At 35.5% G+C, this 65,310-nt stretch overlaps 1 protein-coding gene across 1 annotated transcript; it reads left to right on the top strand.

The window, feature by feature from the left end:
• The first annotated feature begins 30,666 nt into the window (after positions 1-30,666).
• On the top strand, positions 30,667-47,001 carry LOC131431226 (putative gustatory receptor 28a). The gene is made up of 7 exons (XM_058596818.1): positions 30,667-31,053; positions 31,119-31,363; positions 31,423-31,564; positions 31,627-31,806; positions 31,956-32,024; positions 36,479-36,565; positions 46,942-47,001. The coding sequence occupies exons 1-7, from the start codon at positions 30,667-30,669 to the stop codon at positions 46,999-47,001; spliced, it is 1,170 nt and encodes a 389-aa protein (XP_058452801.1).
• Positions 47,002-65,310: the final 18,309 nt, after the last annotated feature.

Raw genomic sequence — 65,310 nt, forward strand, 5'->3', positions numbered from 1 at the left:
AATCTCGTTGTCCTGGCATAGTTCTACTTATATCATCATCGTTGAAGAACTGCGCAGTACTTTACATTTTATATCGGGATCCAATAGACGGTCACATTTTTTGTTAGGAACTGCCAATACTCCTTGCTCTTTAACCAATTCTTTAACCAGTGCGACCGTGTATTCATTCACATTAAATTCTTCCTTCGTCATTGGAACAGACCACGAGTTGGGTAAAATTGAGGGTATCCGTATTTTATCATCTTTTGAGCAATCTGGTTCGGTAAATTTCGCCTTTAAATTATCAATGATTTTGTCGAATGCTGCAGCCTTAGCTTTCACTGTCTGAGATTCTTCAGATTTATTTTGTGGTGGATGGTCGAGTAGTTATTTCCTGTTGCCCTCAACGATTTTGGAATACTTTTCTTGGCGATAGTTGGCAGATCTGAGGTTTTGAACTGCTATAGAAGATACATTAAGTTCAGAAATACCTTTATCTTAACCTCAACATTTTGATTTCTCAAACCATCCGCTAGATCATTGTGTTGAGAGGTTGCTGGGACGAGTGAAACTGCTGATGGTATTTCTTCTAAATCATATCTTGATGTAGCAAGCGGTATTTCTTCAAAATTATTTCTCGACGCTGCTGGCGAAGCTGTCGTATAATATGGCATTTCATTGTCGCTGGAAGCTAGTTGCTATGCACTTTTAACAGACACAGGTCGATATGAATATAATCGACATGAGTCGCAAATATGCACTGTAGCATTCACAGTAATTGCGCACTGCTTGAAAGCAAAGTGTTCAATCATACTATCTGTTACTTTACAATGCCTAAACGAACAAGTTTTTCCTCTATCACAAAAATAGTCTAAAACAGTTAGATTTTCCCATAATTTTTTTTTTTACTCAATAAAATAACATATTTTTAGGCACATTGCTTAAGCTCTAAGATGTCAAGGCAAGGGTATTTTCTAATCTTAATTAACAATCAACTTAAAACTAGAATAGTATCATTAGATTATGTCGTCTCGGATTTTGGAGAATCCAGCTTTCAGCTGGCGAACGGCAGTGATCGGTGAACTGCATATTGCATGAGTCTTCCAGATGGCGTTGTTAAATATCTATGGCCGCTTCCTTCGGTTCGTGTGGGTCCGCGGGAGTTTGAATCACACTCACTGAATACTATGATGCTAGTTTTTGTACTATCGCTTTGTATTTCAAAAATGTGCCTTTTTAGTTGGGTGTAGGTAATCTTTCATATCATAGGTAAACTTTTAAGCCTAAAAGTGGGTATTTATTCATTATGGCCCTTGTTGAACTCGTGATTTTTATAAACCATCGATTTGTCTTCGATTTTGTTTTCAAAATATCTCGAAAACAGCTGCTCGTATCGTCTTGATGTCGAAGAAAAATTCATTCAAAATTTCATGAGAATGAAAAAAAAAGATTTGGCGATGAAGAACCTACACTAATTTGAGAAAAAAGGGCTTATTCACATGAAATATACATTTTCTCGATTTAGTTCCTCGTATATCTCGAAAATGACTGCATTAAGGAAGAAGCTTCTATAAAGTTGTTCATTGAACGTAGCTTGGAAAACAATATTTTATTACTCAGATACATTTATTCCTATAAAAACATCGTTTTTCGAAAATTGTTCAAAAGTTTTTCCTCGGGTAACTTTTTCTTATTAATCATTTTTTCAACTTTCTAAAACATTCATTAGTTTTCTTGTAACTTGACGTTTTGCGTACAAAATTTGAAAAATCTTACTGTAAAACAACTGAGAATTTTGAAAAATAAATTTTATTTTCGATTTCATGCAAAAACATTTTTTTTTTCAGTGTATTGTTTTTAGAAAGTTCAACTGATTACCTACATCTTCTACTTAGACATATTTTTTGTAGAAGCCATAGATTTCTAGTTATAATTGTTTGAAAATATTTTTTACTAAAAACACATACGCCCTTTTCATAAATTAGTCTTGAGTGAAAAACATCTCTAGACCAGTGAAAAATACTTCATTTGATATAACGAACACACATGCAAAAGTTTCATGCAAATCGAAGGGAATCGTGCCAACAGTCAGCCGATTCCGCATGGAATTGCTGTTTAGCAAAAAAAAGCTTTGGTAACTGAAAGTAAATTTTATGTTTCGTCTTCGACTCGTCAGTACATAACAGTTTTTGTTGAACTGTTATGCTGTTGCACATAAACCGCTACGCAATCGTATGTCGTTTTTCATTGAAAACACTCGTGAAGTGTTTTGTTCGATTCGTGCACTTCTCGTGCGGTAGGGCAATCAAAACAGGTGCACTGTGTTTCATTGATTTGCACCGCACGAAAAAAATGCACTTTCGGGGAAATTCGCGGGCAACTATTTTGCACCCGTCTTCTTTTCCGAGCAGCATGCGTGCAAACCAAACTTTACAAAACCGTTTCATTGATCGGCTGTCAGGGCAAAACACTGGCACCGAGCGAGTGAAATCAATGAAAAACGACAATAAAGTTTCTATGTAGGCATGAAAATGATAATAGTTTGTGACAGTAGAATGTAGAAATTCTACGGGCTATGCAGCGATATCGCAAAAAAACTGCATTATAGTTTTTCGAATAAATATTACAATTGCCTAAACAATCACCATAGCGTTATACTACACAGATAAAAATACGGGTGGGTAATGTCAGAGACATAACTGGATGTCGTGAATACGAATAAAACTGACACGCTTCCGAATATCAGTTAGTTGATCGATTGTGTGAATTGTACAAGCAATCCTCTTCGTCACTACTAGAATTTGAAACGATTCACCTACACTAAAGTATGGATGAGTTACATCAAACATTCTGCCACACAATTAAATATTATGAAGTATTTTAATAGTTCTTTATAATTAAATAATGGTGGTTCCGAAAAGAACCTTTCATGAAGACGTTCGCGTTGGGGAGTGACAAGTTGAATTCGAACTTCGATGGATGCCGCTGACTGATCGTCATCTATTTCCAACCTGACCTGTTGTCTGTAGGCGTAGGTATAGCGTTTACAATCAATTATTATCTTCCAATGAAGAAAACATTAATTCGCTGGGTTGATCAATGATACAATAGGCCTATGATATGAAAAGTATGAAATCTATCTACGACTTTATACATTGATATTTTTAGCAAATACGAGATTAATACATGTGCCTCTAAGTCTAGGGTCTACAGAGTTTTTTACGGAGAAAATTTTTCGAAATTCCCTTCCGATTTGCATATTTAACAGATAAGTAATTCTGATAGCTCTTTAGAAAACATTCGGAGCCATTAGAAGGGCTGATTTTGCTAATGTTTCCCAAGGTTGTTCACTTTTCGTTGTATTTTGCTCCAGTGCAAACGACCAGCAGCTCTTGTTTGAAGTGTTTGAAGTGAAACTGGCTTTGTGAACGAACCGTGACACATCCGCTCGCAGTTCCGAATGATGTTAAACTTAATCAATTATGCTTTAAAAATATCTTTTTACGTGATTTCGTTTGTAGCTTTTTCACAAATGGGCGATTCCAACGGCTACACAAATAGTCACTTATAGAATTTTGATGCCGATTGTTTCATTTCGGATTTTCATATTTAATTGAAAGAAACTATCAGGATGTTGTACGGGATTTATGACTTTGCCGCCCCACCCCCAAAACTGTTGCGTCCGGGGAGAATGCCCCACTCGCCCCACTGATAGTATTATATTTCTTTCAGTGTAAAGAAAAATTAAACCAAAAAAATCGTCCTATGATAAATAGAATTCTATAACATGCAGAGTAACCACAGCTGGCAACTTGACAGTTCATAATTTTTCTATTGTAAATTGATACTCCTAATATCGACCTAGCTCACTGTACTGAAGTTCACTTCTTGCGAAACTACAATCATTAGTTGTAGTGTGCACAACCGGTACTCGCTCGATCGGCTTTATAATTTGTAAAATGGTTCGTCAGCTACCAGGGACAACATACATGCTAATCAGGGCGTAGGAAGCGAAAAACCGGGCATTAAATGATTTACGGTTGCCATGTGGATGATCTGGTTCCTGGCGAGTTTATCGTTATGTCGTCAGTCAGTTGGTTTGATTCAATTAAAACAGGTCCGGTCGGATCCGACACGAATTGCGACGGTTTCCCAAATGCAATAGCCGTCGAAATGTCAGTCAATCTGAAATTGGTCCAACTACGTTTCGATTGATTCGATTTTTGGCTCTGGTCGCGATAACGAACGACGGTCACCTTTTGTGAGGGGAGTTGTCATATTATTTTGATACACGAAACTCGATCTGGCAGTTGCTGGTAGTGGATTCGGAACTCCTACTTTAAATCGATCAGAAAAAAAACTTTCCGTAGCACTCCAATTGGTAATTAATACTCTCATACAAAGCTCCCGTCCGCATTCCAGGCATAAGCCACCAGAACAGCGAGGATTAAAACTCAATCTGCTGAGACGAGAATCCAGCCGTTACGCCCACCAATAAATAGCCAAAAACCCAGAAACTTAATCAATCTTAATCGCACACTGCAAGTAAACTTTGAACTTAGAAGCCCAGTGGTGGGTTGCGGAATACTTTTCACTCCGGTTCGGCTACAATCCATTAGAGTTTTCCCAGGAACTCGACGTCCCAGCATCGAATATTCAGCACCGTTCCATCGACCTGTCTACACTCATTTTCTCCGGCTAGAACCGGGCAGGTGCCTGTTCCCGAAAAACTTTTAATATACATTTACCAGCTAGTTTAATCTTTCCCATTTTTGCTTGCTTTGCTCTTGTTGAACCAAAGCCAAGTTTAAGTTTGAACAGAGATCCGCAGCTGCACCAACTCGGTGTGTATCTTCCATTTCGCTTCACTGGGTCCATGCTCTGGTTTGGAGCATCGATGAAATTGCCATTAATTGAAAACTTTTGATGTTAGAAATTGAATTAATTTTTGCGTTTCCTGCTCGGCACCCGCACACGAACGCAGCCTAGTCTGGAACCCGAGTAACCGGTGAACCGGATTCAGGTGGCTTCGCACGCGATAAGTGACCTGGAATGGCATAAATTGAGTGGTTGGTGCAATCAAGATGAAAAGTTTTATTTTCAGGGTCAGAGAGACGACGGTTTAATTAAACTACTTGATGAGATAATATTCGTAATGCATATAAATGCTGGTGCCGGCGAGGAGAAATGCTTCTTCGCGTGCGATCCCTTCAAATAAGTTTTTGACAAACACACTCCCAGGCCCGCTCTGTTGAACTTTCCGTTCAGTTGAAATCCGTTGTTTTACTTTCTAGACGACCTGCGTAAAACAGGGTCCACAAACCAAACTATTCCGTAAATTGAATCAGTCTGCAGAAAAGACGTCCTTCCTCGGAATTAATTGAACAAAAAGGTTCTTTGAGATTGTTGACAACCTAACAAAGCAAGTTTAGGTTATAAATCTGGCATTAGATCGAATAATAACGAATAATACCGATGAGTAACACTCAGTTCAACGTTAATCGTAAAATGATTGAATTTTACAAGAATGATTTAAATACGTGTCGGGCATATCCTACCTTCAACCTACAGTGCAATAATTTTATTTTGATTATCAACACAAAATCATGTAAATTTTTGTTACAATTGATGCAATTTATTTAAATGTACATCAAAAAGCATGTTAATATTAATGATTTACGAAAGACGCTAAAATTTACAAGACAATGGATGTAAAATTCCAAATTTTTATTTAAAAGTATACAACATATCGAAAAATATAAATAAATATGATATACTATTTTTGAAATAATTGATTTTGAGCTTCACGTTGGAACACATTAAATTTTTTTTATGTAAACCAGGACCGCTTTTACAGAGGGGCAGGGGTAGGGGGCACGTGTTCCCGGGTACCAAGTTACGTATATCATTGATCAAGACACCAAATCAATAAGACAAATCTTTTGCATGATACTTGTTTTTGAAAATTTCCAAAGAATTTTCGCGTAAGCTCTTTTAAACAGTAAAGCTAGTGTCAAGTAGATTATGATTGTGAAAAAATTATCAAAATTTTCATAAAGTGCATCCATTACTACTACTATTACTACTACTTCTAATTATTTTTCTTCCTACTATTCTTCTTCTAATTATTTTTCTTCTAATTACTTTTCATCTAATAATTTTGTTTCCAGTTGTTCTTCAAATTAATTTTCTTCTCATTATTTTTCTACTATTTATTTTTCTTAAAATTGATTTTCTTCTGATTATTTTGCTTCTAAGTGTTTGTTTTTCTAATTATTTTTCTTCCAATTGTTATTTCGCTAATCATCTTTCTTCCAATTGATTTCCTTCTAATTAATTTTTTCTAATTATTTATTTTCCCAATATTTTTATAATATTTATTGTTCTTCTTAATTTTTTTCTTGTATTCATTCGTCTATTTACTTTCTTTATATTGTTCCTCTTCTTACTTTTCTTATCTATTTTTTCATAATTATATTTCTTCGATTTATTGTTCTTCCAACTATTTTACTTCTGAATATTTTTCTTCTAATTAATTTTCTAATAATGAAGATCCTTCCAATTATTTTTCCTCTATTTATTGCGCTTACTTCTAGTTATCTTTCATATAATAACTTTTTTTCTAATTTTTTTCTGTGAATTATTTTAGTTGTAATTATTTTGCTTCTATTTATTTTTCTTCTATTTATTTTTCTTACGATGATTTTTCTGATAGCTACGTTTCTTTTGATTATTTTGCTGCTGTGTATTTTATTTCCTAATTATTTTTCCTCGAACTATGCTTCATCTATTGATTGTACTTCTAATTATATTTCTTCTCATGGAAACGGGTCTTTTCGCCGAAAGCCATTTCGCCGAAAGTCGTTTCGCTGAATGCCACATAACCGAAGCTAAGACGGCTCGGCGGCACAAATCCGCTGAGGCGACGCCAGCAGAATTGGCCGCCGACCCGCCGTCGGAAGCGGCAACCTCTTACATGCAAACCTGTAGCCGTCTCGTTTGCCCGGTCTACTCGAACCTAGGTTTCTTTACTTCAGTTAGGTCTGAACGAGCGGTAGCGATGTCGGATAGCATACGAACGAGGCTATGTGGCGAAGCCGCACAAGATTTTTTTTTTCATCCGCACTCAGTTTTCAGAAAATACCGCAAACAATTGCCTGATAAGTACATCAATAAAGTCAACAAGTTTTTTTGGGAATTCCGTTATGAGGATCATGAATGAACCTACAAAAAATGATTCAAGTCTCTGGATCATTTCAGAAGTACGATTGTAGGTCAACGAAGCGGGAGTTGAAATAATTGTTTTTTTTATTGCCTTTATTTTATCAATCCATCCATCCAGATATTAACACTATTGAAGAATTCGGCGAAATTACCCTTTCGGCGAAATGACTCTTTTGGCGAAATGATCCAGATCCCTTCTAATTATTTGGTGTTTTCTTCTATTTTTTTCTGGTATGATTATTTTTCTTCCAAATATTTTTCTTCTACTCACTTCTCTTCTATTTATTGTTTTTCCAAATATCATTCTTTTAATTCAACTTTCTTTGCGTTTCGCCTTCGGCTCGTCAGTGCTTAAAGCAGTTCAAGTAGAACTGCCATCTCCGCCTAGCAGTCCAACTTAAACCGCTAAGCAGACGCAAAGCTTACACGAACTTGTGTAACACTTATTGGATATCACACAGGGTGCAATATCCTTTCTGACGTCTCGGGCGTAAACGAATGACGACTGGCTACTGGTCGCCGCAGAGTTTGAACATTTAGGGGTTTTTTGTTTTGTGCAGAAAAGCACATATTTTATTTTCTGCGGCGACCAGTAGCCAGTCGTCATTCGATTACGCCCGAGACGTCAGAAAGGATATTGCACCCTGTGTGATATCCAATAAGTGTTACATAAGTTTGTATAAGCTTTGCGTCTGCTTAGCGGTTTAGGTTGGACTGCTAGGCGGAGATGGCAGTTCTACTTGAACTGCCTTAAGCACTGACGAGCCGAAGGCGAAACGCAAAGAAAGTTGAAACAAAATATGTGCTTTTTTGCAGAAAACAAAAAACCCCTAAATGTTCATTTTTTTAATTATTTTCCTAATAGCTTTTTTTATTCCAATTACTCTCCTTCTATTTATTTTTCCTCTAATTATTTTACTGTTGACTACTTTGGTTCTAAGTTTTCTTCTAATTATGTTTCTTCCAATTATCTTACTTCTAATTACTTTTTCTCTAATTATGTTTCTTATAATAGTTTTTCTTTTAATTTTTATTTTCAAGTCGGTTTTCTTCTAAGTGTTTTTTTTATTAATTTTTTCTTTTTATTTTTCTTCCAATTATTTCTCTTCTAGTAATTTTTTTCTATTTATTCTCTTACTTATTGTTGCTCTAAATATTTTTCTTCTAATTATCTTTCTTCTTATTGCCTTCTATTATTGCCTTTTATTATTTTTTTCCATTTCTTTCAAGTAATTTTCTTTCATTTTGTTTCTGATTATTTATCTTTTATTTTTTGAAGATTATTTATTATCTAATTATTTTTCTACCGATTGTTTTTCTACTACCTATTGTACTTCTAAACATTTTTCATCTAATAATCTACTTTTCTAAATACTGTTTTTCTTATTAAATTTCTTGTAATTATTTTCCTCCAAAAAAATATTTTTCTATTTGTTTTTGTTTTAATCATTTTTCTTCTAATTATGTTTCTTCTGATAATTTCGCTTCTCAGTTTGTTTCTTTTCATTATTTTAATTCTACTTCCAACTATTTCTCTTCTATTTATTGTTCTTCTAAATATTTTTCCTCTAATTATATTTCTTAAAATTATTTTTCTACTAATAATTTTTCGTTCAATTATTTTTCTTCTAATCATGCTTTATCTAAATATTTTTCATTTAATTATTTTTCTTCTGTTTATTGATTTTCCTGATGTTTTTCTTTTAATTGATTTTCTTCTTAATTATTTTTCTTGAAATATTTAGCTGCTATTTAATTTTCTTTTTATTATTTTATTTCTAAATATTTTTCTTATATATATTTTTATTCTTATTATTTGTCTTCTGGTTATTATTATATTTTCTTATTATATTTCCATGAATTGTTTTTGTTCTATCTATTGCTCTTTAATTTATTTGTGTTCTAAATATTTTTCTTTTAATAATTTTTCATCAAACAATTATTCTTCTATCAAAATTTCTTTTGATTATTTCACTTATTTTCCTTTTATTTATTAATCTTCTGGTTGTCTTTCTTTTAATGATTTTCCTTGTAAATATCTTGCTCTAACTTTTGTTCTTCTAATTAGTTTTCTACCATTTATTGTTCTTCTAAATATTTTCCAACGGATTATCTTTCTGCTAATTACTTTTTTTCTCATTCTTTATGTTCATATTATTTTTCCTTCAATTATTTTTCTTCAGATTATTTAACTTTTAAATTTTTTGTTCAATTATTTTCCATATACTTATTTTTTACTATTTATTTTGCTTCCTTTTTTTCTTCTGATTATTTCCTTCTTATAGAATTTAATTTCATTTGGATCCGACTTCCGGTTCCGGAGCTACAGGGTGATATGTACAAAAATTGTGAAAAAAATGTCACTTACTTTTCTCCGAGATGGCTGAACCGATTTTCACAAATTTAGATACAAATGAAAAGTCTCATGGTCCTATAGAAAGTTCCTGATTTTCATTATCATCCGACTTCCGGTTCCAGAATTACAGGGTGATATGCACCAAAAAGGGGGAAATAATGCATTAAAAATGTGAAAGAAAATATCACTCACTTTTCTCGGAGATGGCAGAACCGATTTTCACAAACTTAGATTCAAATGAAAGGCCCTACGGTCCCATACAAAGTTCCAGAACTCTATTTGGATCCGACTTCCGGTTCCGGAATTACAGGGTGATATGCATAAAAAATGTGAAAAAATGCAATAAAAATCACTTTTCTCGTAGATGACTAAACCGATTTTCTCAAACTTAGACATTAATAAAAGGATTCATGGTCACGGTTCCATACAAAGTTCCTGAATTCATTTGGATCCGACTTCAGGTAACGGAATTACTGGGTGATATGCACCAAAAATGTGAAAATAATGTCACTCACTTTTCTCAGAGATTACTAAGCCGATTTTCACAATCTTAGATTTCAATGACAGATCTCAGGAATTGCAGGGTGATATGCACCAAAAATGGGAAAATAACGTCACTCACTTTTCTCGGAGATGGCTGAACCGATTTTCACGAACTTAGATTCAAATGAAAGGTCTTGTGGTCCCATACAAAATTCCAGAATATTATTTGGATCCGACTTCCGGTTCCAGAATTATGGGGTAAAATGTGCAAAAAATTGTGAAAATAAGTGTACTAACTTTTCTCAGAGATGGCTAAACCGATTTTCACAAACTTAGATTCAAATGAAAGGTCTTGTAGTCCCATACGAAATTCCAGAATATTATTTGAATCCGACTTCCGGTTTGGGAGTTATGCGGTAAAATGTGCAAAAAAAAGAAAATATGTGTTCTAACTTTTCTCATAGATGGCGCCACCGATTTTCACAAACTTAGGTTCAAATGAAAGGTCCTGTGGTCCCATACGTAATTCCTGAATTTCATGCGAAACCTACTTCCGGATCCGGAAATATAGGGTTAAAAATTGTATACCATCACTGAAAATGGGGGAAAATCTTAAAAAAATGTCTAAATCGACCTCAAATCTTTTCCAATTGATAGTTTTTATCAGTAGACGGTCAAACAAACCGATGTCGGTTATTCTTTTAAGAATCGAAGAAAATTATGTTGAAGAATATCACAGTGGCATCATTACACCACTAGGTGGATTAAAACAGGTTTTTATTATTATTTTCTTCTTCGAATTATTTTTCATCTGATTATTTGTTTATAATTATTGTTCTTTTAAGTATTTCTTTTTTAATTATTTTTCTTCTGATTTTATATTTCTTATTATTTTTTTCCTAATGATTTTCGTCCAATTATTTTCATTTTAGTACATTTTTTCTTTTTCTTTCCTTGATAACCTTTTCACTTTATTCTGTTCCTAATTTTGTCGGTTCTTTTTCCATCTGGAATTCGATGGGATGACTATGAACGCTACTCTACAGATTTTTTCATAAACAATTTTGAGATAGTTTCAATAAGATCAGTATCTAGTGGGGAAAACAGATTGAAAAATCGACATACGGGCACAACGATGTAATGAAAACCGCGAAAATGTTACCGCAGATACGGGACTCGAACCAGTAGCTAACCCCTAACCGGGGAAATTGTTTTACCAAATAAACCATCCTGCATATTAGAATAAAACATAAAGAGAAAATCCAATTGACTAGACGAAGGTAATACCGTTTTCGTTTATTGATCAGAGCAACCCGAGAGCTGACCCAGAGCAGCCAAAACAACTCTTGATGAGTTTGTTTTAGCAACCTGGGGTCGCTCTAGATCGGACTACAATCGCGTAGTTTCTCTCTGAAAATTTTTCAGGTCGCAACACGTATCCATGCGAGTTTGTTTATTTTTTCCTTTTTATATGAGTTGTTGTTTAGGGCGCGTACCACGTGTTCGTTTTACTCTTAGGGTGAAGCCAGAGAGAAAGCGACAAGCGATGCGATGCGATCATTAAAGTTCTGTATTTCATTCATTTGTTTACAGCAAAAAATTAACATGTATTTCAGAGTAAACACGAGGCGTTGCGTAGTGACAAGCGATTTTCGGTGCGACAAACAACGAAGCAGTACGTGGAGAGTTTTTCATGCGATTAACGAGCGACCAAAGGTTTCCTAAATTATTTTTCGTAATGGCGGAAGAAGATAATTTTATTGATATCAAAGCACTAATCGGAGGAGTTTTAACGGAATGTGCAAGTGTTGGAGATTTGAAAACATTAGAAATTACTTGCATGTACAGTCAATGAAAGTGCATTAAATGAGTTTTGATAATATTTCGTGTTATGTCGATGGAAAAAGTTAATACATTTTCCATAAATTTTTAATTGAAAATGTTAAGAAGTTGGCTTCCAATCGGCACTACTTTTGGAAACAGAACTTCGAAAGATGAAACTACTGCAGAAAAACACATTGTCGCGTGAGAAAGATTTGCATTCTGCAAAAAAGCTACAACTTCGGATAGAACCGCAGGCTATTAACACTACAACATGTAGATGGCTTAAATAAGAGTGGATTCAGTCAAGATGATTTCGATTCATTTTGATCAGAATTTTCTTTTCATTAAATAGGAATATAATTAAATTATATTGTTTTGTTACTACTATCACTTTGACACTCGCTATCATTGGAAAATTTTCGCGTTACGCATCGCGTCGCGTGTCGCGCCCACTCTGGCTTCACCCTTAGTCAGAGTCGCCCGCGTGTAGGTTCTAAAACGAAAACGGTATAAGCATGCTTCGCCGTACCCGTTAGATACTGATCATATTGACACTAGCTCAAGACGGCTCTACAAAAACAAAAAACAAATCGTTGAATCTTAAGATTCTCTTTGTACAATTATAATGTATCGTCTTGTTTATTATGCTCAAAAAGAATCAAACACATTTATATTTAGTTTAAATTGCTAGCTGCACTGCATTGTGATATCATCATGTTTTATACATTTTTTATACGATATTATTTTGAAAGAAGAAGGTCGAGAGGACATGCCAAACAATAGTTTTTATTTTATACAATGCATTTTTATCAATGGCATTGTTAGGTTGTTGTTTAATATCAATTATCAACTTTTATCATTCAATACATCTAACAAATATATGTTCATAATAATAATGAAACGATATTCCGCACAACTTCAAAAACCTCTCTTCAGTATTCTAGGAAAAATATTATGCCAAAGAGTAGTTTACTCTATAATATAAACGAAAAGAATCAACATCGAAAACTATCCCTTGCCACTTTAACTGTCCTGCTTGCTGGACTTCAAAACAAATTCTATCAGACCGAAAGCACTCGGCCATGAACTATCCTAATATTTTAGGGAAATTATTACCCACATACCCGTTTCGTTGCTTTCGGTACGAATCGTTTGACCAGCAAAATTATGAAATCTATGTTCAATATTGATTCTAGGATCGTAGCCAAATAAGCTATCCAACAACTGAACCCGACCGGGGTTATGATGCCGATAAGAAAAGTCTAGGCCAAAGGGCTACGAAACTCAGCAAAAATCTTTTCTCGGAGTGGAAAAAACCCTACGCAAACTTTGCCACAGTTGGCGCTTGTAAAATTCGATACAGCTGGTCGATTTTCTAACCTCCATATGGGCTCCATCCGGTCAGAAGAACCGAAGGACGGTTGCTCATCGATAGAAGGTGACGTGGTTTCCTCTCGAAGGGAGGTTGGAGATGAGGAAAATATCCACCCGATCCCAGGGACAACCAGGCTCAGTATTCTGCCAAGCTTGACGGTAATGTCTTCAGTGGTGTATGAAATTACTTTTGTTTTCACAGAAGACATGCTTTTGGCTTTGCTACACCCAATCTTGTTGACTTTCGCTGAGCTTTCAGTTTCGATATGCACGACTCGTTTGTTTGTAGTTAGGTTTTGCTACTTTCAAGTTTTCCGGAGACATTAATTACAGCTGCCGGTCTAAGTTCTAAAGTGCTTGTGTGGTTGACTTCTGATTTATGTAGAATGGCACTTCTCGAACCGGGTTTCTTGTAACACATACAAAAATGCTGCCCTGAAATTCACAAAGCTCCATAAACATTATTCTCGTACGAACAATGGAAGCGAAATGTTAACACTGGAAGCATCTGAGGCACTAACTCGAATCACTTTAATCCCTTTGTTCACATTAGAACATCAGAATTATGTACGGACTTGATCTTGATTTTCCAGAAGACTGTGTCTGATCCAATCACTCTCGCCGGATTCTAATTATAATCCTAATGAACCGATAATTGAATTAGATACTTAATTCAAAAGTCAAAGCTCCCGGCTAATGTAAGCCTCGGCTCCGCCAAAGATACATAATTCCATTAACATGTTGCTTGTCGGTTCTTCGCCGTCGTCCTCGGCGTCGATGCCATCGCCGTCGCAGTCGGTCGTTTTCGCATCAGTGGTCACCGCGAGGAGCAAACGAACAAAGACTACCGAGGCTACCGAGGCTGCCTGCCGAAGAAAGTATTCGCGCCCACCAGGGATCTGCAGGGATAAAGACGTACACAATCGCGCGCACCGAATCAGTTTAATTAACTGATGTAGTCCGTCGCGCCCGTTCCCGTCTTTTCCGACAAGCTGGAAATTGGAAAAGGATCGAACGGGGCTGGCGTGTCGTTCCTTTTTTTTGCAATGCATTTTTTCCGCCTCGTTGCTAATTAAATGGAACAGGGACAAGGAAAGTTTGTGTTCATTGCTGTGTAAATTGATTAACGAGGATCAGTGCTCTTGGTAATCAAAGGAAAAGGATCCAATAGTAATGTGTATTTTTCGGTTATTTTCAGATGTGGCATAATAAAAACAAAATATGTTTGTACTGCTTGTTCATATTTCAACTGCGCACTAGGGTTCGTTCAAGGACAAAGGGAACATCACATACGAATGGGCATTTCAACTGAGTTTGCTTAAACTACTTTCGAAGTAATGTTGAAACATTTTATCAGTATCGTAAGTGATTGAATAAATTGTAATCGTGTCTGGTTTCATACACGGTATTTCGTTAATCTAGCCTTTAAACGAATTTTTTGTGAATAACAGTGACCTAAACATAGTTTGACCACTCGAAAGTGAAGTATGTCTTGTTTAGTGTTTGGAAGAATCATGTTAAATTCACGAAACCTCCTGTTTTATATCTTTTCAGGTATATTAGGCGATGAGTATTCTACGGTTTCAACTCGTACGGCTCCCGATTTCCAACCTTCCGAATAATTGAAAAAAATGTGCGACATAATGCAACATAGTAACTGGTTCAAATTCTCATGTAGTAATCCAACAAAAGCAGCTCTTCCCGTAAATGACGCAAGTTTGACTTCAAACTTAGCTTTATTTCGCTCGAAATAATAGGCAAAGATTGTACTAATACTACAAGATATAACAATTAAACGTTGATGACAGATCAGCTTAAACATTCTTGTATCGTTATTGTAAAACACTAACAATTTTTTTTGTCGTGAATACGACTTACTTTACTTTGGGGCACCTTTTCAAAATGTACCCGCTGAAAGAGTGATAAGTTTTTGATCGTGAATTTCTCTTATTGTATCTAACGAATCAACATAATTTTTTCTACATGCTATCGGAAATATGATCACAATTTTATGATAACATTTTCAGTTGTGTGACATAATTTCAAATATTTTAAAATTAAACTTTTCTGAAATGTTTGGTATAAACGAGTATCAAAGAGAATAATTCATGAGGCGCGTTTGCCTTTCTCGTATTTTTAAAGCTCATAGCTCAGTGATCTGTGAAAGGATTGATATAATCTAGCTACCAATAGAATCGAAATTTTTCAACTTAAACGTGTATAGCAACAGCATTGAAGTATTTCAATAGTACACTATTGAAAAACCTGTCTTATTTGACCCATGTCAACACCAGCCAATCAGAACGCGTTCTGAGGAAGAGAACAAAATATCTGCTGTTGTACAACAAATCGATCGAGAAAAATGTTCCGAACAGTGCTTCATATCGTAGTGAGTTCCACAATTTGGTCCTTCTGAAAGGCAGGAATGAATCCCGTACAGCATCCTGATAGTTTCTTTCAGTGAAATGCAAATCCGAAATGAAATAATCGACATTAAAATTTTGTATGTAGTGAAAAAGTTTCAAAAGAAATCACGTAAAAAGAAACCTCTTAACAAAAATTGGATATTGTGTGTCGTTGGCAAAGCAAGTTTCGCTTCCGACAAGAGCGATTACGTCACGATAGTCGTTTGCATTGGTGAGAAAAAAGAAAAGAGCACAACGTTGGGGAGCATCACACAAAATCAGCCGTTCTAATTTCTCTAAAACTTTTTCTAAAGAACTATTAGGATTTCTTCTTCGCAAATCGAAGATAAACATTTTCAGTTTAGTGCGAATCTAAAACAGTTTGATTAGATTTGTGCACTTTTCGCTGTGTGAAATTCACAGTAATCGAGATCAAGTGAAGCCTTCTTTGTTGTGAAAAAAGGGGAATGCTTGCATAATTCATACAATTGATCAACTAATTGATATTCGGAAGTGTTAAGGAATTCGAAACTGTTCTTAAACATTATGGCACACGCGTACAACTGATCATGGCTTTTTCTTCATGTGTTTCCCATATGCAGGGTAGTTTTATTGGCTAAACGATTTCCCCGGATAAAAGAAAATTATGGGCTCGAATCCCGTCTCTGCGGAAACTTATTCGCAGTTTTTTTCATTTCATATTCGATAGTATTTTCTCCATCTGTTTTGCCATTCTCTTAAAGATATTCTTAGTGTCAGAATTATCGTAGTACTAGCCATGCAAAAATTCTTGTACGTTTTGTATCGGCTTCTATTAAGCTATCATTGTAAAAACTTGGAGTAGGTAATGTCAGAGATATAACCGCGAGATTGACGTAGGACTGCATTCGAGATGTATAGAAATATTAACTGATTTGATTCCGTTTGACCGTTTAAGATATTGTAGCCCTGAAAAGGACCATTTAATCAAATTATTCTAGATTTGCACTAAACTAAGCATTTAAAGCTATTAGAATGCTGACGACCTGCAGCAGGATGACGCAATCGCTCGAACTGCTCAAAGTGCCGATTGATTCCAAACTGAATGGAATTTTGTTAAGAGCTTTCTTTTTACGTAATTTCGTTTAAGGGGGAGGGGGGGCAGGTTCAAAACGATGAAATCATCATGTTTGCGGTTTTTTTCCAGAATTTTCGTTCAACAAAATGAATTCAAATTTTTTGCACGATAAAAAGCATCATTCGAACAACATTTTTTAATTTTTTCGTAAAAAAATAAATATTGAGAAATAAGTCGGTGAAGAGGTATTTTTGAAGACGCTTCTTAAAAATCAGGACACCGCACCACTGTATCTCAGCGCAAATTAATCAGAAGTGAACAAATGAACGCAGCATAGTTAGAGTAAAAGTTTTTCTAGACCCCAACGTTTCTGTTTTTTTTTTGTGGTTGTTCAAACTACGATTTTTCACTCAAAAATCCGCCATTTTGTAGCTATAAAACCTCCCCAAAGTAACAAACAACGAAAAGGAAACGTTGGGGTCTGGTTTTTTGTATGTAGAAAGTGTGTGCATAATTTGAAAAAAAAAATGGTGCAGTAGTTTTTGAATGACGATGGACACGGACTTCCAAAACCTGCTTTCGAGAAAAACGTACTTGAAATTTGTTGGCTATAAAATCAATGGAAACAATTTATTACCCCAGGGAGATCGCAAGACCTAACATTTTCAAAAAATCATATTCTTAAATTCAAAAATAGCTTTTTCAAAAGTGTTAAACCCTACCCGCCCCTTAAGGGCTTTTCACAAACTACCACCCATTTGTAAAAAAGCAAAAAGAAGAATTTTTTACGTCGATGATGATTTTTACTTTCAATTTGTAAAGAAGAAATCCTTATAGTTCTTTAAATAACATTTAGAGCCCTGAGAATAACTGACTTTGTATAATGTTCCCCATCGTTGTCCACTTTTCGTTTCCTTTTTCTTCAATGCAAACAACCAGTAGCTGAATGACGCAATTGCTTTTGTTTGTACCGAAACTCATACTGCAAACCTCCAACAGCAGAACTAGTTGCTTTTCTGCGTTTAGGCTTGAGGAACGGAACCTGGACTGAAGCTCCAGTTGAATATTGCCGGGTGTAGCTCCGTTATCTTTACGTAGCTGGAGGCCTGCGCACTCGATGTGTCTCCGTTCATGGATTATCATAGACTGAGGCTAGTAAACGTGTATCAGGATCTATTTATAGAATCGGTTGACTTTGATTAAGTGTTTGGACCTATTTTTCACAATTTAAACAATGTTTTCGTACTAATAGTACTGTTGTTGTACCGTTGAATTCCACTATGTTATATCACATCATTACACTCTCACAAAGTCACTATTTTCAGAGTCACTATTTTTCCGAAAGTGTATCAAACGTTATAATACAGATACGTATTTCGGAATGCTATTTGCATCCTTCTTCAGTGTATCGGTTTTATAAGTTTATTGAAAGAATGCTGCAGTGAAGTTCCTTTTATACAAACGTAAGTAGGTAGAAACGTAAGTAGGTAAACCACAAAAGGAACAAAAAAAAATGAAAGGTAAAAACAGGTAACAGAAAACTGGAAGAGGTAAGTGTTTTCTATGTTTGTTTTTATCTTGGATATGGGTAGTAACTGGAAAAGCCAAGAAGATCTATTCCCTTGGTCTCGGTTTAATAAAGAGATGGAGTTGTTTTTGAATATTTTTAAACTTTCTGCTGAATCTAATTTCCATGGATTGGAAATTTGTCTTAAGATTTTTATGTCATTAGTAGTGAGTTCATGATCTTCAAAAAAGGCATGTTCTGCTACTTTTGACTTGAAGTGATGTGGTAGTCCCTTTTCCAATTCTTTGGATGCTTTCGCTATTTCTGAGATATGTTCCTTGAAACGAATGTCCAGTGTTCTCTTTGTTTGTCCGATGTATATTTTATCGCAATGAGGACACGAGATTTTGTATACCCCAGACTTTTTCAAATTCTCTGTAGGATCTTTTGTAGAACCTAGCAGAGTTTTCAATTGGTAGTTCATACTGCTGAACACTAAATCTAAACCAAATTTTCTTAGTTTTGATTTTAGTGGGTGTGAAATGTTTTGATTGAAGTCCACTGATATTCTTTTAAAATTTTCAGAAGGGGGGGGTCAAAGTTGTAAGTGATTGTTTTTTCAACAGTCTTAATTTTTTATCGAAGATGGTTTGGATTGTATGCTCTGGATATCCATTGAACTTTCCAATTTCGAAAATAAAGTTTTTCTCTTTTATCGCAGCATCTTTTCTAAGGGGCAAGGATAGCATTCTGTGAATCATATGGTGGAATGCTGCCATTTTGTGTTGATGGGAATGATTAGAAGTATTTGGTATGACACGGTCCGTATTGGTTGGCTTCCTATATATTTCGAAAGTTAAGGATTTTGCCTCCCGGACAATAAGAATGTCCAAGAAAGGTAAACTGTTGTCTTTCTCTTCCTCATAGGTGAATTTAATATTTTTATGTAAATTATTAATTATTTCTAAGAAGTTCGATAAATCGTTGCGTTTGATGATGCAAAATATATCATCTACGTATCTCCACCAGCGATTAGGTAATAATCCCTGCTTATTTAAAAGTTCTTCAAGGTTTGCCATGAATAATTCACATAAAAACGGGGAGAGTGGATTGCCCATTGGTGCCCCTTGTAATTGTTTATAAAATTCCCCTCTGAATTTGAAATAATTTACATCCATGCAAAGCCGGGTTAGAGTAAGATAAGACCGTACTTTGCATTTCCATAAACTACTACTATTTTGTTGAAGTAACCAATCTTCCAACAGATTGATTGAGTCCTTCACTGGGACACTTGGGAATAAGGCGGTTACATCGAAAGATACCATCATTTCGTCATCTTCGATTTCGCCTGAATTCTGAAGTTGAGTAACGAATGCCTGTGTGTTAGGAACTGATTTACTGAAGAATTTTTTTGGCATAGATTGGAATTCTTTTACTAGCCATTTGGATATTTTTTGAGTTGGGGCCCCTACTGAAGAAATGATTTCCCTTATTTCGTTACCAGGTTTATGAACCTTTGGTAGTCCTTTTATTTTGGATAAAGAGGGGTTAGAAACTTTGAGACTACTGAGATTGATATCGCAGTTTGGGTTGCATTCATGAAGAGTTTTATCTACTTTTTTAATAATATCTGGAAGGGGGTCGGCTCTTTGTTTCCTATAAGGGCCGTCATGTTTTCGTAATAAATATGGTAATAACAATAATATTATACCTTCTTCCATTCGTTTCGTAGAAGAATTAGAGAAAATACCCAAACAGGGAAAAAGCTATTGAAAACTAAATCTGGAATTTCATTTAACGCACCTCCTCTTTTTTTGCATCAACAGATTATAATCATCCAAATGATACATTTTACTTGAATATAGTATTTCTAGAATAACTAAAACTAATACTCATACTAATTAGATAGTAACTCTAGAGACAATTTCCTGACAACATTTCGTGATAGATTAAAGTCGAATGATTTAGAACAGTAGTTGAATATGAGGTTCATGCTACAAAAGGCTCGTAGTACCCATAATTAGTTCTAGCATAGGGAATCCAAAAGAAATAATAGTTTCTAAGAAAACGGCGATGGATTGTAAAAGTAATTTGCAAAAGCTGTAAGGCCTGTCTATTCTCGATTGGAGCAGATCTGCCACAAAAGTAGCCTTGCTAACATCGCAACGAACAAATAGCAAATCGCAATCAAGTAGTTTGCATCTGTCATTGTAACTTGGAAGGTTTCAAGGGTATCTCCAAGAAAGTCGACGAAGAAAATTCGAGAGGCTCTGATACGATGGGATTTGTGAGTAGAAACCTGCACATAGTCAATGCAGGAAACCGTCCAACTTTTGCAAGATCTGAAAGAGAGGAGGTTTTGGACGTAACTCTCTGCTCTGATAGAATTGCGCATGAGTTGGTAAATTGGCTCGTCCTCGATGAGCTTGAACCTTCATAAGAACATCCTTTTTGATCATTTTAACGTTAAATTTGATATTGTCACATATCGTAACCCCAAACTAGGATCTCTATGAAGAGGACTTGATGACTAGATTTTACGGGTATCAACCAACAATTGAAACCGCAATTGATTTAGAAAATGTTGTCGACGAGACAAACTCACTCATAATTGCAGCATATGAAGAGGCTTGTCCACTTCGGATTATGCACGCTGCTAGGAGAACTCCTTGGCGGATTGCTGTCAGTTCGAAGGGCTTACAAATATGCTTTTCGATCGTCTAAGCGATTCTATCAGAAGCAACATGCAAAAGACGGAAAAAGTTTGAAGACGCCGAATTGCAAGTAATATTGGATGAAGATAATACTCCTAGTCAGAAGCAAATGGCAGCAATGTTAAATGTTGCACAACAAACAATTTCTGTCCGTTCGAACGCTACGGAAAAAGTCCAAAAGTGTGGGAATTGGGTGCCTCAAGAATTGAATGAACGACAGATGGTAAACCGAAAAAAGCACTGATGACATTTTGTATCAAAGGCCCGAAAGAAAATTAATTTTGCATCGAATTGTTACTGGCGATAAAAAATGGATTTATATTAAGAATCCTACACGGAAAAAATCATGGGTTAATCCGGGTCAACCATCAACATCGATGAACGATTCGTTGTAGTCTTGTTAAGACGTAGAGCCGTCTTGAGCTAGTTTTAAATTTGATTAGTATCTAACGCGGAAAAGAGATTTGAAAATGACACGTGAATGCAACTTGTTTCTGTGGAATGTGTTTCCATAGATATAGAACTATAATTGAATGCTGTGATGGCCAATTAAAGCGAAGCATGCTTGGTTCTTCTAGTGAATTGGGCTTTCTCTCCATGTGTTTTCATATTAAGGGTAGTTTAATTGGTAAAACAATTTCCCCGGTAAGGAGCTAGCTACGGGTTTGAGTCACGTCTATGCGGTAACATTTTCGCGGTTTTCATTAAATAGTTGCATTCGCCTGTCATGTTCAACTCAATCTAGATTTCCGTTAGGTATTGGTCAGACCGATTCGGCAAAAAGAAAATGCTCTGTGTTTGGTACGGTCACAAAAATCTGGTGTATTTGTTTATAACGATATAATTCCTACTACCTACTACTACTGAACGGATTGCCACCAAACTTGGCACAGATACTTCTGGCTGGACATTTCAGGGGGGAAAGTGTGTAGCAAGTGTCCTTAACATGGGGGAGGTAATGAAGAAATTTATCTAATTTGAATAGAATCGATTCTTTTTTTAAGAACATACATACTTTTTGAAAAAACTGAAATTTGATGTTATAGGTATTTGGGGGGGGGGGGGGGGGAGGGGTTTTGGATGTAGCAAGTGCCTCTAAAAAAGGTTGGGTTATGTTTATAACTGCATAACTTTGGAAATACTAAACGGATTGCTATCAAACTTGACACTAATACGCTCAGAGATGATCATAGGGACATTTTCAGGGATGAGACTGTGTAGTAAATGTCTTTAACATGGGCAATGAATTTTTGGTGACCATCCATACTTTTTGAAAAGCTTAAATGTAGTCTTAAGGGTATTTGAGGGGGGTTGATATAATAAGTGTCTCTAAAAAAGAAGGTTTAATGTGAAGTCGATAGAATTTTTTCAAAAACGATACTAAGTACAGATATTATTTGCACTGCAGATGATCCAGAGCATTTTTAAGGACGGAGAGTGGTTGTTTTTATGATCGACCATAACTCCGAGAAAAGTCAATAGATTAGGACACCTCACATTTAACTTGGCTCAAGCTATTATTACTGGCTGCTGATATGCTGCTATAAGGATATTTGAGGGGGAGGTGTAGTAAGCGTTTGCTAACATTTTGAGCCAAAATGTTTCGAATTTTGCAAAAATAGACAGTTTTCGACAGGCACAGATATTTATAACAACTTAAAGATGATCGATATAACAACTCAGTAAATTATTCTTAAACTTGGCACAGGTACTTTTGCAATTCAGAGATTATAAGGGTATATTTTTATTTTTCTCGACGAAATATTCGTTGTAAAGGTGATCAAAAGGATGGAGTTTGTAGAAAGTACCTCTAAAATAGTACAGGTGTGTAATGTCAGAGACATAACTGGATGTCGTGAATACGAATAAACCTGACCCTTTTACTTTATACTTCCGAATATAAATTAGTTCATCGGTAGGCTACAGTACAGTTTAGTTACATTAAACATTCTGACACACAAATATTACGAAACAACCAGTATAGTTCCTTATGATAAAATAATGGTGGTTCTGAAAGGAACCTTTTATGAAGGCGTTCGTGATGGAGAGTGACGAGTTTAGTTCAAATTCCGACTTCCAATGGATACCACTGACTTCCGTCTTCTATTTCCAGGATGACCTGTTGTCCGTGAATGCGAAACTGATATGTGTTCTGTTGGAGTCTCCTGCTTCTTTCGCTTGCGGTAACAAGCTTTGTATTTCGCTTGGAGATTCCTCGATCGCAACATAATGAACACGCTGACAACGACTGCTAAATTCGAAATGAATGGCTTCTGAGCCGGTGCTATGCAATTTATATGGCAAATCTGCAGAAAGTTTACTACTAACTACAACTGGTTGAAAAATGGGCCGTATACAATATAGTGAAGTATAATTTCGCATAATTGTTTGGGTATAAAATTATGGTTCTAAATGGCACCTTAGAGAATTTTTATGTCGATTATTTCATTTCGGATTTCAATATTTTAGTAAAAGATACTATCAAAATGGTGTACGGGATTAATTTCTAGCATCCCAGAAGAGTAATTTTCTAAGATATAAAAAACTGATCAAATTATCTTAGAATTGCACTAGACTGATAGATTTATTTTCGATTTACAAAGAAGCAATCTTTATAGTTGTGTAGGTAACATTTAGAGCCATCAGAATGGCTGTTGTTGCATAATGTTCCACATTGTTGTCCATTTTCTGTTTTATTTTGCTAAAATGCAAACGATCACCAACAGGATGATGTAATCGATCTTCTTCAAGGGAAACTGGCTCTGCGACCTGAGAGTTTGAGGCTTTATACCACGCAAAAGGTCTGCTCTTATTCTTGACGACTGCTCCACCTGACGACCGAGGTCCAAATGAAAGCATTGACGACTGCTCCACCTGACGATTGAAGTTCGAATGAGAGTTGCGAACTGAGCGTTTGAGGTTTATAACCACGCAGAAGGAGCACTCTCCGAAGCCGCTGGTTGATTAAATCATTCCCACGACGTCCGCTTCCATCCAACGCACAAGAAGAAATTATCGATTTTCGACAACGTTTCCCCTTTTATACGCAGTCAGTTGATTATATGTGGCTGACTACCTTAAAATCGTCGTCCTTGCGTGAAAGACCCAAGCGAAAGTAAAGAGTTTTCCGCTTTGTTTCCCAATTTTAAGAAAACTTAATTTTTGAGTTGTTTGTGGTTATCTCACACTGTTCAAAATTTTATACTAAATTCCTGATCATATTTTTGATGAAATAGTGAAAGAATTATATTGCTGCCATTAATACAAGAGATATTTACTATTAAGTTCTGCCCATTCTTCCATATGGCTAATTTTGAAAAGGCGCCCCACAGTAAAGTAAGTCGTATTCACGCCAAAAGAGGTGTTTATTGTAATTTTTTTTTGTCGACAAATAAGGAGTAGAGAGCAGATCTAGACGGCAAGGATGGAGTTTCGAAAACCAATTTACATCTGCCATTTTTTATAAAGCAAGAGAGGGACAAGAATTTTATGATCGTGCTAGATAGTATTGCTATTGTTAATTTTGATGCAACGCAAAATATTGACACTTGAATGAAAGGTGGGAATCGATACTTTATGACGAGCTCAGATACTTTTTACACTACTCAGAGGTCGTTATAAGAATAATCATGGAGAAGAGCTGTGGTTAGCTCACTAAAAAAAGGGAGTTCAGCATAAAATTTATTATACGAGAAACGATGCTTATTGAGAAACATAGATACAATTTTATATGAAAGGAGATTATTACATTATTACAAGAGAGAAGGAGTGTAGCAAGTGCCCCAAACATGGGAAAAGTAAAGTAAAATTGATCGGATTTTACGAAAAATACAAAACTGACCCGATTTGAAGAGAATGCCGTGAAAATTGCCATGAATTGGACACTGCCCGTGCGCAATCTGAACATATACGGAGTATTGTTCAATGTGATTGCCATGTTTCACTACATTCGGAGTACTTCGATAGGCAGGATAATTTTTAGAATCTTTTTGCTGCCTTGCCTTCACGAAACATTTCCGAACAACGCCAGGTAATATTTTTTTTTGCTTTTTTACTTAGGTTTCGATAATTCACGTCGCACAGACACCTAACTACTAATTCTTAATATAAACATATTTTGGGTTACATTAATTCAAATTAGACGTAAACTTCGTTAAAAAGTCGGCAACATATATTAACACTCCAAATACCAAGCCTCAAAAAAAGTTGGAACGGCAACTTTGAGCTGTCATAGCTCAGCTGTTTTTCAACGAATCTCAATAAATTTTATACCCTCGAATTTAGTGAAGTTCGTAGATTGTTTCCAAAACTTTGTAGCAGACGATTGGTAAAGGAAAACCAATGAAAATTTGATTTTTCCCGTTCCAAGTTTTTTTCACGCGCCCAAAATGCCCTATCTGCTTTCCAATTTTCTTTCCTTTGGCATAAACGTCGCATAGAAAATATTGAATACTTCAACTTTACCGAGTCATAACTTTGTTGTTAGTCAACCGATCTTCAAAATTTGTTCACCATTGGAAAGGTACTACTTCCACAAATAAAATGCACTGAGAAAAACTAAAAATAAGGTTGTCTACCCAAAGTTATAATGAAAACTGTAGATAGATGACCTAAGAAAAAAGGAGACTTTTTACAATGATCGTAAATATCTCGAAATTCAAAGCGATGACCTATATATTTTTACACATCATTCGATTGCTAGTGATACCAGCTACAATTTTCGCTCAACTACCATTCCTGCACAATCAAAAGAAAACATTGAGAAATCGATGAATTTATAAATATATATGAATTTTTCGTTTTTTCTCACATGTTTGTATATAACTCAAAAATTTAAGCGATGACATGTACATTTATTTGATTCAAAATATTGGAATCATCACCAGAAACAATGTATTGATGACCAAAATTTTATATCCGTTCAAAGAAGCTCAAGAAATTTGGTACAAATACAGAGAATTTCTATCATTGGGAAAATTTTTCTAAACAAAATCGAATCAATACTTTTAAATATTATGACATATATTTTTGTATTATTTTAGTTGGAAATTTATTATAAACAAAATTTACAAAAAAACTGAAACTTGGATTTCACCGAAAATTATAAAAAATTTAGTAAATAACCTAAAACTCTAATAATAGTTATATTTTTGTATTGGACAAACGATCTAAACAATTTTTATGCACAACCCAAACGCAATTGATAACTACTAAAATTCGGATTTTGTTGTAGGTTTGCCGTAGAATCTCAACAAATAGGTAAAAGATCGGAAATTTTAAAATTTCCGAGTTAAATTGCATTGCACTGTTTCAAAGAGACGTAGAATTTGTTTCTATTAATAAAATAAATTTTGTGACAACACGAAAATTTTAAATTATTTCAATGGCTTTGTACAATAAGAAATAGAACGTAAAATTATATGAATTTCATATACTAACCCATGCCAAAAGAAACCAACTACAATTAAAAAAAAAATATTGCTTAATTTTTGTTTTACAAGCAATTAAGAACAAAAACATATATCTTAAATTTTCCGCTATCCTAAACGACATCAATTATAATCGATAGAATATTAAAATTCAAATATCACAAACTTAGAATTATTTCGGAATGAATAGAATTCGAAAATTATTTGAATTTTCTATTAGTAAACAATTCAGAAAAAGTAGAATTCTGAATTTAGCACAAATGTATTTATCCACCTAGATGTGTAATGATGCCTTTCTGATATCTCTCTTATTCTAAAATAAAAAAAATGTATTCTTCAAACAGTTTTGTTTGATTTTTGAAAAACATGAAAGCTAGTGCATGAACTAGTGTAACCTACAAAATGAAACAGTTCTCAAGTAGGTTAGGCCATCTTTCTCAGTGAAGTGAGTTCCACTATTTCAGGTACTTATGAAACTGGAATCGCCTCGAATATTGGTTTTGCAGCAGCCTTTGCGATTAGCACCAACCAACCAATTTATTTGCAGCTTACAGTTTTTTTCGTCTCGAAAAACAACCTCTTCGTTTGAATGCTTTTTATTGGATGAAACCCTGCACCTATGTTATCAGAACTAATTGGCTCAAGTGGCATGTTCCCCTAGTCATTTGGAGATTCGTGCCTTGCGTAGCTTCTCATCAACTTCCTGATGGGAAGGGAAGGATAAAAGGAACATGGAAGGGAATTGAGAATTGGGTGAGGTGGGAAAACAGCACAAAACATAAAGAAATAAGTCGTCCTGCATCCCCGAAAGGATGCTGAACGATCTGCAGGTGCCAAAATGCACGGTTGATAAAACCTCCAACCACCCTCTCGGCCTTAGAGATTTTACAGAAGCGAAACCATTCTGGATTCCCAGAAGAATGCAGAACGATTTCTTCCCGAATATGCACTTGAATTAATTAAACACTTTAGAAGACAAAAATACCTTATTTTTATATATAGCTGATAAATGACTTACATGATATGAATATTTTTCAATGAAAAAACCAAATGTTTGAACATAATTTAAAAAAATATCTCCTCCGCCTTTTTTATAAGCATGCTCGAAAATATGATCTGTCAACTACAAGAAACGCCAGTCATTAAAAAATTGGTTTTAACAAACTCTAAAAGATGTTCAAAAATACCTATACGAAAAGAGAATAATACAAATGCTAGAACAAAAAATCTAATTTTGCCGAAGAATGCAGTCCTCTATCTCAATACATCCGGAAAATAAGTTTTGGATCGCCTTAATAATAAGAGCCACCCTAATACCATGTACATCGACATATGGCTTATCTTCATTGTTCATTTGTTTTGAATACATCATAGTTCTAAAGTATGAGGTTAAGCCACAAAGTATTTGGTCCCCCTAAATTGTGGATCCGGACCACTGTGCAATGCAATTTAACTCGAAAATTTTAAAATTTCTGATCTTTTACCTATTTTTTGAGATTGTACGGCAAACCTACAACAAAATCAGAATTTTAGTAGTTATCAATTGCGTTTGGGTTGTGCATAAAAATTGTTTAGATCGTTTGTCCAATACAAAAATATAACTATTATTAGAGTTTTAGGTTATTTACTAAAATTTTTATAATTTTCGGTGAAATCCAAGTTTCAGTTTTTTTGTAAATTTTGTTTATAATAAATTTCCAACTAAAATAATACAAAAATATATGTCATAATATTTAAAAGTATTGATTCGATTTTGTTTAGAAAAATTTTCCCAATGATAGAAATTCTCTGTATTTGTACCAAATTTCTTGAGCTTCTTTGAACGGATATAAAATTTTGGTCATCAATACATTGTTTCTGGTGATGATTCCAATATTTTGAATCAAATAAATGTACATGTCATCGCTTAAATTTTTGAGTTATATACAAACATGTGAAAAAAAACGAAAAATTCATATATATTTATAAATTCATCGATTTCTCAATGTTTTCTTTTGATTGTGCAGGAATGGTAGTTGAGCGAAAATTGTAGCTGGTATCACTAGCAATCGAATGATATGTAAAAATATATAGGTCATCGCTTTGAATTTCGAGATATTTACGATCATTGGGAAAAGTCTCATCTTTTCTTAGGTCATCTATCTACAGTTTTCATTATAACTTTGGGTAGACAACCCTATTTTTAGTTTTTCTCAGTGCATTTTATTTGTGGAAGTAGTACCTTTCCAATGGTGAACGAATTTTGAAGATCGGTTTGATAGCTCAAAGTTGTCGTTCCAACTTTTTTTGAGGCTTGGTGCTCCGCGTAATTTTTTTAGGCTTGGTATTAGGAGTGTTGAAAGGGTTGTTTTGTCCATATTGAGTGCGATGGTTTGGCAACCGTAGAAATTGCACACGTCGAGTTCGTCTTAATGGAGCAAAAAAGGCAATTTTCCTAACAGCTCCGCGCAGTCAATGTTGTTAACTATTTTGGAAATTTTATCACTTTTCAGAGATCGTTGATAAATAGAACGAATATTAGCGGACCAAGATGGCTTCCTTGTGGTACACCCGAAGATATATCAAACGATGACGATGTTATGTTTCCTATACGTACGAAAGTGCTGCGTCCGGTCAAGTATGTCCAAATCCACTGAGTAAGTCAATCTGGAAATCCGAGGTTTTTTTTTAATTTCTAAACACCAAGACGGTGAGGGACTTTGTCGAATACTTTTGATAAGTCGACGTAGATAGCAACCACATTTTCTCGATTAAACTCGAAACGTAGCATATCAAATTTGTTGTTGTAGAACGTTTTCTTACAAAACCGTGCTGTTCTTCGGCGGTATCATGAACTATGCTTCCAAGTATTTGCGGTAAGCAGCTGAGGATTAAAATTCAGCAAGTAAATAAATAAAGTGCATTTTTGGAACGGGTTTAAAGAGTAGATTCCGGAAAATGATGTTCGAGATATTTCGGAAATCCAAGATGGCGACTTCCGGTTGATTGATATTCTTCGAAAACCCTTACAATATAGGTATTTTCGGAACGGGGTTAATGAGTAGATATCGGAAAACGATATTTGAGGTGGTTCTTAAATCCAAGATGGCGACTTCCGGTTGATTAATATTCCTTGAAAACCCCTGCAATATGGATATTTTTGGAACGGAATTGATGAGTAGATGTCGGAAAATGATGTTTGAGGTGGTTTTTAAATCCAAGATGGCGACTTCCGGTTTATCGATATTCCTTGAAAACCTCAACAATATGGGTATTTTTGGAAAGTATTTAAAAACCAGATGCCGCAAAACTATGGTTGGTGTCGTCTCGAATTCCAATATAACATCCTCCGATTTATCGATATGCCTTATAAACCCTTAAAACAAAGAAATTTCCAAAACATATTGGATATCAATAAACGATGTTTGAGCTCGTTCCAAAATTCAATGAGGTGACTTCCGGTATAGTGCTTTGAAAGAATACCAAGTTCAAGGAAAATGGCGAAAACTTTCAAAAGATTTCAATAAACCGGAAGTCACTGTATTGCATCTCAAAATCACCTTAAATATCATTTTCCAACGTCAACTTTTAAATCTCTTTCCGAAAGTACCCATATTGTAAAGGATTTCAAGAAATATCATGAAACCGGCAGTCGCCATATTGGATTTCAGAACCACCTCAAATATCGTTTTCTGACATCTACTCATCAATTCCGTTCCGAAGATGCCCATATTGTTAGGGGTTTTAGGCAATCTCAATAAACCGGAAGCCGCCATCTTGGATTTTGAAACGAGCCCAAACATCATTTTCTTGCACTTACTCTTCACATCCGTTCCGAAAATAGCCATAAGATGCGCGGTTTCCACAAAACTTTTTTTACGATGTAAATTCCAAATAACGTTAACTTGTTTTACGAACCAAATCCCAAATAACGTAAACTTTTTTTACGAACTACCTCTTTTTACGAACCCCCGTTTAGTTCGTAAATGGAGGTTTCGGTGTATTAAACTATACTTGCTTTCATATATGAAAATGGAAAATAAAATTTGTATGAATAATGTTCCTTTTCCATGTCCCAATCAGCAGCAAGAATTCATTGGAAACCAATTTATTCAATGCAGAGCACAAAATTGATATCGAGTTTGATCTTCTGTGAACATGGTTTTATTAGTACATTATGGTAATTACTCGCCCCCTCAGCAAATCCCTTGCAATTCATCAAACTCATGCCAGATAGTGGTATCATCTTTCATACATTAATTATTCATTCGCTGAATTCCCAGTCTATAAAAACCATGGTTATTGAGCTATTGTTAGCTCCGAAGCGTACAAACAATGGCGAACAATCTGAGAATGATTCCAATCATCTGGAAGTTTCCTAAAAACAACATCTTCGAGTGCATGGTTTTGCATTACTTTTTCCTGAAATTCAACGGATACGCTTGCTTCACCATCGTGGGAGCCATCGAAACGGGAAAAACCCGTACGACCATCTTCGACCGGGGCGTGTTCCTGTTCTTTCTGTTGCTGGCCAGTCTGCTGCTGGTCAGTAGCGTCTGGTTTGTCGAGGACGAAACCAACATGTCGCCGCTGATGGTCGTCGGAAGTAAAATGATGTGGATTATGTGCTACTGCTCAACGCTGTTCGGAATCGTGTGGAACTTTATCAATCGGGATAAAGTTTGGTCCCTCTATACCCGGGTGTACAACGTGGATCAGTTGGTATGGGCTGATGGAACGCTAAGCGGGATCCAAGTGCAGTTAATAACCGAAGTTTCTTCCCTCAGCTACTGTCACTGGGGGCCAATATGCACTATACCAGAACGTACCTAGCCATGATTGCGTTCTCGGTGACGGATTTTATTTTTCTGTCCGTGCTCATAACTGGACACTTCTGGGGAATGGAACTGAAATGGTTAGCATTTCTAACCTTCGGTTATTCGAACGTAAGTCTAACGATGTTGACGACAATCTACTGCATCGCCGGAAGTTTGATCACATTCCGTCTGGCGAAACTCAACAGTCTACTGAAGTAACGAAAAGACCAATTCAGTGAGTGAAGAAACGAACTAATCTTAATCGATATTTCAGAAATAACATGCTTAGCACGGATACGTACAAAATAACACAAGTTGCGGAGCGTGACTCAATCCGCATGGTTCAAAAGTACATGCAAATTTACGACCAGCTGTGCGATTTAACAGACATCGTAAACTTCTGCTACAGTGGGCAGGTGAGGTGTCAAAATGCTGTGTTTTGTAAATCTTTAATACCATTCCGAGCATCATCTCACAGATTATGATTGCAATCGCCGGATCCTTCGTGTACTTGCTGTTCTTTTCGTTTGGAATGATTTTGTACATCAATCGGAACGATCCGCTGCTCCATTTTCCACCTTCCATGCTGCTGTGGTGCGTATTCTACATGTGCATCATACTCTTCATCGTGTTCAACGGAAGCTTTTTGAGGAAAGAGGTAAGCAAAAGGGTGGTCGCAATCGTCCGGTGTTGCTCAAATTATCTAAATTGAATCGAAAACGTTACTCGATTCCATGACAAAACATTCCAATCGCTGAGCTCGGTCCGTCTCCGGAATACATCAACAATTCGACGTCTATTTTCCAGGGAAAGTACACATCAAATTTGATCGACCAGGCAATCATTTCGACGAATAATTCCGATCTAACCGAAATGGTAACTATTGAACCGTTCTGTCAGTGTAACAATAATAATAATAATAGTAATAATAATGCTAATAGACGTGCCAACGTTTGTGCACTCGTTTGAATTTTGCATCGACCATTCTTGCGTGTGACCAGCGTTTTGTTTTTTTTTCGTTCCTAGTCCAGCCATGCAATCGCACGAAAAATAGATGGATTGATTACCGGGGACATTTTTTTCCCGGTCGCTACTAACAAAGTTCCGTACGAATACACGTTGAATGTTTGATTCGTTGTGAACAACTTATTCGGGTGGAAATTTCGTACCGACAATAGTTTCGCTTTTTGTTGCTGTTCTTTTCATCGATTGCTTTTCATAACCGTTGAATATCATGTTCAACTGTGTTCACTTTATGTTTTATGCCTATAAAGTGGCGACCCTCTACAAAGAGAAAATGTGATGAAGTGATTGTCATAACAAAAGGTAACTAGGATCGGTAAAAGTTACCCATATCACTCCGGTTTGCCCTTAAAGTGATATAGTATATTTACCTTAAACATTTCTTTAAACATACATCACATTTCTTCTAGGGATAAATCAATTCTCTTTGAATTCGAAAAACAACAAAATTCCGATAAGAATGAGTTAATGCAAAAATGACTACCACTTGTATGAGGCCAACGGCGCACAAAAAGAAACAAAAATGGTCCACTTGCTGATGCGCACAGTAACCTTCTCTATGGCTCTGTAGTGTTGTATACCACATACAAGTGGCATACGATGCAATTGCATTTGGTTCGGTTAATAACGGGGTGCACAGTGTTGAGCATGCGATAATGTTAAATATAAAATCCCTGTGTACTTGGTGGACAATGACATAGAAGTACGCGTGCCTGACCTTCCCCCGCAGACCAGCGATGGGTTCGTTCGAGAAAGTATTTCGCAGTACGGGGAAGTTCTTTCCATCGAAATAGAAGTATGGCGGATTTTTTTTCGGGTATCCGGAATGGCGTTCGAGTGGTACGTATGCAACTACGTAAAGCAATTCCATCTTACATCATTTGTGATCAAGATAGGATACTTCCGTGTAAAACGCTGATTACGTATGAAAATCAACTGGTTACATGTCACTTTTGTGATCAACCGGAACACTACGGCAAACCTTGCACTGAAACTGCGAAAAAGACATCTTCAAACAAAAACAAGGAAAACCGCTCAACCACGGAAACTAGTGAGCGCAGTACTCTTGTTTCACCACCAAACCAACCAGTAACTGCAATTAATGCACAACAAGGCGCGTCTACAGCAACTAACAACCAACCCAAGAATGCTAATTACAAGTAAAACGAAGAAAAAACGGAAACCAACAACGATACCACCGATGCGGCAACGGATGACGAGACGAGCCTCGAACCAAGTGCCCCTCAATCATCGCAAGATAAAAATGAAAGCTCCTTTCCCCCTAGAAAAAGGGTGACAACGAGATCCAATGGTAAAAAACCTGTTTTAATCCACCTAGTGGTGTAATGATGCCTTTCTCATATCAATCATACTATCATATATAATACTGTGGTATTCTTCAAAATTATTTTTCTTCGATTCTTAAACGAATAACCGAAAAAGATTTGTTTGACCGTCTACTGATAAAAACTATCAATTGGAAAAGAATTGAGGTCGATTTAGAAAACTTTTTACGGTTTTTCGCTCTTTTCAGTGAAGTTTGTGAAAATTGGTCGCGCCATCTATGAGAAAAGTTAGAACACATATTTCATTTTTTTTGCACATTTTACCCCATAACTCCCGAACCGGAAGTCCGATCCAAATAATATTCAGAAATTTTGTATGGGACCTCAAGACTTTATATTTGAATCTAAGTTTGTGAAAATCGAATCAGCCATCTCTGAGAAAAGTTAGTGCACTTATTTTCACAACTTTTTGCACATTTTACCCCATAATTCCGGAATCGGAAGTCGGATCCAAATAATATTCAAGAATTTTGTATGGGACCACAAGACCTTTCATTTGAATCTAAGTTTGTGAAAATCGGTTAAGCCATCTCCGAGAAAAGTTAGTGCAAAAAAACGTTACATACACACAAATACACAAACCTTTCTAAAAAAAAAGCACTGGAAATACTTCATCAACAAGTGAAAAATTTTGCAGACTGATGAACGTATGTCTTTTCATTGTATGAAATCAATTTATAGTGATACTACAAACTTTTATAACAGCAAGTGCGAACAGCAATTGTATGCGGTCACAATGAAAATGCAAAAAAGCTTGATTTTCTTGCAAGCACTGTCCATAACGTTCTTAAATCTTTCGATACATTTTTGACAACAGCCACAAAGGCTGGGCTTTGAACGAGAACAGATCTCAGGAATCGCGAAGGTAAAGCAAATATTGAAGAAGAGAACAGATCTTTTTCGGTACTTACGATGGCAAGCAAAATAAAAAAGTCTCCAACTTTCGTTCATACCTTCAAGAATCGGCAAGGTATAAAGTAGTTCAATATAAAAACTGTACTGAGGCCAAGTTTTCCTAAAAAATATTTGGTATGGCGGGCAGCTGTTGTCAAGCAAGCTAAAATTTTATCACAATCGGAATGGTAAACAAAGAGATATACCATTAAGAATGCCTAAAGAAGCGACTACTCCCGTTTCTATGCAGCCATGACGCACCCTCGCTATTCTAGCTTGAATTGGCATCTTGTCACTAAGCCAAAGATGTTTCCTCCGGAGGAAAAGTACACGTTTTAAGCTGGCTTGATTCTCGACACCGCGACTCAAGCTCAGACGAAACGTGTACCCGGCGCGAAAACAAACATCCGTCCTCCCAATCCGTGGTGGGACAAAGAGTGCTCATCACTAAACGCGGAAAGAACTTCAGCGTTCAAAAAGTTTCGAAAAAACGGAACACCTGATAACTAAAGGAATTACGCGGCGTTAAACTTGCAAATGAAGAACTTAATTATAGCAAAGAAACGAGGTTACTGGCGCCGATTTGTTGATGGATTAACAAAAGAAACATCGATGAGCAGTTTTTGGAATACATCCCGACGAATGCGCAACAAAAACACTACTAACGAAAGCGAGGAATATTCGAAACGCTGGATATTCGATTTCGCTAAAAAAGTATGTCCAGACTCTGTTCCGGAACAGAAGATCTCCCGCGTCACGACATCGAATACAAACGAAACACCGTCTTCGATGGTAGAGTTCTCACTTGCACTCTTGCCGTGTAACAATAAAGCTCCGGGGCTAGACAGAATTAATTTCAACTTGCTGAAAAATCTGCCTGACCCTGCCAAAAGACGTTTGTTGAACAACAAGTTCTTCGAGGGTAATATTGTCCCACATAACTGGAGACAAGTGAGAGTGATCGCCATTCAAAAACCAGGAAAACCAGCTTCCAATCACAACTCGTATCGGCCGATTGCTATGCTTTCCTAATGTGAAAGAGATATCATCTCTTGTCTGTCCCATATGCAAAATGGTCGAATATCAGTCCCATTCAGTGCAAATTTCATCAGTTTAATATGTTGAAATGCTCAAACATAACGTGTTTTATACCAATATTCCTTACAACAATACCAAGATTTAACGTTGAACACGTTTAACACAAAAAAATCTTAAAACATGGATACTAGTTTTAATTTTTTTCTTGACATGTCGACTTTCTATATGGGACTCGAAAACTTCAGTTAAACATTTCAAAATGGGTGTTGAATGATAATTCTCAGCATTGTGAATACCTACCGATGCTGGTGTAGTATAAGCAAATTTCCATACTTAAACACAACATTTGCAGAAAATATAGCGGCTGTATCGAATTTCTATAGGAAAGGACTCGGAAAAATATTAAAAAGCGTCTTTTCAAAACACTAATTTATCATTAGAAAACATTAGTATTACCTGTGACCTTCTATTATACAATTGAACAACCTAAATTCTGAATAACTTATTGAAATTTTCGCGATTGTTTGAGGAGTAAAAATGATTTTGTTTCTATTGAAAAAATCAAAATGAAACTTTAAATACATATTGTTCTCATTCTTCGGAAGCAAGCAAAAATAGCTGTTTTTGCAACAACAATGCCAGTATTATCACCAAACGATTTGAAAGCGATTTCATTTCTGTAGGGATTTACCATCTATGTTTCATGCACGGCTACTCTTCGTTTCACAGACATTGCCCAGCCACCAAATTCCGCTCACGTTCAGTCTAACGCAAAATCCGAGCTTGATGTTCATTCGCCTCTGGCACCAGCTGTCTGCTCTGTCCTGCACAACCCTGTACCGGGGAATTACTTTGATAACCGTTACGAATCAATTAAGCTTTAACTACTGCTTTCAATTGTGTGTTTTTTTTTGTGGGTATTGTTTTTTTTCTGTTTTTATTTTGGCATTTCCCTTTCGGCTCTGACATACGGATGGAAGGATAACGGATCTCTTTTTTTCCCCATTCGTTTTTCGCTCCGGCATACAGCTGCGCCTGTTCCTAATGCAACTGGGTCATAGATCACCGGCTTTAACTTGCGGATTGTTTCCATTCGATTGGACCCTTGTTTACTCGGTAAGTTTTTTCCATTTTATGGTTTAGACTGTTGAGTGGATGGGGGGGGGGATATTCTAAAGCGTCATGAGGCACATCAATCGATTATTTATAATGTTTTGTGAAAAGAGCTACTGTAACAATTGTTGTGTATTATGTCAGTGTTTTTAGTTTTTTTTTATATCAAACCCGATTTTCGTTACCCCAAGCCCCATGAAAGTTTCAACGACTTTTCAAGTACAAAAACCCTTATACTATTTGAAGCCTTCTCTACTTAAAATTATGCCACCCAAAATGGGTTATTTCTCTAGAAAGAATTTACTTTTGAGCTTTCCGAATGAATTGTCGAACTTTATGTGTCTATTATTTCACATATTTTTTGTGCACAGCTACTCCTCAACCTTGTCTGATAACATATTTCTTTGTACGTCCACCACACTCCCCACGCCAAAATTATAAGGAGTCCCCTGGTAGTTGACGCAACTAATCTCAGTTGATTATTACTGACGATATCAATATATCCGAAAAACAGGAAAAACTGAGATTATTTTCTAGAATATTCATTTAAGTAGTGTGCAATCCCATTCTAACTAAATTTCTTTTTTTCAAGGGATACAAATTAAATTACATTGAAATACAAATAAATTACGCTTACGAAAAACAATCATCTCTGCCTAAAGTACTGCTTTAGTCTAGAATATGGTGCTGGTATTGACTCCTTATATATCAAGAAAAACTGCATTAAATTTTGTTGGACCCATTACGAGCCCAGAGTCAGAAGTGTTTCGAAAATAAGCTATTCACATACATTTGTGTTGTACGCATGTATATGTCATGGATTTTTATGCGAAGATCACAGCATGCTGTGCGCTTGGCTGTCAGCTTTCGTTTGGTTACTTGTTTGTGCGGTTGAAATTCTGCGTTTTCAGAATGTCGCGTATTGAAAAGGAAGGGAAAATTAAGGTTCTGGACACATGGCTAAGTGAGAAGGGTACTACTATGCAAAAATTGGCGAAGCGGTTTGGATTTCATCATACCGGTGTCAAAACCATCATTAATAAGTTTGAGGAACACTATTCTTTGGATGAGCTACCAGGAAAGGGCAGAAAACCCGATTCTTTCAACCCGAAACTGGACCAGAAAGTGGTATCTCTAATCATGAAGAACAAATCAATGTCAATACGTGGTTTCGCCAAAAAAGCAGGAACAAGTGTCGGAATGATCCAGCGTATCAAGAGGCGAAATCACCTGAAGACCTACAAGAAGCAGAAAATCTCGAAACAAAGTGTGGAACAGAAGTAGCGAGCAGCAAAAAGGGCCCGAAAATTGTATTCGCGTTTTTTTGCAGTGTCCGGATGCATGCGTGTTGATGGACGATGAGACTTATGTAAAGGAGGACTCGAAAACCCTTCCAGGTCCATAATACTGTGATCGATTCGAACAGGTCGATTCAAGTGGAGAAATTCGGTCGAAAGGTACTGGCACGGCAAGCAATATGTTCCTGTGGTTTAAAGTCAACCATTTTTTACACTACCGGAACTATAAATGCAGAAATCTATCGATCTGACTGTCTTCAGAAGAGATTGCTGCTTTTACATAAGAAATATAGTACACACTGTGTTGGCCGGTTTTAGCGTCGGCTCACTATGCTAAAACCACTCGCAATAGGCTTGCGGAAAAGGTTATAAATTTTGTTGAGAAAAATATCAATCCACCAAATTGCCCTCAACTGCGACCCTTCGAACGTTACTGGACAATCGTGAAGAGGGTCTTCAAGAAGACTGGTAAGGCAGCTGGGAACAAGCATGAGTTTCAAAAAATTTCTACTCAAGCGTCCAAAAAATGCGATGCAACACTTGTCCGGAACTTGATAAAAAGCGTTCGATCAAAAGTTCGAAAATTCGTGAAGGAATCACTTTAATTTCATCCGGTTTTCATTATGATCGAATTTAACCTCGTACAATAAAGGATCAATTTTTAGTTTGAATAAAATATCGTTTTTATCATAATTTTAAAGGAAAATTGTGGATAGCTTATTTTCGATACACTCCTTAGTGGTTTTTCCGCCACTTCCGTTTTGACTGTTTTCCATTGCATCAACTTACGGTTGACAATTGCATGAAACTTGTCGATTGGATGAAAATCTAAACGTTTGAGTAGATTCATATTCTTCTTACTAAAATCGTTTTCTTACGATTATACCGTTCGACGACATCCCAATTGTAGTGGCAGCTAACCAAGTCGGACCAGAATATATCGGACGCCTTTTTGTATCATGTATCATGTATCATGTATCATGTATCATGTATCATGTATCATGTATCATGTATCATGTATCATGTATCATGTATCATGTATCATGTATCATGTATCATGTATCATGTATCATGTATCACGTATCATGTATCATGTATCATGTATCATGTATCATGTATCATGTATCATGTATCATGTATCATGTATCATGTATCATGTATCATGTATCATGTATCATGTATCATGTATCATGTATCATGTATCATGTATCACGTATCATGTATCATGTATCATGTATCATGTATCATGTATCATGTATCATGTATCATGTATCATGTATCATGTATCATGTATCATGTATCATGTATCATGTATCATGTATCATGTATCATGTATCATGTATCACGTATCATGTATCATGTATCATGTATCATGTATCATGTATCACGTATCATGTATCATGTATCATGTATCATGTATCATGTATCATGTATCAAGTATCATGTATCATGTATCATGTATCATGTATCATGTATTATGTATCATGTATCATGTATCATGTATCATGTATCACGTATCATGTATCATGTATCATGTATCATGTATCATGTATCATGTATCACGTATCATGTATCATGTATCATGTATCATGTATTATGTATCATGTATCATGTATCATGTATCATGTATCATGTATCATGTATCACGTATCATGTATCATGTATCATGTATCACGTATCATGTATCATGTATCACGTATCATGTATCATGTATCATGTATCATGTATCATGTATCACGTATCATGTATCATGTATCATGTATCACGTATCATGTATCATGTATCACGTATCATGTATCATGTATCATGTATCATGTATTATGTATCATGTATCATGTATCATGTATCATGTATCATGTATCATGTATCACGTATCATGTATCATGTATCATGTATCATGTATCACGTATCATGTATCATGTATCATGTATCATGTATTATGTATCATGTATCATGTATCACGTATCATGTATCATGTATCATGTATCATGTATCATGTATCACGTATCATGTATCATGTATCATGTATCACGTATCATGTATCATGTATCACGTATCATGTATCATGTATCATGTATCATGTATTATGTATCATGTATCATGTATCATGTATCATGTATCATGTATCATGTATCACGTATCATGTATCATGTATCATGTATCATGTATCACGTATCATGTATCATGTATCACGTATCATGTATCATGTATCATGTATCATGTATCATGTATCATGTATCACGTATCATGTATCATGTATCATGTATCACGTATCATGTATCATGTATCACGTATCATGTATCATGTATCATGTATCATGTATTATGTATCATGTATCATGTATCATGTATCATGTATCATGTATCATGTATCACGTATCATGTATCATGTATCATGTATCACGTATCATGTATCATGTATCACGTATCATGTATCATGTATCATGTATCATGTATTATGTATCATGTATCATGTATCATGTATCATGTATCATGTATCATGTATCACGTATCATGTATCATGTATCATGTATCATGTATCACGTATCATGTATCATGTATCATGTATCATGTATTATGTATCATGTATCATGTATCATGTATCATGTATCATGTATCATGTATCATGTATCATGTATCATGTATCATGTATCATGTATCATGTATCATGTATCATGTATCATGTATCACGTATCATGTATCATGTATCATGTATCACGTATCATGTATCATGTATCACGTATCATGTATCATGTATCATGTATCATGTATCATGTATCATGTATCATGTATCATGTATCATGTATCATGTATCATGTATCATGTATCATGTATCATGTATCACGTATCATGTATCATGTATCATGTATCATGTATCATGTATCATGTATCACGTATCATGTATCATGTATTATGTATCATGTATCATGTATCATGTATCATGTATCCCGTATCATGTATCATGTATCATGTATCATGTATCATGTATCATGTATCATGTATCACGTGTCATGTATCATGTATCATGTATCATGTATCATGTATCATGTATCATGTATCATGTATCATGTATCATGTATCATGTATCATGTATCATGTATCATGTATCATGTATCATGTATCATGTATCATGTATCATGTATCATGTATCATGTATCATGTATCATGTATCATGTATCATGTATCATGTATCATGTATCATGTATCATGTATCATGTATCATGTATCATGTATCATGTATCATGTATCATGTATCATGTATCATGTATCATGTATCATGTATCATGTATCATGTATCATGTATCATGTATCATGTATCATGTATCATGTATCATGTATCATGTATCATGTATCATGTATCATGTATCATGTATCATGTATCATGTATCATGTATCATGTATCATGTATCATGTATCATGTATCATGTATCATGTATCATGTATCACGTATCATGTATCATGTATCATGTATCATGTATCATGTATTATGTATCATGTATCATGTATCATGTATCATGTATCATGTATCATGTATCATGTATCATGTATCATGTATCATGTATCATGTATCATGTATCATGTATCATGTATCATGTATCATGTATCACGTATCATGTATCATGTATCATGTATCATGTATCATGTATCATGTATCATGTATCATGTATCACGTATCATGTATCATGTATCATGTATCATGTATCATGTATTATGTATCACGTATCATTTATCATGTATCATGTATCACGTATCATGTATCATGTATCATGTATCATGTATCATGTATCACGTATCACGTATCATGTATCATGTATCATGTATCATGTATCATGTATCATGTATCATGTATCATGTATCATGTATCATGTATCATGTATCATGTATCATGTATCATGTATCATGTATCATGTATCATGTATCATGTATCATGTCTCATGTATCATGTATCATGTATCATGTATCATGTATCATGTATCATGTATCATGTCTCATGTATCATGTATCACGTATCATGTATCATGTATCACGTATCATGTATCATGTATCATGTATCATGTATCACGTATCATGTATCACGTATCATGTATCATGTATCATGTATCATGTATCATGTATCATGTATCATGTATCATGTATCATGTATCATGTATCATGTATCATGTATCATGTATCATGTATCATGTATCATGTATCATGTATCATGTATCATGTATCATGTATCATGTATCATGTATCATGTATCATGTATCATGTATCATGTATCATGTATCATGTATCATGTATCATGTATCATGTATCATGTATCATGTATCATGTATCATGTATCATGTATCATGTATCATGTATCATGTATCATGCATCATGTATCATGTATCATGTATCATGTATCATGTATCACGTATCATGTATCATGTATCATGTATCATGTATCATGTATCATGTATCATGTATCACGTATCATGTATCATGTATCATGTATCATGTATCATGTATTATGTATCACGTATCATGTATCATGTATCATGTTTCACGTATCATGTATCATGTATCATGTATCATGTATCATGTATCATGTATCATGTATCACGTATCATGTATCATGTATCACGTATCATGTATCATGTATCATGTATCATGTATCATGTATCATGTATCATGTATCATGTATCATGTATCATGTATCATGTATCATGTATCATGTATCATGTATCATGTATCATGTATCATGTATCATGTATCATGTCTCATGTATCATGTATCATGTATCACGTATCATGTATCATGTATCACGTATCATGTATCATGTATCATGTATCATGTATCATGTATCATGTATCATGTCTCATGTATCATGTATCATGTATCACGTATCATGTATCATGTATCACGTATCATGTATCATGTATCATGTATCATGTATCACGTATCATGTATCATGTATCACGTATCATGTATCATGTATCATGTATCATGTATCATGTATCATGTATCATGTATCATGTATCATGTATCATGTCTCATGTATCATGTATCATGTATCATGTATCATGTATCATGTATCACGTATCATGTATCATGTATCACGTATCATGTATCATGTATCATGTATCATGTATCACGTATCATGTATCATGTATCACGTATCATGTATCATGTATCATGTATCATGTATCATGTATCATGTATCATGTATCATGTATCATGTATCATGTATCATGTATCATGTATCATGTATCATGTATCATGTATCATGTATCATGTATCATGTATCATGTATCATGTATCATGTATCATGTATCATGTATCATGTATCATGTATCATGTATCATGTATCATGTATCATGTATCATGTATCATGTATCATGTATCATGTATCATGTATCATGTCTCATGTATCATGTATCATGTATCACGTATCATGTATCATGTATCACGTATCATGTATCATGTATCATGTATCATGTATCACGTATCATGTATCATGTATCACGTATCATGTATCATGTATCATGTATCATGTATCATGTATCATGTATCATGTATCATGTATCATGTATCATGTCTCATGTATCATGTATCATGTATCATGTATCATGTATCATGTATCATGTATCACGTATCATGTATCATGTATCACGTATCATGTATCATGTATCATGTATCATGTATCATGTATCATGTATCATGTATCATGTATCATGTATCATGTCTCATGTATCATGTATCATGTCTCTTGTATCATGTATCATTTATCATGTCTCTTGTATCATGTATCATGTATCATGTATCATGTATCATGTATCATGTATCACGTATCATGTATCATGTATCATGTATCATGTATCATGTATCATGTATCATGTATCATGTATCATGTATCATGTATCATGTATCATGTATCATGTATCATGTATCATGTATCATGTATCATGTATCATGTATCATGTATCATGTATCATGTATCATGTATCATGTATCATGTATCATGTATCATGTATCATGTATCATGTATCATGTCTCATGTATCATGTATCATGTATCATGTATCATGTATCATGTATCATGTATCATGTATCATGTATCACGTATCACGTATCATGTATCATGTATCATGTATCATGTATCATGTATCATGTATCATGTATCATGTATCATGTATCATGTATCATGTATCATGTATCATGTATCATGTATCATGTATCATGTATCATGTATCATGTATCATGTATCATGTATCATGTATCATGTATCATGTATCATGTATCATGTATCATGTATCATGTATCATGTATCATGTATCATGTATCATGTATCATGTATCATGTATCATGTATCATGTATCATGTATCATGTATCATGTATCATGTATCATGTATCATGTATCATGTATCATGTATCATGTATCATGTATCATGTATCATGTCTCATGTATCATGTATCATGTCTCTTGTATCATGTATCATGTATCATGTATCATGTATCATGTATCATGTATCATGTATCATGTATCATGTATCATGTATCATGTATCATGTATCATGTATCATGTATCATGTATCATTTATCATGTCTCTTGTATCATGTATCATGTATCATGTATCATGTATCATGTATCATGTATCATGTATCATGTATCATGTATCATGTATCATGTATCATGTATCATGTATCATGTATCATGTATCATGTATCATGTATCATGTATCATGTATCATGTATCATGTATCATGTATCATGTATCATGTATCATGTATCATGTATCATGTATCATGTCTCATGTATCATGTATCATGTCTCTTGTATCATGTATCATTTATCATGTCTCTTGTATCATGTATCATGTATCATGTATCATGTATCATGTATCATGTATCATGTATCATGTATCATGTCTCTTGTATCATGTATCATTTATCATGTATCATGTATCATGTATCATGTATCATGTATCATGTATCATGTATCATGTATCATGTATCATGTATCATGTATCATGTATCATGTATCATGTATCATGTATCATGTATCATGTATCATGTATCATGTATCATGTATCATGTATCATGTATCATGTATCATGTATCATTTATCATGTCTCTTGTATCATGTATCATGTATCATGTATCATGTATCATGTATCATGTATCATGTATCATGTATCATGTATCATGTATCATGTATCATGTATCATGTATCATGTATCATGTATCATGTATCATGTATCATGTATCATGTATCATGTATCATGTATCATGTATCATGTATCATGTATCATGTATCATGTATCATGTATCATGTATCATGTATCATGTCTCATGTATCATGTATCATGTCTCTTGTATCATGTATCATTTATCATGTCTCTTGTATCATGTATCATGTATCATGTATCATGTATCATGTATCATGTATCACGTATCATGTATCATGTATCATGTATCATGTATCATGTATCATGTATCATGTATCATGTATCATGTATCATGTATCATGTATCATGTATCATGTATCATGTATCATGTATCATGTATCATGTATCATGTATCATGTATCATGTATCATGTATCATGTATCATGTATCATGTATCATGTATCATGTATCATGTATCATGTATCATGTATCATGTATCATGTATCATGTATCATGTATCATGTATCATGTATCATGTATCATGTATCATGTATCATGTATCACGTATCACGTATCATGTATCATGTATCATGTATCATGTATCATGTATCATGTATCATGTATCATGTATCATGTATCATGTATCATGTATCATGTATCATGTATCATGTATCACGTATCATGTATCATGTATCATGTATCATGTATCATGTATCATGTATCATGTATCATGTATCACGTATCATGTATCATGTATCATGTATCATGTATCATGTATCATGTATCATGTATCATGTATCATGTATCATGTATCATGTATCATGTATCATGTATCACGTATCACGTATCATGTATCATGTATCATGTATCATGTATCATGTATCATGTATCATGTATCATGTATCATGTATCATGTATCATGTATCATGTATCATGTATCATGTATCATGTATCATGTATCATGTATCATGTATCATGTATCATGTATCATGTATCATGTATCATGTATCACGTATCATGTATCATGTATCAATACTTGTCAAAAATCATGTGGCTAATACTTGTCAAAAATCTGAAAATAAACTTGCTTTAATTTCTCATATTAAATATTATGATGCCTTCCATTACATTACTAGATTTAGGTTTTCTTTTATGTTTCCTTCTCATCTCATCAGTACATAGCAGTTACAGTTGATCAAATTAGATCACCTACCAACTCAATTTGAACCATTTGTAGAGTTTCACTTCACTTGGGTAACACAATTTTGAACATAAGAAAATCTTTGCAGACTATTGAGCCCATGGAAAAATTCAAACATCGTTCAGCTCAAATCAAAGCAATTGAAATTCAGTCAATTGCGATTGATTGGTCAATTGATTTGATTGATGAGAACGTCCGGTCCTGTTGCTGATTGCCTGATTTTTATCTTCTTTTACCAAATATTTTACCATCAATGGGGCGGAAATTTAACGCATTCGATTTTTGCGTATCCTGATTTGCACTCATTGTTTTTATGTTCCCATATTTTATTTTAAAGCGATTCCTGACTAATAAACACACACTGAACGACGAATTAAACAAATTGCAACGAGGAACGCAGATTACCGCCTGTCAAAGAGTAAGAAATTTCAACCTATACATTTCAAAAGGACCTAAAAGCAATTGACAGATTCTCTTTCCACTATATCTGCGTTATTATACAAATGTGCCTTTCATATCTGGTACTGTTAGAAAAACGAAAATAGTGTCTTTCATTCTATACGTATATTATGTAAGTAAACGTGAAAATTAAGGAACTATTGACAGAAGATCAGTGGAATTCTCGTTGGTTTATGTGACTTTATAAAATGTTCACGTCAATTTGTTCTCGTTTTGATGAATAGCTTTAATTATCACTAGACTTAATTTATCGTTTCGGTGTTCTTCTTTCGTTATTTATTTTTTTTCAGATGATGGCCACTTCCACTACCTATCTGCTGATTTTGATACAGTTCGAAACTTCACGCTAGGAAAAAAGAGCTACTGTTTAGGATAGATGCATCACTAAAATATAAGTTTATCCTAGTTGACACTTCGGAATAGCGCAGAATTTGCAATTCTCTGTTCAACATCTGCATCATAATTCTACGGGAATTCTACGCGCTGGTGATTGACGGTTGAATAAATTTCTCAGCTTTTCGATGCTGTCAAATTACAGCAAACTATCTATTCCTTTCAATTATTCAGAAACTGATCCGGTATATAGCACGAACGAATCCGCTGCCCATCTGACAGACTTGCCGGGATAGTAAATGTTGAGTTGAATCCAAGATTGGATGTCTGTTTAACTACACTTTATCTGGCTGTGTTTGGTTTCAGATAATTGCAATGCACTTTCAAATTGGTATGAATTATAAATTGATGACCGCCAGTCGTTGCAATCATCTGTACTATTCTTGACGATGTCAAGCAGTACAAGTGAATATTTTGTATAATTTGCGACCAGTCCTCATCTCGGCTTGAGCGACAGACGAAATTAAATTTACTCCAATTTGGGTTGAATCCGTGCGCCTCTATTATTACTCCTACAGGATGCATCGAACATATTTGTTTATAAATTATTTCGATTGGTATTAAAATCTCACCACTTTTTGAAATTAAATTTGTGCTACTATTTTAAACCTCACTAGTACTTACTTGCCATTACTATCTCGTCGATCCAATTAGCAAATAAGTTCACCATTATTTCATTGCTTTTTAATCTACCCCGTTCCTAACTTCGACCGGAGGCTCTGCTCGTAACTACTGTCAACATACAGCCCAAGCCAAACGGCAGTAGAGAAATCCGACGTCTCGCTAGATTTCCACCCAAATGAGCACGCTAATTGGTGGAAATAGCATTCCATTCGTAGTGTCACCACTCATTTCAATAAACATGTGGACCAGCCTCATGTTTCCGCAGTTCAGCCGCTACTAATGGCTACATAATCTGGTTGTGGTGGTGGGTTGGTTCCGTTGCAAGTGCGGGCCCTCTAAAATGGAGTCTGATGGTTACGATCAAGCCCCAAGCAAACCAAGCTACCAGCATTTGCATACCGAGCGGTTTGCGAGGATACAACGAAACGTTTCGAGTCGTGGCAGAATAATGTTTTGCTAGTTCTAATGCTGAGCAGAGAATCAAACAGTATTAAACGTCATCAGTAAACAAAGTTTCCACTTTTCCTCTAAACGTTTACTAAATTTTACTAGATCATTATAATCTATGTTTGAAGTTTATATGGTATAGGGAGCAATGTATTGCTAAGCCAAGATTAATGTTTAGGCGGTATTTCAATTACAATTAATTAGAATCCTGCATGTCAGGTCATCAGGTGTGCGGAAGCTTGTTTGTTTGTAAGAAAAGCTAGCCTTAAAAGAAAACATCATGGCTAAAACATTTGATTCTAGTGCTTCTAAACACCTCTACCTAACAATAGGGACTATTCACACCTTTCCATTCCGGTTCAGTGCCGACACAATTCTTTTCACGGACGCCGACGGTGAAATGTAGTCCCAAAAGAGCGCGCAACCGTTTTAGTTGACGAATTGTCGCACAAAGCATAACAGGGAAAACCGACACATAGGAACTGTTGTATCGGACTAGTGGGTTGAACCCCTTTCGAGATTAAATGAAGATTGCAATGTATTAGTATTATAGCAAACATATCAGATCATATATAATTTATAGCAAAAGTGTAATGATGATAAAAATATAAAGAGTCGATCTTTTTTGGTTTGAACCTTTCAGCAATCAACACGTCTTTTTATTGTGACTGTAATACAATATAGTGGCGACGAAGGATAAAAAGTCAGCAAATTGAGTATTGACTGATTTTGCCTACCATTTTGGTAAAAGGTGACTAAGCGTTCATAGCGGTGAAAATATTCAACCGTGAGTGAAACAAGTATTAAAACTGAAATTTTTGTTTGAAGAACAAATTTTAACCGCGGTTAAGGATCGTAAATTGTGAATAAAATAAATTGAGCTGACGTCAGTTCATTTACTCGATTATTCTTTCATTTGAATTTGAGAAACAATAAGAAATTTTTTTAATGTCGTTTGTAGCTGTACATGTGCAGTGAATATTTCGATATGCCATCTTGTAAGATCACCACGTGCTTTTTATTTCTAAAGAAGCTAGCTAAAAACCATTAATCGGTACTGTACATTAGTGTAACTAGGCCTAAAATCGGGCTGTGAGTATCATGCGTCCGTGAACCAATAAGTTTAAAATAGTAAAAAATTCGCTACCAGCCATGTAAAAGTTAAAGTAGTGAGCCAAAATCCTTTACGGAAGGTCAGCACCAGCTATTGAAGTGAGGTGATAGAAGTGATCAGAAGGAGTAACAAGACAAGGTCACGTAAGTCGTTCCATTTAATTACCTTTTTATATTCTTTTTAGTTTTTCTTTGGTTTCGGTATAATTTTATCATTATGTCCTCATAGATCGGTACTGTCGACCATTTTGTTAGGGGGTCCAGTTTTGCTCAATATATGGAGCGCATGGATATTCTATACCAATTAAATAATACAGCAGGCAATATGAAGAGAAATCTTTTTATTACAATGAGTGGTCCGGTGGTTTTCGAGGAAGTGAAACTAATTTATCCGGGACAAGATGTGTCGAACATTGATTAAGCAGATATGATTGAAAAGTTAAAAAATAGGTTCGATAAAATTGAACCAAACATGTTGCATAGACACAGATTGCATATGAGAAAGCAAGGTATCGATGAACCAGCAGAAAATTATGTTTTAGGCATAAAAATTATTGCTGCTCAATGTGGTTTTGGGGCGCATAAGGACGAGGCCATTAAAGATGCGATTATATTTGGTTTGCAAGATCAGGAATTAAAACAGAAATTGCTAATGAAAGATGATATATTGTTGGATGAAGTAGAACAAATTGTTATTAGAACTGAGCTGGCTAAATTAGGAATGAAAGCGCTTAGTGAACACGAAGAAGGTACAAGAAGTATATATTCGGTTAAATATCGTTTGGGCAGAGCGTATAGCTAACACGAAATAAATTTAGGTAATGGTAGTAGATATCCGCCAGGTAATTATGGACATATGTATCGTAGCAATAGTTTGGATAGTACACGTAGTCGTTCTTCAGGTAGAGAACAACTTCCAGATAAAAATCGTTATCATTATCAAATTCGCACACCGTACCAGCGAAATAGAAAATTTGAAGAGCACATGCATGCAAATGTGATATGTAATTTTTGCAAAAAACGTGGCCATATTAAGCGTAATTGTTTTAAACTAAAAAACCGGCGTGTCGTTAATTTTGTAGAGCAGAAAAAGTCTGAAAAAGTACGGGTGTGTAATGTCAGAGACTTAACTGGATGTCGTGAATACAAATAAAACTGACACACTTACTTTGTACTTCCGAATTCGAATTGGTACACGGAACGACCGAAATTAGTTCTACGCCTAATTCGTATTACTGTTTTTGAATTAGTTGATTTTAACAACAGAATTGCCAAAATAACTAAAAAATTAGTTAAAATTGAGAATTTACTTTGCTGAAAAAAACTCTTATTTTTAGAAAATGTGTTTCGTTGGCGAACATCCTGGACATAAACCAGCAATATTTCAATCCAACACGAAATTCTCATCGACAACTAATTTTGTTATTAAATTCAGAAAATTTGTTTCTATTTATCTATCACCATCATTACTGAAGGACAAAGAAAACAAAAATGAAATTGGTTTTATTAACAAGTTTATTAGCCAAAAACTCATGAGAAGTGTCCAAACAAAACAATCCATTAAAAGGCTAAAAAGGACAGTCTTGTTGAAACTGCTTGCAAATTGTTTAGATGTTTTTCGAATGGGTTACGATATAGCCATATATAAATTTCTAAACCAATATGTAAAAATGACGTAAACTCTTAGTGGAAAGTGTATTTATTCAGAATTTGTGCGCATTTGAAGCGATTGTGCGTAATAATGTTTTTACGCGGAACAGTGGAGTGACTCTCGAATGTTGCACTCTAATTGTATATGTGTTCGGTTTATGTTTTCCGAGTGCTTAAAGTTTTCAGTGAGAGAGTCGATTTCGCGAAGTCGCATGAAGAAAACAGCGACTTAGAAGAAAAATTTTCGAAAAGAAGTTGATGTTTTGTTTATGTCTTTTTCTTCAATACAACATCGTATTTATACCTGCCAATACAGAAAAGACAACCACGACTGAAATTTTTTTCGAGAGTAGTGTGCCATCTAGTGGCTAGTAGTCATTACGGTGTTAACGTTTTTTCGGTGACAGAGCGCCATATAGCTGCAAATTGCAGAAACCAATTCAACTATTTATGTTGGTTGAAAACAATGTTTTATTTCTCTAATTCAACTAAAAAATTAGTTGAATGGAAATGAAGTGTGCCTTAGCTAAGAAATGACAGCACGTTTAATTGGTGAATTCAACTAAAAAATAGCCATTTCAACAAATATTTTATTATTATTAAGGGAATTAGAATTAAAAAATCTAAATTAGCAAAAGTAAGATATTTTAGTTGTCTCAAAAAAATACTAACTAAAATCAGAAAATCAACTAATTTTTTCGCCAAAATGCTGATTTCGGTCTTTCCGTGTAGTTGATTGATTTTGTGAATTGTGTAACTTTTCCCTTTTCCACTACTAGAATATTGAACGATGCGCCTAGACTAAAGTACAGATTAGTTACATTAAACATTCTGAAACACAATTAAATATTATGAAATAGCCATAATAAACTCCCATAAAATAATGGTGGCTGGCTCTGAAAAGAACCTTTTATAAAAGCGTTCGTGATGGAGAGTGACGATTTGAGTTCGAATTCCGATGGATACCGTTGACTTCCGATGGATACTCAGCATCATCATCAGCATCACAATAAATAGAACTAAATTCAGAACTTAGAGCAGACTCAGAATTCAATTGCAAGATTCGATTTTTGATTCGATGAAGATCGATTTTTGACCACGGTTCCCCTTTTATATACGTTCAGTTGAAGATATGTGCCTTACTACCTCAAAATCGTCGTCCTTGCGCGAAAAAGTCAAGCAAAAGTAAAGAGTTTTCCACGTTGTTTTCAAAGTTTGAAAAAACTTAATTTTTAAGTTGTTTGGTTATCTCATACTGTTCAAAATATTATCCAAAATTCCTGATCATATTTTTGATGAAATGGTGAAAGATTTATGTTGCTGCCATTAATACAAGTTGAGATATTCACGATTAAGTTCTGCCCATTCTTCCATATGGCTAATTTTGAAAAGGCGCCCCATAGTAAAGTAAGTCGTATTCACGACAAAAGAAGAGGGCTATAATTTTAAGCGGTTAAATATTCACGATTCCGAGGATTTAGATAACGACTATCCATGTACGATCATTAAAGCAGGAACTGAAAATGTAGGTCCTTGTGTGATAGGCGCTTTATTAGAAGGCACTCAAATCGATATGGAGAATGGAGATTGACTGTGGAGCAGCGGTTTCTGTGATAAGTTTGTCTACCTATAGGAAGCATTTCAAGAAATTGGAGGTTATGAATTGCTTTAGTCGGTTGGTGGTTGTGAATGGTCAGCGTTTAAAAATTTATGGACAAATTAGGGTTACAGCCAGGATTAACAATATTGAAAAATCTGTTACCCTGATCATTTTGAACTGTTCAGCTAATTTCGTACCCCTTCTGGGTAGAAATTGCTTAGAGTCTTTTTTTCCACTCTGGAGGGCTACTTTTACTATGGCCATTAACGTATTGCAGACGGAGATCAACAACACTGAAAGCATGGGTAATTTTGAAAGAAATCTAAAGGAAAAGTTTCCTAAAAGTTTCGATGGTGATTTTTCTAAACCAATTATAGGTCACGAAGCCGACTTGGTGTTGAAAGATGAACAACCAATCTTTAAAAAATCATATGAAGTCCCGTTTAAGCTCAGAGAGAAAGTTTTAGAGCATTTGAACTCTCTAGAAAAACAAAATATAATCACACTTATTCAAGTAAGCGAATGGGCTTCTCCGGTAGTCATCGTTTTAAAGAAGGACGGCAATATTCGCATGGTTATCGGTTGTAAGGTATCTATTAATAAAGTTTTTAATACCCAACACCTATCCTCTTCCGTTGGCGCAAGATATATTTGCCTCTTTGTCTGGGTGTAGATGGTTTTATTGTTTGGACTTAGCGGGGGCGTTTACGCAGTTGAAACTTTCTAAAAGGGCTAGGAAATTTGTTGTAATAAATACCATTAAAGGTTTATACACCTATAATCGTTTGCCTCAGGGGGCCACTCCGAGTGCCTCTTTATTTCAGAAAATAATGGATCAAATTTTATCAGGTTTAAAGAATATTCAATGTTATCTTGATGATGTGCTTATAGCGGGAAAAACAAAGGAAGAGTGCCACCAAAACCTTATGTTAGTAATGGATAGACTTCAAGCTGCTAATATAAAAATAAATTTACGAAAATGCAAGTTCTTTGTAAACTCACTTCCTTATTTAGGACATCTAATAACAGCAAAAGGGTTACGGCCATTACCAGATAAATTGATTACTATAAAAGATGTGAAAATTCCTAAAGATGTGTCGGATGTCATTTCTCGGATTAGTAAACTATTACGGTAAATTTGTTCCAGGATTAGCAACTGAATTATCACCTCTTTACTATTTATTAAAAAAAAATTGTGTGGGATGAGCAAAGTCAGATGGCATTTCAGGAATGTAAGAATGCGTTACTTTCGGCAGATATCTTGGAATATTATGATCCCAGCAAACCAGTTGTAGTAATTACCGATGCTTGTAGCTATGGCTTGGGTGGGCTGATCGCCCATATAGTGGACGGACTAGAAAAACCAATTTATTTCACATCTTTTTCGCTTAATGACGCACAAAAAAGTACCCTATATTGCACCTAGAAGCACTTGCACTAGTGTGTACAAATCCACAAATTTTTATTCTGAAAAAAATTTACGATATTTACGGATCATAAACCTTTGTTAGGAATTTTCGGTAAGGACGGAAAAATGCAACTTTGTGTCACTAGACTTGAAAGATATATAATGGATATGGCAATATATGACTGTGAAATTCAATATCGACCCTCGGCGCAAATGAGCAATGCAGACTTTTGTTCTAGGTTTCCCTTGGACGCAGAGGTTCCAAAGGACCTTGATATAGAATATATTAAAAGTATAAATTTGTTCAATGATTTTCCTCTTGATTATTCGTTTATAGCTAAGGAAACAAAAGAGGTTAAGTTTTCATCAAAGATCGTAGGTTACATTAACAAGGGTTGGCCACAAAGTATAAAAGGGGCAATGGAAAAAGGCTTATTCTTTAAGGTTTGATCTGGAGTTGGTTGAAGGGTGTCTCTTATATCAAGATAGAGTTTTTATTCCATCCGCACTACATGATCCAACTACTTCATTCAAACCACGCTGGCATTGTTCGAATGAAACAAACGGCTAGGGTTTGTATATTTTGGATTGGGAACAATGAGAACAATAGTATGTTAAGCAATGTCAGATATGTTTTCAAATGTCGGTTATACCTAAGTCGAATAGTAATTCATGTTGGATTCCAACAATTCGGCCGTTTAGTCGCATACATGCTGTTTTTTTTATTTTAATCAAAAAACTTTTTTATTAGTGGTAGATAGCTATAGAAAATGGTTGGAAATTGACTTAATGACTACCGGAACGGATGCCACCAAAGTCATTCGTAAATTTAATTCAATTTTCGCTAGATTCGGACTACCAGACGTATTAGTTACTGACGGTGGTCCTCCTTTTAATGCTTTACAGTTTACGTCCTTCATGGAAAGACAAGGCATCAGGGTAATGAAAAGTCCCCCGTACAACCCTAGTAGCAATGGCCAAGCAGAAAGAATGGTAGGAATAACTAAAGACGTTTTTAAAAAATTTCTGTTGGATTCTTTGACTCTCGATATTGAGGACCGTATTATATATTTTTTGTTGAACTATCGCAATTTTGTTTCTTGTACAGACGGGACGCTTCCTTCTGAAAAGATTTTTTGTTTTAAACCAAAAACGTTAACTGATCTTTTACATCCAAAAAGTAGTTACAAGGACAATAACCTATCCAGCCAAAGAGGTTGTCGAAAGTATAGAAAATCCAGATAATTCCACCGTCCAAGATCCATTTCTCAAGTTGAAACTAGGAGACCAAATTTTTTATAAAAACCATGACAAAAATATGCTTGAGAAATGGATTGAGGCTAAATATGTTGCTAGAATTTCTACTAATGTTTTTCGTATTTCCATCGGCAGAAACAACCTAAATGCGCACCGTTCACAACTGAAGATCATGGAAAAAAGACCGGAGGTTACACGAATGAGAGTATCAATGCAGCGGGCCATTGTTTATCTTCATATCACACGTGTGGTAATAAAATTGTTTATCTTCATATCACACGTTATATGAATTTTAACATCGAAAGATGAATTTTAGCATGGAACGATGCCCAAAGAGTTGCGAAAAAAAAATTAGATACAGAAAAGCAACAAAAAACATTAAGCATCTAAAAATATTCTGTCCATCTGAAGTTCGCAGTTACACAGAGGTGTAACATTATTACTAAATCAAATGAAGCCCAAACTATGAATATTAAGTTATTCTACAACTACTGGGGTTTTCTTCAAACATTAAGATTGCTAATGAAGTAGTTGATTCCTTGATTTTATTTTAAATAATAGGGTATTCAATATGAATGACATTCTGCCCTCGACATCTTAGAACTAAGGCATTACTAAATGAAAAATATGAATGATATGAACAGCTGTTTATGAGGTAGGTAGATTATCGAAATTTTTTGAGTGATCTCCAAGAAATTTTAGCGGTAAGAAAAAAATGTGTTTTGTCGGTTACATCACTTATGCCATTATATCTCCGCAACCAGAAGTGACAGCCATTTGATCTTCGAACTTGATCAACAATAACCATTCTGTCCCGGAACTAAACCGGACCGGAAATGTTTGAATTGATATTAACACGTGTTTCTGCTTTTGACCAATTTCCTGTTTTTTTTTTTCTCAAACTCAATGGAAAGAATTATCTTGTTTTGTTACAACAAACCACATCCGCTGAGTTCATAATTATCGGAAAACCTCCTATCACCATTCCAAGTAATACAGACCCACAGACGGTGGTACGGTTGTTTGGTTCACAGTTCACGGAGTAAGTCCGTCCAACAGTTCGATACGGAAAATCCGAAACGACAACTTCGTACCAATAAACTGCACAAAGCCCACCGGTGCCGTTCCGACAGTCCACAACGTACACAAATTCGAATTTGTATAGCAGCGACGTTTCGGGACCCGCTCCGACTGGCTCTGGATTGCAATGAAGGCCGTTTTCCAGCAGCCTATAAGCGGTTTATGATCCCATTAACGCTGTACCGTTTAGATTCTAGTGTAGTTTTTCGCATTCGGCACACCAATTATAACAATTTGGTTCGAATAATCACTTCCGGCTGGCTATGGTTGTTGATGCAATCAGCGTTCCACGGCAAATGGGCCGTTGCCCCAAAACAAATTATTAGTTGATCCTCACGGGGAACATGTTCCCTCTCCGTTTCTGGTCAACGCTGCGTCGGTTGTCGAGGGTTAGATGTCCGTTGATACGAACGTTATTAGCTATTGGCCGTTGAAAGGTCATTGGCAATTTGTCGTCGTTGGGTTGTTTGTAAAACAACGAATAGAATTCCAAGTCGTTCGGTGGAGCAACGGAGCGATGAAGCAACAAGTTTGATTAAATTGGGTTTTACCTACTTTTTCTGACTTTCGATTATTACTTCCTGGTGCAATTTGACTCTTGTAAGAAAATCCGAGAATGACTCACGCGATTTTTTTATTACGGCCAATAAGCCATCCATCAACATTCATTTTGAAGAGTAATTTCGAATGACTCGGCACTCGCTGAGAGTAAGGGGCTGTCCATAAAAGACGTCACGCCGCAAATGGGAGGGGGATGTTTCATAAAACGTGACCTTTTGTGACAGGGGGAAGGGGGGAGGTTTTTGGAATGTGACGTCCAATATTTTCAATGAGCGCATTTTTGAAATACCTAATTATATTACTGCTTTGCCCTATTTCCTGAAAAAATCTCCACAATAAACGTTTACATTCTATAGGAAAACGTGTATTTGTTGATGTAAAAGCTTCTTCTTGTAAATTCGGAAACGAATGATGCAGGAAATCATTTCTGTTGTGATCAGCAAAAGTGCACGGAGGAGCGAGTAAATTAGCGAAAATAATAAATTTTGCCTAATATGAGTAAGAAGAAAAAGATGCCTTTAAACGGTTTAACTTAAGTTATGCACTGACAATTTTTTTAGCAATTTGATTTTCTAACATTGATAATAGTATATCATAAGAATTTCTCTTATCTGATTCTGATGCAGTTTATTCAATTGTACTCCATTTGAAAAAGGGCGGGAGATCAACGATTTCGGACGTAGATCATATCATATCATATCATATAATTGATATTAATAAAATAATTCAGATGATTTTGTAGTTTTAGGGCTATTTTTTAATCTAATGACTCGATTTTTCCCCCATATTTGTATGGTTTGTCATACATATTTAGAATGTATTGAGATGAATTTTACTTATTTTGAATTCGTGACATGTGACATAGGGGGGGTGGGGGGTCTTTGCTTCTGTGACAATTTGTGACAAAGGGGGGATGGGGAGTCAAAAATCGTCAAAAAAAGCGTGACGTCTTTTATGGACAGCCCCTAAGTCATAATAGTAAACGGCAGAGAAAAGTTTTCTCTTTCGTCTGGTGTTAAATTTAATACTCTATCTTTCATAGCTCGCTCACCATTTCTTTCGAAAGTGGAAGTTGACAGGTGGCTTATTGGCCGTTCTAAAAAAAACGCGTGAATTCCACCAATGAAGCTTTCACTAAAATTCGTTTTATTATATGGCATACACTTTAGGACACTGATTTATGAGACGAACACTTTAACTTAGTTGAATAATACTCCTGTTACTGGTCATCATCCTCTCGGTTCGTTTTTCGTCATTACCACGTTGTGCCCAACACAATTCCATTTCAGTTTGCTATAAAATTGCTAACAATGTTCTTTTAGATTTGCATACAACACAAGCTAATGCAACTTCTTTCCTGCAATCTTGTGAACAAGTACAGTGCAAGCCACAATTCTTTGGACAAAACTCTCAATGTAACAGATACTAATTAATATTAATTATTATTATATAAATTGGATTTAAAGCAGGAATTAATATTTTATAAAATGGATTTAAAGCACAGTTTGTTCAGCTTAAGAAAGTAACAGTAGTGCTTGGGAATATTTCTAAGTATTTTTTCCTTTCTCATATAGAAAGGCTATGTAAGCACTCTGAAAATCGACATTTGAACGATATCGTGAAGGAACGACTATTGGAATCAGAATGTGTATGGGCACTTTGTCCCGGGTTGGTGGTTCAATGCATAGGGCACTGGTTCAACAAATCAGTTGTCGTATGTTCGAGCCCCGACCTGGAAGGATGCGTAATGTCAGCCATATAATGGTTCTGTACACTGAGAATCGGCTGCGAAGTCTGTTGAAACAGAAGGTCAAATTCCACTACAGGAATGTAATACCAAGGCTTTGCTACGGGCACTTTCCAGAAATCAGTAGCAGAATAGGTGGAAAAGTCAGGATTGGCTTGGTCCGATTGGGATGAAACTTTGCACACATCTTCAGTATGACAAACCATTTGAGTTACTCGGATGGGCAGACCAATTTGAATTCAGGAATCAGGAATCAGAACAAATTGGCTCAAATGGCACGTTCCCCTTTATATTTGGAGATTTGTGCCTTGCCATCAATTTGTTTTTAGCATCATTTTCCCGATATATAAGAGGGAAGGATTGAAGGGAAATGGTAAGGTTTGGACTAGGATGGGGAAAATTGACGACACAAAAACACAAAAAAGCAGAAGTAAATTCTGCACCCCTAAGGGATGCTGAACAATCTGCTGGGGATCACATTTAGTGGAAGCAGAAGTAAATTCTGAACATCTAGAGCAGCAGTAGGAGTTGTCGTGAATGCTCCTAACATCGTTATTAGGACCATCCTTTGGAGATGATTTAGCTTTGACTAAACTGTCGCAACTTCTCCTTTCTGCCACCATACAAGACATCCATATGCTAAAATTGGTCTAACAATAGTTGTGTAGATCCAATGAATGTATCTGGGTTTGAGTCTCCATGACTTTCCAAAAGCTCGTCTGCATAGGCCGAAAGCCTCGCAAGCTTTTTTAATCCTAAAGTCAATGTGAGCAGACCAATTCAGTTTCGAATTAATAATAACCCCGACGTATTTAACTTGATCAACCACAGTGACCTCTGAACCGAAGAACTGTAACGGACGAGCTCCTGTGACTATCCTACGATAAATGAAAAGCACCATCGATGTTTTGCCCGGATTTACAGATAATCTAACCTGATAACACCATTGTTGAACAGATCGCAGGGCTTGCTGCATTAAATCAAAGAGAGTGTTAATGCTTATACCGGTCATCAATATATGATAATCGTCGGCAAAACCATAAGTCGGAAATCCAAGGTTATTAAGTTTCCTTAACAAACCATCAGCGACTAGGTTCCATAAAAGTGGGGATAGTACACCACCTTGAGGAAGAACCTAAGATATTCCGGTCACGACTGCAATGTTTAACCTCCTGCAGCCATTCAGCCATCGGCACGGAAATACACCTTGACTTAGGAGTTCCTATTTTTGTGGCCTTTTACGACATGGAACAGGAAACCAGTGGATCAATTCTTGGTAGAAAATAATTCCGCCCGATGCCACACGGCTTACCTGTTTGGTGGACTTATACCACCGGTAGAGGTGGACCGTAGCATTATTCTAAGCCAGTTGGAAAACCGCTACCGACAGTACACGGCTATCTAGGCTGCTCAGAAAGGGAAGTTGACATTGATGGTGTCAGTAAGATCGTAGCACCAGCCATGCAATGGTTCTGTACACTAAGAATCGGCTGCCAAGTCTGTTGAAACAGAAGGTCAAATTCCACTACAGGAATGTTATACCAAGGCTTTGCTATAGGTACTTTCCAGAAATCAGTAGCAGAAAAGGTGGAAAAGTCACGATTGGCAATCCACCTAGTGGTGTAATGATGCCTTTCTCATATCAATCATACTATCATATATAATACTGTGGTAGTCTTCGAAATAATTTCCTTCAATTCTTAAAAGAATGACCGAAATCGGTTTGTTTGACCATCTACTGATACAAACTATCAATGATGGTATAAACTTTTCAACACACTTTACCCTATATTTCCGGATCCGGAAGTCGGATCCGGATGAAATTCAGGAATTATGTACGGGACCACAGGACCTTTCATATGAACCTAAGTTTGTGAAAAATCGGTCGCGCCATCTATTAGAAAATTTGAAACACATATTTTAATTTTTTGCACATTTTACCCCATAACTCCGGAACCGGAAGTCAGATCAAAAAAATATTCAGGAATTTTATATGGAAGCACAAGACCTTTCATTTGAATCCAAGTTTGTGAAAATTGGTCCTACCATCTCCGAGAAACGTTAGTGCAAAAAAACGTTACATACTCACATGCGCACATACACACACATACATTTTGCGTACACGACGAACTGAATCGAATGGTATATGACACTCAGCCCTCCGAGCCTCGGTACAAAAGTCGGTTTTCACAGTGATTATCTAACCTTTCCATATGAGAAAGACAAAATGCAGCTAAAGCGCATCGAATGCCCTCAGAAACTTACGGTGATGATGCTCTGAGTAAAAGAACGTGTCGAGAGTGATTTCAACGTTTTAATAAAAATGATGATTTCGATGTCGAAGACAAACATGATGGTGGAAGAGAAAAAACTTTCATAGATGAACGACTAGAAGCATTGCTTGATGAAGATTCATGCCAAACCCAAGAGGAGCTTGCCGAATCGTTGGGAGTGAGTCAGCAAGCCATTTCAAAACGTCTCAAGGCCCTGGGCATGATTCAGAAAGAAGGAAACTTGGTACCGTACGAGTTGAAACCGAGGGACATCGAGCGCGATCTATTTGTATGTGAGCAACTGCTTCAAAGACAAAATCGTAAGGGGTTTTTACATCGAGTCGTATCCGGTGATGAAAAGTGGCTCCGATACGATAATCGTAAACGCAAAAAATCATGGGGAAAGCCCGGGCATGCTACTTTGCCGAAGGCAAAACCGAATATTCACGGCGCCAAGGTTATGATTTGTATTTGGTGGGATCAGCTCGGTGTGATTTACTACGAGCTCTTAAAACCGGGTGAAACCATCACAGAAGATCTCTATCTTAGGCGTGCTAAAAGAAAAGCGCCCATAATATTAAGAGCGACATGACAAAGTCATCCTCCAACATGACAATGCTCGGCCTCACGTCGCAAAAGTGGTCAAAACGTACCTGGAAACGCTGAAATGGGAAGTCTTGCCCCACCCGCCGTATTCCCCAGATGTCGCCCCTTCTGACTTCCACCTATTCCGTTCGATGGCGCACCTGGCAGATCAACATTTTCAATCTTTCGAAGAGTTGGAAAAATGGATTGCTTCGTGGATAGCGTCAAAAGAGGACTCCTTTCGTGGATAATGTCAAAAGAGGACTCCTTTTTTAGCGTCAAAAGAGGATCCGAAAATTGCCGGAGAGATGGGAGAAAGTTGTCGCTATTGACGGACAATACTTTTAATAATAAATTTGTAAGCACTTTTTCGCAATAAAGCCTGATATCATCGTTTGAACAACAATGCAATCTACATGTAGAAGGTCTCGGTTGTCAAATTTGGGCGGCAATACGAATGAACCACGGTTCATAGCTTGATGTAGATAGCCTAGGCTTTTCTTGAGAGCCGCAGTTCAATTTTGAAGAGCCGTGATTCGTTCGCTCATTGCTACGAATCGGTTCAAATGAACAGCTCGTGAGCGCTCGCTCATCACTAATTCAGCTGCAGATTCGGGAGCTTAATTTTGGATTGATTTCTGTAAATGAATTCTACCACGGAATTCCAAATAATCGTGAATATCTCTAGTAGTACCTAGCCCAACAACATATTTTGTTCTCCATGCTGTCGAAAATGTAATCTGAAATTCATTGTAAAATTTTCATCACGAATATTTCAAAATTCTTGTTATCCAAAAATGTTTGGTATCAACGAGTATCAAATAGAAAAACTCATGACTTTTGCTTGTCTTTCTCGTGCTCGGACGTAGGCTTCGGTGCAGTGGGCGACATTGCATTCTCACCTTACCTACCTACCTACTTTACAAACCTGCACATTTGATTTTGAATATCACTAATTAATACTAATTATTAAATAACTTTTGGATATTTTCTTCCACTGAAATTATTGTAATCCGTGTTTACTTCTACAGGTAAACAATTTTTTATTCTCTTTTGCCTTATCTCATAATTTATGTATTAGAATAAACCCTGCACAATTCACACGATCTACCAATTTATGAGAACGATTTTAGATATTCAGAGGTTTAAAGAAACGTGTTAGTTTTATTCGTAGTCACATCATCCTGTCATGTCTCTGACATTACCCACACACTTTTTACTACACTTAAACTGTCATTATAAAATCGTTACACAGTATATATTCGAAGGTACACTGATAAATAGGAACAGATATAAAAGTAGATATCCGATTATTTTTGAGGCGTGGTGGTTGGAGTATTAATAGAGAATAAAGAAGGAACTTTACTGGTTTAGGACAGTAGGAAACTGGATGTAAATTGTTTTCTCAATCATTAAAACGGGTGTCAATTACGATAACCAGCCCATTCATGGTGCCCGTAGATGATCTACAATATCAACTGAAAAGTACCACAATCATGAATATGAAATTGTGACACACAAAGGTCTTTTCAAATGTGGGTTTTCATGTGACATTTTTTATGCGAATTTTCAGAGTTATGCGTTTTTTTAATGCTAATTTTCGGAGTTATGCGATTTTTTTATGCGGTACGTAAACTCGCATGAAAAAGTCTTCAGTATATATTCATAGTGACAAAGAACTGCTATGAATTATCTATAAAACAAGATCGACGATGAAAAAAAATCAACATTTTTGCGAATTTTTTCCAGAATTATCGTTCAACAAAATAAATTCAAATTTGTAGCATTATAAAAAACATCATTCGAACAACATTTTGTAATTTTTTCGTGGAAAAATATTGAAAAATAAGTCGGTGAAGATGTATTTTTGAAGACGCTTCTTATAAATCATGTTTTGCGGTGTCCACTGTTTCTCAGCGCAGACTAATCAGAAGTGAACAAATCAAAGCAGCATAGATTGAGTAGAAGTTTTTCAATACCCCAACACTTCTGTTTGATTTTTTTTTAATGTTTGGTGGTTGTTCAAAGTGAAAACTACGATTTTTCACAAAAAAATTCGCCATTTTGTAGCTGTAAAACCTCCCCAAAGTAACAAACAACGAAAAGGAAAACGTTGGGGTCTGTTTTTTTCTATGTAGAAAGTGTGTGCAAAATTTGAAAAAAAAAATGGTGCAGTAGTTTTTGAATGACGATGGACACGGACTTTCAAAACCTGTTTTCGAGAAAAAAACGTTTAAAATTTTTTGTCTATAAAATCAATGGAAACAATTTATTACTCCAGGAAGCCCGTAGGACCTAACATTTTCAAAAATCATATGTTTTCTTTTATAATTTATTATGATGAAACATTTCAAGAATGTTTTGTCAAGTTCTGAAGTCAATCGAAGTAGAAATCTATTGTCTGTGCGCCGAGCTCTTGCTTCTTTGCATAATGAGATAGCCATAGATAAAGGTCCATAACTTCCAGAGTTTCATTTCAATAGGCTTGAAAATTTCACAGAATATTCTTAAAATGTTTTACTATAAGAAAATAGAAAGAAAATAATAAATGATTTTTCAAAAGTGTTAGACCCTACCCGCCGCTTAATTACTTCCCCCTAAAACGCGTGAACCTTTCTGAAACAATAAATAAATTTATCAATCTAATCGCATCTATTACAAAAATTGTCATCATCATGCATTTAAAAATTATCCATAAACGATTTGAATTTGATCAAACTTTTATGGTGCGGTTTTTTTTTTCATTGCTCGTCTGTTGCCGATAAAAGAAAAAGGTATTGTATTGAATGGTTTGTTGATTAGAAGATTGAACACAAAGTTGCACGCAACCGTTTACCTTTGCAAGCATGCTTGCAATATTGCGGATGCGCATTTTATTTCATCCATCAAACGTTCGAATTACAGTCAGTCGCAAAATTGAGGCTGTAAATCGTTAATGATTTTGACTTATGGTTTAAATTTTACATTTCATGGCTATCCGAAAAGCTGTGATGGAAATCGGTTCTAAAATGACAGACTGTCGTATAATTTAAAACTGTCAAAACTCGAACTTGATGATCTCATCGCGAAGATTTAAAATTTGTTCTATATTCTTCTGTAAATGCATTGGTGTTATGTCTACACACTGTGATGTTTCAAATCAGAAACCAACAAACCAAATGAATAATTTCGAGAACAATATGAATTTTTGGCACGAACTTCTAGAACAATTACTGGATGATAATGCGCTAGAGTGCTTCTAAACAAAACTGTATCATCCAGTGAAAAACATTTACAGCTTATATCGATAATTTCTGAAATGTCAATCGACGCTTCAACATTTCATCCAGAGATACCGAGTAAAATTTTTAAATATCTTCAAACAGGGTTGGAAAAGTCTGTATATCCGAAGTATGACTGAAGTCAGCAAGTATGTCTTTGCTGGCAGCCAGATACGCTATACTGATGAGCAAAAAAAAGTCACGACAATTTCAAAAGTCTGGAAATTTTGACAAAAGTCTGCGAAAAACTCGATTTTAAAAATTCTGCCAAATTCTGCATAACGGAAAATGTCTGCAGCACTATGTACGAAATCTGCAAATTTGTAGACAAATCTGCAGATCTGGCTTCTCTGATTCCAACTGTCAGACTTCGCTACACACACGAAAGAAATTTAAAGCTGTGTTCGATTGGTGTTTCATTAATTTAGAACAAATTCGTTGAACACTTTTGAATCTGTTTCAAATTTGTGCTCGAAAAATAGAATCAGCGCATGGAGAACCCTCCGATCATAAACTTGCGATATCGCAGTTTTTGATTTTTGCGATAGTTGATTTAGCTAATTTCTTTTTAATTCAACCAATATGGTTTTTGATTCGCATATATTCAAGTAGTTGAAAAATATGTTGTTTTGAATGCTGTCAAATGTCGAAGACAGTTAGA

The sequence above is a fragment of the Malaya genurostris genome, chromosome 2 (genome assembly GCF_030247185.1).
Source record: "Malaya genurostris strain Urasoe2022 chromosome 2, Malgen_1.1, whole genome shotgun sequence".
In the NCBI taxonomy this organism is placed as follows: Eukaryota; Metazoa; Arthropoda; class Insecta; order Diptera; family Culicidae; genus Malaya; species Malaya genurostris.

Excerpts from the sequence above, each read along its gene's own strand:
- LOC131431226 (XM_058596818.1), top strand. The coding sequence starts at position 30,667 with ATGGCGAACAATCTGAGAATGATTCCAATCATCTGGAAGTTTCCTAAA. Across the intron at positions 31,364-31,422 it reads AAACTCAACAGTCTACTGAA|AAATAACATGCTTAGCACGG; the intron begins GTAACGAAAAGA and ends TCGATATTTCAG. Across the intron at positions 31,807-31,955 it reads GAAGCTTTTTGAGGAAAGAG|GGAAAGTACACATCAAATTT; the intron begins GTAAGCAAAAGG and ends TCTATTTTCCAG.